This window comes from Thermobia domestica, chromosome 12 (assembly GCF_964235325.1).
Source record: "Thermobia domestica chromosome 12, izTheDome1.hap1.1, whole genome shotgun sequence".
In the NCBI taxonomy this organism is placed as follows: Eukaryota; Metazoa; Arthropoda; class Insecta; order Zygentoma; family Lepismatidae; genus Thermobia; species Thermobia domestica.
The window spans coordinates 226,845,288-226,904,047 of record NC_137465.1 but is presented as its reverse complement, the minus strand read 5'-3'; the positions used below and the strand labels follow the sequence as shown (position 1 = coordinate 226,904,047).

The following is a 58,760-nucleotide window of genomic DNA, read 5'->3' as shown; positions in this document are numbered from 1 at the left end:
ACATATTTTCAATGCTTCCTTATTCTAATCTCAATATAAAATGCTTAAAACTCAGTTGGATTCTGTTTAACTAGTAAACTCTTTTACTATTTTAACCAATAAATTCAAGCCTCTGATTTATTAGAATGGAGCAAGGGGGCACGGTGGTTAAGTGGTAGAGCGCTTGTTTAGTACGTGGGGTCCCTGGTTAGAACCCCGGCCAAGTAAGTTTGTTGTGAACAACGTCGTGTTTGTGATTTTTCTTGGGACTCTCATTTCCTCCCACATTCTCATTCCATCAATTTTTCCATCATCATTCACTTGCCTTAATCATCCGTCTCCCTTAGCCTAAAGGACATAATCGTTGGACGTTAATCTGAAAGAAAGATTAGGATGGAGCAAAAAGAACCCTAGGACAGGCATAAGAAAGAAGAAAAAAAGTATATGCAATACTATCGTAAGATACTTACACGGTTATCTTGGGTATTAACTCTATGGCGCTAGAAGCCGCCCTAATCCAGTATTCGCTACTTAATCCACAAAAATTTTCAATTACTTCACGATGATAACCTTACACCGAAACTTTTGTCCTCCCTCATGAGCTATCAAAGCGGGAACATGATCTCCAAAAATAGGTGTAAGAACCAATTTAGTTACATGCACGAAATATGCATGTATGTAATGACCACAATACACACACGTATTACCAATATTTTCCTTCTTTGTAAGAATAATTCATAGCTGACCAAAAGGTTTAGTATGCTCTTCGATTTTCTTTTTTTCATTGTGTAAAATTCAAAATAACCATAAAAGTACCTTACACTCTATTTGTAATATAACATATTATTCATTTTATGACAAATGATTTACTCTTCGAACGTCATCCAATATATAAAAAAATTACAAAAAATGACAATATTCAACGTTTTATGCGTCTTTTACGCCTATATAAATATATTTCTTATTATATATATATATAGTAATTATTATTTTCGGGATGCGCTTACATTTATACTAAAACGTAATGACGTTTGCGTCGTATTTCAGTACTGTAGCAAATAATAACAAATTTCAATTAAAAATCAAGAGTATTTGAATAGTACAATCGCCAATGCATTAGCTCTAGATTCAAAATATAAAAATCATGCAGTATTTTATTTTTCCAATGGTGGTTGCAGCGTTGTTCTGACTCACTGACAGACCTATTACATGCTGTGTGCATCGACTGATTACAAATAAAATTATTTTTACAAAAGAAAAGAAATGTTATATATATAACTTGAGAAGTTATATATATAACGTTTAAGGTTTTGTGGAATTGTTTCGAAAAGTCGCGAAAGGGGCTGCTGCTCTTGCTACATGTTTGACTTGCAATGAAATTCATTCTAGTAAAATATAGGAAGAAATCTGGGCCAACTTCATCACTTCATAAGCGAGTGCCTTTAAACAATATTACTGCATATGGTACAAAAACCTAATAAGTATTGAAAAACGCGGAGAAGAAAACCATAACATAATAATAATGAAACTGATTAGGATACTCAGAAGATATTTTATCCTAAAGTAAGTAACAGAATATGTGGTAGAAGATACGACGAACCTGAACGAGGAGAATAAAAGCTCTTCAATCACAGATAAGATACAGAGTAACAGGAATGCTTTTCAGGACAGAATATAGGGCTTCTTTTGAGTTTACTACCCACAAATACAGTGAGCTGTTAAATAGCAATGATTCACAGTTGAAACGTATTTCACTATTTTTAGATGCCCTGTATTCCACATATGTAACTTTCTTGGCTTAATTTCAGCATTACAAACTAGTACTGTAGATTTTAAAATAGGTTGGGTTTTTATCGTATTAGTTAAACAATATATGGTTTTACAGTGAATCAAAAATATTAGTACCACTTTATCTCATTAAATTAAAAAAAAAAAAAAAAAAAAAAAAAACAGCATGATTATATACTTGTGACACAATACAAATCATAAAGCCATTGAATCACGACACGAAGCTAAGTAGGATACGCCCTTTTTTACATCAACTCGTACCAGGTCTCCAGTGAGCCAGGATAACGCATGAATACTGTACATATGTTTGAACAGGAAAGAACCATTACTTCTGCACCTATTTTTCATATTACCTAAATAATACCTTTCCCAATAAGAAAAGGAATATTTTAATTTCATTCGTTAACATTTTAATAGCGAAACAAAAAAATATATATAATACTACTACACTGCTGATATTTACAATTCGTTTTATACAACTATTTACATAATGGTTTCACCAAAGAACTACTAACATTTTATATTCAATAATTCACATTGATTCTGTACAAAAAACGACTTCATAAAAAAATATGGACTAGAAGCACCAGTATAAATTACCATGATCTATCACTGTAGACCCAAAATTGCAGCAGCCACTGTTTCTTGATGCTCCAGCTTTGGAATTCCTGACGCATCAAAGTGAGCATCAAGCTTCGAAAGTGGAACCTCTAACTTCGTTAACGCCTGAGAAGAAGACCGCTTTTCAAGCTGTCCATTGCGTTGGTGGCCGTATTCAAATTTTATCCTAAGTTCGCCAATCTTTGTAGCAGGCAATATATCAGGTATCCATTCTATAATAAATGGTGTTGGTTCCTTCTGATCTGGAGCGGTGTTACCTACCAATAAAAAAATTTAAAAAACTCTCTAATGAAATTCTATTCCTAATGTTATTCTCTTAAAGATATTTACTTCCATAGCTCATGTAAACGAAAATATCTTCAGCCTGTTGCAAGAGTACGTGAGGAAGTCGATAAAATCTAAGCTTATCATAGCTTCTATTCACATTTACGAAAACAACCTCCTCTTTTTTTAAAATTAAAACGCTAGGTTTATATGTTTATGATCAAGAAAAGTTTATGTTTGTTCTTCAATCGTTTCGACGAGATTTCGAAAACCACAAGTGCTATAAAGGTAACCAAGAAAGTTCTGTCGCTTTTTCAAACACCACCTTCGAACATCCATATGTCACCTAAGACGTACCTAGAAAATCAAAAATAGTCCCCATCAGCATCGACGACCTTCTGTCAACGTTCTGGAAGTCCATGGATTCCATCGCGGTAGAACTTGGTGGGCCATGAAGCGAAGATATCAAGTGCATTTTCAACCTCTACTACGGATTTGAACTGGCGTCTTCTAAGGTGATTGTCCAAGGAACAGAACAGGTGATAATCGGACGGTGCAATGTTCGGGGAGTATGCGGATGCAATAGTGTTTCCCATCCAAGGCGTAGAATGGTGTTCCAGGTCATCCTAGTCACGTAGGGCTTAGCCTTGTCGTGTAACAGGAAGACCCCTTTGCGATTTAGAAGTGCTGGCTCCAGTTTTGAGTTTTTCTTGAACACGGCTCAACTGCTGAAAGTACACAGTTGCATTGATGCTCTGACCAGCTGGTAGCAGTTCCCGATGCACGATGCCGCAAGCAGTCCACCAAACACACAGAAGGACCTTCTTCTGGTGCAGTGTTGGTTTCGGCTGTTATTGAACCAGTTCATGGGATGCTAACCAATGATGACGGCGCCGTGGAGCTTCGTACAGGACCTACTTCTATCACATGTCAACACTCTGTCCAGAAATGACTCCTTCCTCAGAAGAAACAGCAAAGAAACACAGGTGTCTATTTGCGTTGCCTTCTGGCCCGGAGTCAAATCATGTGGGAATCATCGACCCAATTTGTAGTACTTCCCAAGTTGATGGAGGTGCTTGCGAATGGTTTCTCCACTCACACTGAATTGTAGTTCCAGTTCATCACATGTCTGGCCACTGTTCGCCTCAATTTTTGCCTGGAGATCTTCATTTTGTACATGTGTTGGTCCTACCGTCCTTAACCTTGTTAAACCAACGCTAAACTGTCCGCGTAGTTATGACATCCTAACGAAGGGCTGGCATATCTTCCGCCCCACTGCAGCAGCGTTTGATCCCAGTTTGAACTCGTACAGCATACACGCCCTTATGACGCTCTGTGAAGATCCCATGCTTGCTCTGTCTTTACGCAAGTTCATGGTGTAACTGGACTGCCACAAAAAGGTAGTATGTTGGATATACCCACACCAACAACTGACCTTCGCCTTATCTCCATTCGCATTCAACTCACGGTGTGAGGGCCAATTGAACACAGACCTCTACAAAAAGCGACAATACTTTCTTGGTTACCTTTATAGAAAGTACCATTTTCGCTAGTCGATTCCAAATTTTGTGTAGATTGTCCAGTTCTAATTGAATATTTGAAAGAACATGGAAGTTATTTCTTTATTACATTTTTTAGGGGTATAATGGAAGTGTTGATTATTTTTTTTTTTTTATAAAAAGGATCATATCCTACGAGTTATACATTCTAATAACAACAAATATTTGTATACCTCTCATGAGTGTTTCATGGACAAATGATAATGAAAAACGAAAGACAATCATTTCTCTAGTCTAAGATGAATATTGATTGAAGTGTTTTGCCTAATGAGCATCATATATCACTGCCACTAAAATTAATTGTGTATGTAATGTATTTGCTTATTACATCCTGCATGCAAGAAAGAAGACACTGATTATACATAAATTAAAAACTAGAACCGGAAGTAGGCTCAATCTTGCAAATGGTGCGAGATATTGATAAAATAATCAAAAAATCCTCCTTTACGATAGATACCCTTGTTTTTATCAAGACGTCCTTCACTTGTGTCTGTAAAGGAACATGTATAGATATTGTGAGGAATGACAAGGAGATTCATGCTCGTATGTGATGCGCTGTGTAGAAAGCGCAAGTTCACCTATTTTTTTTTAAAATTAAAAAAAGGGGAATCTTTTATACTTTTTTTCCTGGCAAAAACACAAAATGCATTACTGAGTTCCACGATCAACTTCAGTCTGTGATGCATTTTGACGTAGAACATGTGAAGGAAAATAAATATATGCGAAACACAGTTATCCGAAACTTTAGCTACCCCACAAAAACTCAGTCAAATCAGTGAAGAAACTGCCAGAACCAAGTACAACCACACCTCCTCGTAATTAAAATTATTGTAATTTAACATAAAAGCATTGAAAACTATTAAATAAAGTCATTTGGGCATTTATTACGTAACAGAACATACATGTTGTTTGAATGCCTGAGCACCAACAAAAATATATGGCTACTCAGGGAACGGACTGGGTAATGTAGTGGTTAACGCATCGGCACGGTAAACCGGAGACCTGGGTACGATTCTCGGTCCAGCCATGCATTTTTCAATTTGCACCTACAGAGAAACTGATATATTAACACGTTGGCTGCCATATGTAGGGATTTCCATACACACGGCTCCTTCATGCAGCGCCTCGTGTATGGTTTTCCATACACACAAATATACTGTATATTGCACTTTTTCACGTTCGCTCTATAGGTGTGTATGCTATTACATACATATGGCGTAGAAGTCAAAATTTAATATCCACACCGTGTGTATGCAAAACCATACACAAAGAAAATTATACATTTATGGGGTTAAAACAAAGTATTAGTGGCGGATTGTTGCCCGTGGCGCACAGATGAGAAAGGCCAAAATATATAGTGGCGGTCAACGTTAAACAAGAATTTTAAGGAAACAATGGATCAAAAGATTCTGATTATGATTAATAATTAATTTTACACTGCGCAGAAAATAATTTTAGGAATGACAAAAAAAAAAAAAAAAAAAGTTTAACGTTCCGTTCAGCACCGAGGCTATATGAGCTATGGACCTAGCTCCCGCCGGGAATCGAACCCGGGTCTCCCGCGCCAACTCGATTTAGGGGCCGTTCAGAAATTTTGTGGACCCTGATCCAAAAACTAAAATATGCAAACTTGGCCAATAATTAGTTTTTGGATCAAGGTCCACAAAATTTCTGAACGGCCCCTAAATCAAGTTTTCGTATGTTTTACGAAATAAGCATACCATACTGAGTTAAGTGAGTCTGGGTTTGGCTATGCTATATGTAGTTCTCCAGATATAGGGCCTGCATGAAAATTTTTGATAGAAATATATTGGATCTTTTGATTCAAAAAAGAAATGGTATTCTTCCTGTTATCATATTTAATACGTAATAAAATATCCTACACCAAACCTATAATATTCAACAGCAATAATGTATAGTTGCATGTAAATTAAACAAACTACATAGTTAGTATTCATATTTATTGCATATTACTTTGTATTATGAAAATAGGATAATGTACTATGAACTGCATTATATCGACTTTTCACAGAAATTACAATTTTCTTGGCTGGATGATTTTATACTTTACTGAAATGGTTCATTGCTGCAGTGACAACAGCCAATATAACTGTACAAAACCCACATTTGATGTAAAACAATGTCGTAAACCTCGTCTAGCAGAAATCAACTGACAACACACGAGGTTCTAAGACGTACTGAAGTCTCGATGAACCTTAGAAGAATTCTAAAACATTATGTTTCTATAAATCTTTATTATTATCATAAATGAAAATAAAAATTATCATAGAAGACGTATTTACGTAAATTAATAAAATGTATATTTGACTAAATCGCAGCTTGGGTTTTGGTAAGCATTTATTATATTAATTTAACAACATCCATAAAATAGGTTGTCTGTTTTATGCACTTACCTACTTTAAGGAACGTTTTGTACTCCAAAGGTTTGATAAGCGGTTGGTTATCTGTCTTTCTGAAAGCTTCATTCTCATCTTCTTTGTGAACATATGGTTCATATGTTCCATCACGATTTTCTATGAAGCTTTTCGTGATTTCCAACGGCATCTGTAATTAACATGAAATTTTCTATTAATAATAAGATGAAGCGGAAAAAAAAAAAAAAATTCATTGTCTTCTTTCAGATTAATCTATTGCACTACGGAAACAATACAGTAAGGATTGCAGTCTCTTCGAATAGAAAAGAATTCTTTCTCATTTTGTTAATTTTCTCATATTATGTGACTGTGTCTTGAGGCAAGGAATTTCCCTACCATTGCTAGGAGCGACTTTTCTATGTAATTACATTGTATTGTGTCAGAAGGTATTTAAAAAACAATTCGAAAAATGTACGAAGATTTTTTTTAGCTTTGGTTTTATCTACAGGGAGTATCGACATTTTAAGGCACTCGTTCCTTATTGTGAAACTACAAATATAACTTAAGCAATGCTAACAGTGACTAATAATCCTGTTAAAATAACCTATAGCAAATACACTATTAAAACCAGCATATTCAACTTCAAAGATGTGCTAACTTAATTTTACTACTAAATGATGATCTCATACTACTTACCAATGGAGTGTCAAATATTTGTTTGACGTGAATAATGTTCGTAATGTGCCACGTGTACTTGGTAAATGTTCCCAGAGGAAGAGCATCCTTCCGAATGAAACCTGTCGTAAACTTTGGCAGTCTTTTCTTTTTGCCTCCACAAGAAATTCTTTCTCTAAGGCATTCAAAAAATACCTAAAACAAAAAAGTATAACGTTCAGTAACAGCCATATGCTTTGTGTTGTTCTGATTCCAATTCAAACCACAAATATTAAATCTTTGTTTTCAACTAAATGTAAATATTTAGCTTCTCTCAATATTAATGAGAAGGCCGCGGGGGCTAAGTATAGAGTGCTCACTTTTGGTGTGTGGGGTCCCTAGTTGGATTCCAGGTCGGGCCAAGTGAACTTTGTGGTGGACAAACACCGTGTCTCGGGGTTCTCTAGTTTCCTCCCACTTCCTTTATTCCATCATTTCATTAATTTCTCATCATCACCATCTTTTTTAGCTCTCACAGCATATTCGTGGGACGTAAAACTCGAAGATTTCATTTAATTTTATTTTCAATTTTAATGAAGTAAGAAAAAAGACTTGGTCAGTACCTACCAAGTAAAAACGGATATTTACGCCTTCTTTAATCAGCAAATTGAATTCTGCTGCTATAGTTGTCACAAAATATAGTTTATCTCTGGATGTGATCATTCACTGTGCTTTGTGTTCGGTTCGAAATAATCAAATTAACCATTTCGAAATTTATGAACTAACTAAGATTTCTTACAGCCTTTCTTCCAGTCATACTGCAGAGTGGACTTTGCTTCCCAGCAGGAACGTAGCCAAGGGGTGGGTCTGTACCCCCCCCCCCTTCGAAACCATAAACGAAAAAATTAAGGAACGATGAAACAAAAAGAAACGAGAAAAAGAAGAATCAGCGTTAAAAATATAAAACTACAGCAAACGTTTGGTTACTCTTTATTTATGAGGAGCTTTATGTGGAGGAAACAGATATATCTAGCTCCATGCTAATCCTTGGACTACAAATGACGATCGATAAACCGGTTCGATCAAATCGACTCTCAGGTAGAACTTAAGAAATTCCCACAATCACCAATAATATGAGCTTGGCAACATAGATACCAGTTAACTTGTTAAAGAAATTTTCAATTTTGCAGCAACACTAATCCATTTTCTAGGATGTCTTGCCAAAGAGATCTCATTGCTATCATTGACGGCATTAAACGAATATAAGAAAAAGAAGAAAGAAGGCAAGAAGAACCGAGTACGAAGATATAGTCTTTCGAAAGACTATATCTTTTTCAATATTTTTAAAATATTGTTTTACTGGAGATTTCTTTATAGTTTGTTATTAAAATACTTACTAACATATCCTAATTTTATTGTCCTAATAAACCAATATTGGTATGTTGCCAGTAAAATAGTTTAGATTGATCGAGTCCCTGGTGTGTAACCACAATATTTCATGTCATGACCCCCCCCCCCTCTTCCCATTACGAAATCCTGGCTAAACGAACTAATATATGTTGCCAGTAAAAATAGTTTAGAACGATACAGCTTATGCTCATGGTGTGATAACCACAGTGTTTCGTCACGGACTCCCCCCCTCCTATTACGAAATCCTGGCTACGTGCCTGTTCCCAGAAGTTAGTCAACCGCCTGCTTCTTCCCGAAGCTAAGGTTAATTAAATTTCGATTATATGTCAGTCTTATACAGAGCACGTTCTTGCTTCAGTACAGGTCCTCGCATTTTGAGTTTCCCCCTCCCCAACGGACAAATTTTGTTTTTTAAAAAGGAAGTCTGCTTAGAATGCAATTATTTTAAATTTGAAGATATAACATAAACAATAGGATGATCCTGCTATGGAAATCCTCTGTCTCTTTTAGTATAAATATTATTATTTATTATTTTCAAACTAACATCTTGTAAAAAAAACAAAACTAAAATTCAGAAAATATGTCATTTCGCACACAGGTTCATAGTATATAAAAGAGATAACCAGCTAAAAAGTCTTCCTTCAGAACTAGAAAATTAAATTCACGATTAAATTTTTACGGTTGAACGTGGAAAGGAAAACACTAAATTCTTTGGATTTGCTATTTATGTCAGAGAAAAAAACAATAAATTTGTTAAACACGCGGCAAGCAACATATTTATACTTTAAAAGAATCTGCTCATGCCAACACCTGAATAACAATATTTGTTAAGAGCATATAAATTGACCTCCACACAGAAAGCAACAAATTTATTTTTCAACTTTATAAATATAATGGTTACGATAAAAATCAGACAAATATAATGGTTATGGGAGAAGAAAGTGGATTTCTTTTCCTCTATTTATATATTTAACTTTCAGGTTATACAAAATATTGCTTATGAAATAAACAAACAAAATTATGTTTCAACCGCTACATTAATTGGTATATATGTGAATGTGAAGATTTTTACGTATATTGATATAACTAAAAATAAATAAAAATAAAATGAAAAAGGCTCTAGGATAATAAAAGATGCTAAATATGGCGATATTGCAGTATCTATCAAGACATTTACATGTTATCAAGTACAGCATTCCGGATGTCAAGGCTTTGTATTTATCACATTCATTTATCAGGAATGTGTCCGAAGCTTTTTATAATTTATTATGACAAAGAAACCGATATTATTCAAGTTACTTCTAAGACGGAAATTAGAATTCGAATCTGTTATATGGAACAGTATTTCCATAACTTTAACGAACAGAATCGAATCTACGTAAAAGTTCTCTATTAGGTTATTATATTTTAAAATGAAAATATATTATTCTCAGCACTGGAACAAATATTGGGGATCAGAAAGCCTAACTAGCAGAAGAAATGCTTTTGATAAAGTTTCTATTACAACAACAACAACAACAAAAAAAAAAAAAAAAAAAAAACTGATGGATAATATAAATTGTATTGAATACTTTTTACGTAAATTGGTTTCAAAGCGCCGAATCATACAAGGAGCGTCCAATAACTTATGTACCTAGACAAGAAGGGAGGGGCGGAGCAAAATAACGTCTGACACGCACGCCAAGGCCACTGTGGGAAACCCCGCTGCGCAATTTGAGGTCAGTCGAAGCAGCGCAGTTGCCTTGGGCAGAGTGTTTGTGTTACGCCGTGAACAATGGATTTGCAGAAGTCGGAGCACCGCTCGGATGCAGATACTCCAAGACTTATTGGATTTCTCTAAAAAAAGGACCAGAGCAAATTCTTGGCTCAATTGATGACAGGGGTCGAACCTGTCGGACAACGAGGCCCAACAGGCTGTTTCCTATTGGTTTGCAGGCCATAAGAAAGATTATTTTTTTCTCTGGAATCTCTTCGCTGCCCAAAATGTGGCGACAGTGCATAGACTTCCATGGGAAGTACATCGAAAAACAGTGATGACCTGGTGAGCCTATCTGCATTCCTTCCTGCCTAGGTAGATAACTTATTGGATACCCCTCGTATTGTACAACTTCTGAATGGAAATGTGAAATTTTAAGAAGTTGACTAATTCATTTGATACATTTTAGGCCAATTACATTATGCAAGTTTGTATAATTTTACGTACTCTTTAGTATTATGAATCTAGTTTCGTTCTGCGAAATGTAGTTTTAACGTGAGACTATGTTTATTCTTCGTCTGTCTGTTCGCTTTCAATCAGTCTGAATGTTTTAACATTTAAGGAACTTATTCTACTTATCTGACTTTCTTTCTTTCTTTTTAAATTTGCGTGCAATTAGTTCTCTCCGTCTTTCCTTTTTATAGTGTGTATGTTTTCTTATACCATACAAAGTGTTCTAAGCTATTCGTGGCACTGTAATGAACATTATTCTTATACTTATAATAATGTTACTGTATTATAGGGAGCTAGCTTGTTTACCAGCGGGGGCTGAGGTAGAGGGAGGAAAATTTCAACATGTTTTCTGCCTGACTCTTGCGACACTCCCTTCCCTCCTTGTATATGTAAGCGTTGCCAGGAGTAGAAAACTGTCGCGTGAATGTCATTCTGAAGAGTCTGATAGTTGGTTATTTGTTGAATGTTGTTGTGGTTGCGGTTTTGTTGCTTATTATTCATTTGACAATGGCTTCACAGCGTAAGAGATTGCAAACTATTCACAGCAAAGCTAGAAAAATAATGCTAGACCGCTCAGTCACGCGTGTGGTTATAAAATATAGAAGGTGAGTAATATGCAAAATGTACCCAAATACAGCAACTACTTATGCAAATTTGTAAATGACGAGTTTAAAAAAAAAAAATCTTTCGATAAGGATGGCATAATTTGCATAAATTCTTTGAATTAAGTGAGTATTAGGTGAAAACGCACTGGCAACCCTGCCCAGGACCGTCGAGTGACCGTTTCTTAGTTACGGAGGTGGGGCACCTCTCAATCAAATCTGAATTCCTCAGCCTCGCATTAAAGCCAGCTCCCTATAATACAAAGTGATAAGCTTTTAAGTGTAACACACACTACATCAGTATTAAGGATTTTTGGTCTCACACTAATTACGTATATCAAGCTTATATGAAGACAACAAATCAACGATGTAAGACAGAAAACGAAATTAATGCAACAACCCGAACAAGCAGAAATGCGACATAACTTCGAAATATATGGTTGAAGATTTAATCATTTTAGGCAAAAGAAAAACAGATAACCTCCAGATTTATTCTACGTAGCTATTTCAAAAATATTGTCAGAGATTTTGAATATCGAATATAAGTGCGTGCTGCCATCTAGGTATCGTGGGCAAAATGAGTCCTTGAGCTGTTCATTCCACAGTAAGACGTGTGGCAGTGGGAAGTGTAACAATGGAGAGGGGTGACTATGAGAATTCACGTTGCAGTAATACCGCTACACAAGGTGGGCATGCCACAATCACGTATCATCGCCACTCTAAAATCCCTTCCAGTAAAACGGGAACTGTCAATGACCGGAGCGTAATGGCAGACCACGCACAATGAAGTCACCACAGGCAGTTAAAGCCGTAGTTGCAAGGATTCGGTGAAATCCCGTCAGGACTCAATCAGTGATGTCCTGAGATATATCCATTTCAAGACCAACTGTGCCACGAGTGCTTAATCAGAATCTGGGATTCAGAGCCTACAAACAACGTACAGGTCACTTCCTGACTGATGCGTTAATCCAACAGAGTGGCGAAAGTTGAACATCTCCTCAAGTGTTACGCAGGAAACGGTCACAGAACAATTCTCTTTTTCCGGTGAGAACCTGTTTGCAGTTTAGTAGTTCTTTAATGCTCAAAATCACCGTGAGTATGCATCATCACCAGTGCAAACTGCTGAACGTATTTCCAGGGTGTAAAGGTCCCATCATCTAGCATCAGTCATGGTGTCCTGGGATGTGAGCTTCAACGGCACAACAAGGTTCCATTTTTGCAAACAAGGGATGAACACATATCGGCTACCCTCTACCAAACCAGTGCTGGAGTCCATTGTGAAACCACTGAGTACCGCCATGTTCCCCAAGCAACATCATCCTGTTTCCGCGCACAAGGCACGGTCAACACAGGAGTGGCACAGGGCAACTTCCCAGACTTCATCTCTACATCAAACTGGCCGCATCTGAACCCACTCGACTACAAATTGTGGTCAGTTTCAATCCATGCCCTGCAGGACGAGATATCCTAATATGGACTCCCTGAAGCGCGTCCTGATCAAGGCAGCCAGCCACACTCAGGGCCTGCATCCTGGCTCGAGGAGGACATTTTGAAAACTGATTGGGACAATTAACGCTCTACACCAGTAGTTCTCAAAGTGGGGTCAGCGGACCCCTGGGAGCTAGCCAGGGAGTCCGCGGGGCATAAAAATTGAGATGTGTTGTAATAAAATGGAACTCATAGTTGTTAAGCAAAAAGTATTTTTCAGTTTCTTAAAAAGAAAGCAATTAGAAATTATAACTACGTTTGTAAATTTAAATGTTTTCCTACTTTACTAAATTTCTGCCCTGAAGTTGGTCAACCGTGAGAGAAATTTCTTTTTTGTTAGGGTACTTTTTCAAAAAAAGTTATACATTAACTGTATATGATCCTCGGAAGTTCATGGATTTCATCTTCAAGTGTCGAAAAGCTTCCACCATTACTACCAATTCCCGATTTTTTTTTTTTTTTTTTTAAGTTAGTCATTCCTGTGCTTATAAATATCAAGCCTCCCCCAATTCTGGGATTTCTTAAAAAACGATGAGAAACTCCTCCCAAAATACGTTCCTAGATCCGCCACTGCGAGTAACTCTTGACTCAAATTTGGCTTGCGTGTGCGCTGTGAGTACGAAGAGTTGTCCAAAAGGCACTGCAACATTTGATGCCTTTCCCTACACTTACTTATGTGAACAGACCTTTTTCTGCTCTTCTCGTATCAAAATTATAGTGAACACACTAAATCATTAGGCAAGTATTTTCTGCTTTTGAAAGAACGCTTCTGAATCATATTTCAAGATTTCCTTAATTGCAATAAACGAAGGCCTACCTGTGGCACATGAAACACTAACGGGTCTGGTGTACCAGGAAACTGAAAATGCATAGTTTGATTAATTCGCTCAGTAACTGATGCCAGCCACTGGTGAAACGATACTGACGTAGAATCTTCATTGGGAGGATCTGGAAAGTTAAGTAGTGTATTACTAAGGATTTGAACAGATAAATATAATACTTATTCACACACTTAACCAACCTAACAATTTACTCTTTCCTTATAAATAATATTAATTAGAATTCAAATTAACTGTAACATAATCACATATGTTGTTGCTATGTACACTCATGTCCAAAATGATTGTCGCATATCTATAACTGCCTTTTTGTAAGAATATAATTTGATAATGATTTTGCAGGGTACTTTTAATACTGATACTACGTGTATAACCGGGAAATGTATATTTGTGGTAAATTTCATAGGAAAACAATTATAAATATGAAAATTAGACTGGCTAAAACAAAATGTTGCTAAATGGACAAGAAAGTTTTATTTTCATTTTATTGTTCTTATTTACTGCTCTTTTGACATGAAATTTGCCACATACGTGTCTTTGCCGATTATACACATACTAACATTATAAGAAATATCGGGAGAATTCGTTATCAAATTATAATACTACAACAGTATATTTATAGACATGCGACAATAATTTTGGACATGAGTGTACATTGTGATAAAACACTCACTTGACTATTAACTTACAATAATTTTTTGAAATACTGCTATAAAAAGGGTACACTTTTGATCACAAATCAACGTCCACTTACCTATTTTTTCAACTTAACACTCTGTGGACATTAGTCGAGCTACTGATTTGGAGATGGTATCAGGAAAGCCTTCTTTTTCACAAGAATATAGAAAGAGGGAAGAAATGTCAGACAATTCTTGGTTTAATGCACCTACAAGCCGACGCAAACAGTCTTTACATCACGTAAAACCACTATACCAGCAAAATCACACTTCTTTTATTCCGGTCTCGATTCACAAGGAAAATCATGACACAGCATTCTTTACTCAGGGTGTCAACTAAAATTCCAAAATGAAATTCGTGACCTTTTCATTATAAAACCATAAAATTTCGTAACACTCAAAAACTAATAACAGAACCTTTCCTTAGCACTTATTTTTATCTTATCTCTACTTTCAAAGGCTGTTACCTGTAGAGATAAAAACCTGGTGTTTCTCACAGTTAAATAAACTGGTTAGAAGCGCAGGTGGTTTCGGTGGTGCTATGCGATTTGTATATCGCCACTGCTCAATGATGCAAGCTGAAGGACAATCTCAGGAGCGAAATAGGCCGAATCTTCATGCATGCAACTGTGCTTTGCTTGCGATTTGGTAGCGTCTTAAGGCGACCATACACATTTTGGTGGTGAATTTTGAGGTTTCATAGAACAAATTTTCCAAGTCTCTACTTATATTTGTACAGATATATATATATATATATATATATATATATATATATATATATATACATGTTTCTTCGCTACAAACATTACTAGGCAGATATGAATTACAAGCAGTAACAATTAGCAAAGTTCCAGCTAACGACCTTCCGTTATTAATCTCAAATCCCTCGTCATGTATTATTACCTTGAATAAAATAACTAATTTTCTAATCATTTTCTAATCACTTGTAATCATCATTTTCTTACTCTCAAAGCATAAATTAATTGTATGTATACAGTCTGAGTACGTATTTATTTACCACGCTCGTGATTTCCGTATGGTAATCAGGCACATACAATTGCACAAAGTTTCAAATTGATTGAACAGTGGGAAATGGATTAAACACTTCAGACCAATAGACAAATCAAATAAACATAAGCGCGGTTAAATAAATGTATCTTAAGGAACTAAACACTAATTTTGATTTAACATTATTAGCACTCACAATCTTATTTTCGGCTACTGCTTACTACTAAAATTTTCAACTGTTTGCCACTCACCTTGTTTCTTGACTGGAAACGGTGGAGTCTTTTTATTTCCTTGCTTTTTCGTAGTTCCGCCATCTTGAAGTGTAAGTAAAGCTGAACTTGCCTGAACTACTGGATCCTCTCTTTTCCGTTTAATACCTATTAACTGAAAAAAAAAAGATTTTTTTTTTCTTTTTATAGTCTGTGTTAGTTTGCAGTAGATAATTATACGATCATGAATAATTTACTGCATTTTTATTATATTATTTTCTGCATCATAATATCCCTTCATGGATTACTATAAACACGTACTTTGTTTTATATGGTCTTTGATTTGTGATACAAATAGAAGAAATTCCGTTCTTTGCACGAGAATAAGGGGTAATAAATACTACATTTATACTCGAGGGATTCCGAGATATGAACATCTTAATATGTATAACAGCCAACCACTTTGTTCCTACTTCTTTTCCTCCCTTCTACGTCAACTAGTGTATATATTAACACGATGAAACAGAATTATTTTAAATGAGAAGTCAAAATACCAAATTTCATGTTTCTAACCTTAAAACGGATTCCGAAATATGCACATATACTCAAGATGGCTGACGTGAAAAAGCTTTTACACTTTTTCGACAGAGTATCCCACCGGGAATAGAAACCCGGAACCACTCGCACCGAAGGCGAGAGTGATAGCGACTACGTCAAGCGGGGCCATTGATGTAAAAATGAATGTGAAAATATATATGTCTATTTATAGACTACTTTAAAATCACTGATATTATTGTAAATAAACACTGATTGTTATAAACTTAATAATTGTTAATTATAAAATCCTAATATTTGAGTTGAGTTGAGTTGATTTTGAGTTTAACGTCCCGTTCAGCAGCGAGGCTATATGAGACGTGGACCTACTGATTAACGTGGAGTCCGAACCACATGAGCTCCCGCCGGGAATCGAATCCGGGTCTCCCACGCCAAAGGCGCTTACGCTAACCGCTTAGCCACGGAGGAGCTTTGAATCCTAATATTTATCTTGGCTCCTTTCTTTGTTTAAATTTAGTCCAGGATTTAGGATCCTGATAAAATATGAATCAGAAACTTCCCTTTCCATGAATGATGATGTCTTATATAAAACCGTAACATCCTTAATTTTATATTTTGACGATTTAGAAGTCTTCTTGGAACATAATCGTGGGACATTAAAAAAATAAAAGTTTTGATAAATATGCGTCTGCATAGTTCCCTTCTTTTGTGCCTTTCACATGTTCCTTGATTCTAGTTACAACGTTCTTTTTTCTTATGCCTTCGTAATATTCATGATATATACACTTAGCTTGATAGACTCTCAAATATGTTGTCAATAAAAACAGTTATTGTACATAGCTAATGATTTTTCTGTAACACCGGGGAATTGTATGGAAAGATTAACTTTAGATATCTGAGCTATTAATACTCCGACAGTATTTGTCGAAACTGTATAGCACAATTTTATTATGACGCAATTAATAGTAAATTTTCATTAATTTTTGAATAAATATAACAGCTTTCTTCACAATAATGCTACGCTATTAATGCAATACCAAAACTTTAAGTTAGATCTTTACATACAAACTGAAAATGAAAATTAAACGTGTATCTAAACATTATTTGAGAAATAATAAAACAGTCTGGCTTCGGCCGAGGATGTTACATCAAAATTGAAATTTCTTAACTTAATATCATTTAAGGATTTTAGGATTTAGGGTTCTGGGCGTTTGGCATCTATGGCCATGAAATGAAATCCTTGAGTTTAACGTCCCACACTTATGCCGGTTAGGCTAAAGGAGACGGTGATTTTGAGAAATGAATGAAATAGTGGAATGAAGAAAGTGGGAGGAAACGGGAGAACCTCGAGAAAATCCACAAGCACGGTGTTTGTCCACCACAAAGTAAAATATCAGAAGAAGGACTTTAAAATAGCTTGAGGTATAATATAAAGCTCTGAAAATGTCTGTGTATCAATGCATATGAATACTTGTCCAGTGGAAGGATCTAATCCCTGAGACAATGGGAACTGAAGGACAAGTTTTTAAGACCGGTAGAAGCAAGTTGCTCTTCTATCGTTTAAGTATTTACAGTATTTGTTATTTTTATATTGTTCGTTATATTTCACGAAAATGTTCATTTTATTAATTATTATTCATGTTTATTTTTAATTTAAGAAAACATGCATATATTTCTCGCTATTGATTTTTCAATTGGTGGAAAATATGGAACATATGAGGAGTTAAAAGTGACTTCTCTACTTTTAGATTAACCCTTATACGGTCTTCGCTTTTTGAGGTAAATTTTAGACTTTCAGTTGAGCAGGTACAACTTCATTGCTATTTGTCGTAGGATCATAGTTCACACCTCGCTTTTTTCACAACAGAGCAACTTTTCCAACGGTACCACTCGCTTGTCCGTATTATATACCTAAAACGTGAAGATCAGGGAAAACCAGAAGTTTTTTCGGAAGTAACTTTTTTTTTTTTTTTTTTCAAAAATTTTCGCCACTCTGGCCCAGGCCTGGGTTGACGTAGCGATCTCAAAACCAGTAGAAAAATAAATACGTAGTTACGTACACAATGCGTGTGCAAAATTTGAATGTGAAATCTTGAAAATTAACGGCGGAAATTTCTTTTTAAATCTTAAGCTGATCAATCTTTTGTATATATATATAGGGGCGGATCCAGGATATGATCAAGGGAGGGGCTAAACCATATTTTGCCGTTTTATCCAGTGTAAAGCAGATTGAAGCCCATTTTATCCAGTGTATACCTGAGCGTCAAGTGGGGACTATAGCCTCCCCTTGGATCCGCCACTATATATATATATGTATGCAAAGTGATGTAAAAATTGTCTAAAACAAGACTATTTGCCCCTGGATCATACCTCATTCTCTTCAGAATAAAACAACCTTTCAAAGGATACCACTCGCATGCCCATACCATATACCAGAAACGGTAAGTTACGGAAATCCCGGGAAATTTTGGGGAAAAATTCCCTTTTGAAATCTTTGAGCCTCTGGGGCCTGGGCCCGGGTTGAGGTAGACCTCAAAATAATTTAATAATTAGTTAGAGGTGTATACAATACGTATGCAAAATTTTAATATGATATCTTGAAAGCTAGGGACGAACATTTTTTGAAAATTCTCTCAAGATGTGATATCACGCCCCCCCCCCTCCCATTTGGCATCACAAAGTTGACCATTTGGTTCCAAAACGCATTTGGGTTGTTTTATGGTCCATGTCTGACTTGACTAATAAAAAACCCGGCTTAAATGTCTCGTGTAGGACCTAAATAAGGGGTTAAGACAATACTACCCCATAGTACGAAAACGTGCCATGGATTGTATAAAGATCAAATATGTTTTCTCTTACTCTAGTAGCTACATTACATTAAGATATGGCTATAGTATGATTTTTTGCATTCGAAAATATTCATGAACACTCGATTAGTATCAGTGTACTTTTTCTACGTTCGCCAAGTGATATACTCAGACAGAAAGGGATACCAACCACTTATACTGTCTAATTGATATAGATGGATTTTATGTTAGAAGTAAAATCTTTGGTGTATTTACAAGTCATTTGTTAGACATTTCACATAGCCACTATTTTACAGCTCTTACGTGTCTGTAAAAGAAAATCAAACGCAGTATTAAAATCTTTCATGGAGAAACAATTCATTTTCTATTTTTAAATTACAAAACTATGCACAGCTATCAAGTGTATCCTCCAGACCTCGGAAAATACTAAGGTAGGACATTTTAATTAAAAAAGAAATAACTAATAAAGAATTAGTACCTCTAAGGTGGTCTCTTGCTCAGGAAGAATTCCTTCTGAAACACCGGAAAGACTTAAATCATCAGGATCCACAGCCTGAATCTGGACTTCAACTTCATCCGGTAAAACTTCGAGATTATGAACCTTCATTTAAAAAGAATCAAGAATCAATCTTTAACAAACACAATCACCTCAAGAAAAATTGGAAAGTCTTCAATTCATTGTTTATGAAATGAACTATCTTCTACAAGGGGTCTATAAACCCATATTATACTATATTACAGTAAACCCTCCATTTAACGGACAAATTGTGGCTAAAGGGTATCCGTATGTTATGAACGATATTTAAAATAGGATATTGTGCTATATAATATAAATGTAACATATTTCATGTATATATCATATTAGTACGGTAGCAAATAAACTCTTTACAACTGCGTATCAGAAAAAGAAAAAAAAAACTTTTAAATTTCAGTTGCTTTCACGTTAAATATTGTTTCTTGGTAGTCAAAGATCTAAATTGCCTGAAATATTCATAGTATGCCAACACTTAGAATCTAAAGATCTCTCTCGCTACCTACGTTCTGCCTCAATAGTTTTTTTTTTTTTTTTTCTCAACCACATTTGCTACTTTAGTCAACTTCTGTCCGTTAAAACATGGGTTTACTGTATTAAACTATGGCTTACTAAATTAAGAAACAACATATTCAGGATTAACTTCTGTAGCGTTCTCTTAGAACTGATGCAAATTGGTTATTTTTTATTATTATTACTTGCTAATTTGATCTGTTGGTCTGATTTTAAATAAATTATAACCAAAATGATATAATAAGTTTTCAATTAATTGTGTTCAAATTGTCCACACAGCATTAAAATATATTGTACGTAAGCATGAATAAAATGTTTGCTCTAACCTCTGTTATCTGTCCATCGTCTGTAACTGTAATACCAGTCGCTTCCAACAAGGATGCCTCGTTCTGTAGAACTTCCACTTCTACTTCACACGGGGCTCCTAACTTATCGCTGAGAATTGCAACCAACTGCTGTGGTGGGGCTGTAAGCACATCAAATACAATAAATCAAAATTAAGGAACATCTTACTAAGTTTGTACAATTAGATCGCTGTCGACACAGCACTTACTCCTCTCTCATTCATTTCCTAAAGTTATATCCTTGCCAAATTCTTCGTTCGTAATTCAGAAGGTGTCAAAAAATATATGAGGAATTTGCATTATGTCTTTATAAGTAATATGTGCGTCTGTTAGGATTATTGTATTATCATCTTGATTTCTGCTAGCCACTGTAAGCAGAAATCAAGCGACAATACATATAGTCGGCTACTTAATAGTGTGTGTGTTTCATATCCAGTAGAGATAAATAAATAAATACTTTTCTAACAAAATAAAGACGCTCAACTGCAATCACATCAACAACGAACATATCTTTTGGTGTCATAAAAATTTCGCTATTCTCGAGAATCACGCATCAAAATTTACCCTCACGCATGTTATATTGTTCTGCCCGATGTGATGTATCAATCGATGCACGTCTTATCTTTGGATGGTATTATAGTTAAAATACAAATTACAGTTTAAGATGTTAAAGATAATTTTAGGCTACATCTCACTAGGCATACTGTGTATACTGTCATCTTTCAGTTTAAAGTCTAACATTTATGCCCTTTAGGCTAAGTGTTATAATGAAAAGTTGATTACTGTATAGTTTAGAATCAGTTTCATTTCAATAGGTGGCACATATATACATACAAAAAAAAAAAAAAAAAAAAAAAAAAAAAAAAAAAAAAAAAAAAAAAAAAAAACTCTTTTGTCGATTTTCTCGGAAACTGCGCATGATGGAAATGAAATGAAATCTTGAGTTTTACGTTCCATGTTATGCCGGTTAGGCTAAAAGAGACGGTGATGATGAGTAATGAATAAAATCATGGAATGAAGAAAGTGGGAGGAAACGGGAGAACCCCCAAGAAAACCCACGAGCGCGATGTTTGTCCAACACAAAGTCCATACTGCGCGAGCTGGGATCGAACCAGGGACCCCAAGCACCAGAGGTGAACGCTCTTCCACTGAGCCACCGCGGCCCCTACTGCGCATGATGATTTACATTCATGCAGATCATTTTGTTCAGCTCAATGCGATTTATCGATTAATATATGTCTTTTCTCTCAGACATTTTCCCCGTTAAACATTTAACTAATGTTCTATAATTTTTATTACTGTATTCACTAAATCTAGATTAATATCATATTAAATGCATATAAAATTATAGGCTTTCTAATACTAATGGAAAAAAAATACAGGAAATCACGACGAAAAAAAATAGGAGGTTTCGTGAAGCTCTGAAAAAGAACATTTCAATTATTTCCAGGAACATTTATGCATTTGGAACACTTTGAAAGAACAAGGAACACAGAAACTCATATAACAATATTTCTAACTATTGGAAGGAACATTTCAATTATCCAATAGGTAGAAAAAAAACAAAAATGAAATTACACCAAATGTTATATGAACATACATTCGTCTCTAAATATAACTAAATGGGTAACTATCTCGTTGCAAAATTTTATACGAGTTTCTTAGTGTTCTCGTACGCAGCTCACCAGTACTAAGCAACGACCATAAGGAAAGCGTAAAAGTATTGATACACCTAAATAAATGATTTATAAGTCTTTAAAATCACTACTCCATAGAACTTTTTAATGAATATGACGAAACTAGTTTATTTTTTGTTCCATTTTGTAGATGTATGAATACTTTTTGCGCTAACTGTATATTGCTTGGTGCAATATCTTTAGACAATCAGCAGGAAAGGACGAAACACAAAAGTCTTCATTCAACTACCTTACTGTGGAGACAAAAGGCCTTCCAACCACCTACACCTTATTTCTATATGTTATTTTCACAAGTGGAAGTAGTAATGCCACAAAAATATAGGATGTTTCGTTAAAATATAGGAAATATAGGAGTTTATAGGAAGAGACGCAAATATATAGGAAAAAATAGGAGCATTGGAAAGCCTGAAATTAACGAATCTATGTTTTTCAATGTATATAAGCGCTTGGTTCATCATATTCTAGATCGTTTATACATTTTAGAATGTATATCATCAATGATATAAAGCAAATCCTCTTTTAAGATCACTGACATCGTTAAATTTATTGACACAAAGCTTTTCTAACTAGAAGCCACAAATGCTCCAGTCAGGTTAACTTTCCGACCACGGCAAATGACTTCCTCTTCCAGCCAACGTCTCTAAAGTACAAAACGTGTCGTACATGTACTTTACGACCGCGATATGTAGCGTGGATGCATCACTATGTTGCATTCTCCTGTTAAAAAGTTTACTAACGTACGCGCCTTTGGCCTGAGAAACTCAGGTTCGATTCCCAGCAGGAGCTCATGTGTTTCGGATTCCACTTAATCAGTAAGTCCATATCTCACACAGTCTTGCTGCTGAACGGGATGTTAAACTCAAAATCAACTCAGGTCAAAAGTTTACTAACATTCCATATATGAGGGGCGTACTGTAATAATTTACTTTTTATCTTCTTCACTCATATTTATACAAGTTACACAGTAACTCATGTGTCCACCTTCTTAATATAATCTCCATTTAGCTTTATGCACTTTTGCCAGAGGCGTGTCAGCTTCAGGACATCCTAATGGAACCAATTGTTTGGAGTCCCACACACCCATGTGTGGACAGCTTGTTCAAGTCTGCAAACCGACGACCACCCAGAGGCATTTACATTGTCTCCAACAGGTGATAATTATTGGGAGTTAAGTCCGAAAAGTAGGCAAGGTGTGGCAGCACTGCAAACTAGTTACTCAATTGCAGCAATGGTTTTCCAGCTGCTACGAGGAAGTGTATTATTATGTTGCTGAAGAACTTCTTTCGCCCATTTTCCTGGCCGCTTCCTTTGAATGGCACGACGCAGCGTGTGAGGGTCTCCATATGCGCTGCATTGTTATCGTTGCTCCACATTCCAGTCAGCCCATCAGGATAATGTCTGCCGTGTCTCAGAACACTGGTAGCAATACGCCTCCCAGCTGAACGTGTTGCCCGAAATTTCTTTGGCGGTAAATTGTCATAATGTTTCCACTGCACTCATTGCAGCTTCGTCGTCGGCTCATAGAAATGAAGCCAGGTCTCTTCATCTCATTACTACTCACAGGCCTAGACGTGAAATCTTTGGGATCATGATCATGACACAAAATACAAAAAGAAATAAATTTTAATAAAAACAGATTGTAATAATAAATAGGTTTTTTTTCTTGATCTTTTGAAAGCAACACACGAAAAGGAATTTCCACAATTTCACTACCGAAAAATAATTATCTTAATGTTACATTATTATACCTTACCTTGATTAGCTGTCGAAGACATTTTGTCCAAATTAATAAAATACGAAAACTCCTCTGCGAGTTTTTCGTCACTCGCAAATGCACAGATACATGCATAAAAGTGCACGCATCTTTTCGAGACTGTATCATCTTTGTTATTGCTTCTGGGATTTCCCTGCAGAAAACCAAAAGAAAACAATTTGGAGCGTACAAAATAAAGAAAATACATGAAGCGGACAATTATTTAAGGATATGAATTGACGCATGTTTATATAATTTGTAAAAGTGATGTTTTATTTACTGCATCTAATATTTAATATACAGTCAGCGACAGAAGTGCTTTCCGTTTAGTAAAATTTATTTTGATAATAACGGTGGAACGTACATCGTTTCACCGAGTTTCAAGGCTGGAACGTACAGAAAAATATATTCTTTTTAATTTACTGAAAACTGTCTTTCCATTCTGAAGTTATTTACGAAACTAATTTCATCAAAGGAAAAGGACTTTTGTCGTTGACTGTACCATTAATTGAACTGTTCCGGTGTTTCATGACACAATACAAACATGGATGTGACCTGTGATGATATTCAACTTTTTCTTTTATTTTAATTTCTCAGCTATATTTCTGGCGAGATACTCGATTGCCTTTGTTCAGAATAATTTTTGAGCTTAAATGTTTCGGTTGTTCAACAATAATGTACAGCACTTCAGCCGCAATAACTAATTTGTAAAAATGTATTGACTCCAATACATTAATAAATAATGGAAACACTCTATGATACTAAACTTCTATTTTATATTTATAAATGGCTTAAGAGTACAGTTTAAACCCAAATAAAATAATACTTCTTATTTACAAGCTAACAATACCTAACTTCTGGTACAAAATCGAAAAGTTCAATATTTTATATCATTTCTGTCAGAAGATTTGTACAATTTGCTGCCCCGTGCAATGGCATCATTTCCTACCTCTTCTTTCTCCGAAAAAAAAAAAAATTAAATCCACGATGTTAAGTATGCTATCCCATCATGAACAATGAAGGGGAGGGAAAGAGCACTCACACTCAGAAAGGCACAGGCACTACAAATACAATATCCTTGTGTTTGTTTTTTTCTTTCTTTAAATACTAATCTATTATGTTAGAGAAAGATAAAGCAAACACATATGCAGACGAAAGATAGTAATCCTTTTTATAGAATTCAATATCGGGCTTCAATTTCAATATACCTGCTTGTAATTCCAGTGCAACTAGCTCTTTTATCTTTATTTCTTATCTTCCTTCTATATTAGTTATTTTTTTTTTTTTTAATATTGCTATCTTCAATGATAAGGAATTTGTTTGAGACAAAGACAAGACTATTTTTAATATCAAAACTGTGATAACTAAATAAATGGAACAGATGTTCGCTACTGTTCGAGAAGTGAGCTCTTGTATTTGACAACCATCAAGCAATTCATGCTGGAATTTGTTTGATCATTTGCTTTAGTACTGTCTATGTGATCTTAAACTAATGCGACCTGAATATGATTTTTAAATGTAGTATTCCAATAAAAGGTCACCTTAGTAAATTTAACTACCATGAAGTCTGTTCCCATCAAGAAATATTTATTTTAACACTTTCAGCCCCATGTGTATCTTTTTGATACACAGTGAGGGTTTACTGATGGACCACGTGTATCAAATAGATACACATTGGCTGACAGTGTTCATAGCAAACTGTAGTCTGGTCCCGGGATGAAATTTACTCAAATAGGGTTGGGGCTGAAAGTGTTAAATAATATAGTTACGACAAATTTTGCCGCCCTGTGAAAATGCACGTGTTTCACATATGGTAGAGCCGGTCCTGCTTATGTGTAGCTCATTTCTCTCCTTAGAATTTAACCTTCCACTACTGCGATAAACAATGACGAGGTCAAAAAAGACTTTTTAATATGATAATGTAAATTCCTTGTACTAGAATTCTCTTGTTTTGAGAGTGTTATTGCTGTGAAAAACTTACGCAGAAGATCTTTTATGAAGACTTACCGACGACTAAGAATGAAAACCTCGCATCTCAATTTACCTTTTCCTCTCGAAAAAAAGGTTTTAGGGCATAACTGATAGAAAAACTTGTAAGAAAATATGGTGTTTAATAAAATCAGACATAAATTTAAGAGATAACACTATTAAAATTACTTTACGATAACTAAAAGTGAAATCTATAAAACATTATTTTCTCCTGAAAAGTTTGGTTTTACTGAGATACGAAGTTCTCATTCTTAGCCGACGTTATGCTAGTTTGTGGAAATTTTGCTCACTTCTAAGCTCACTTCTCAAAGCACTTTTTGAAGACAACTGTTACAATCTTAAAATTACGTTAAAATTAATTGTACGCTAAACTTCGATGATTACAGTTTTATATATATATATATATATATATATATATATATATATATATATATATATATATATATATATATATATAACTTAACGGAATTGTTCAACATTTACTACAAAGCAGTGTTATATTTGTGATAGTTTTGAGTGTCACTGAAACAGTTCAGTAAATAGAAGATTACGTTTACAAGTTACTTGAAGTGGAATTATTATGCATGGAGTTATACTTCCTTTTTCTTCACAGTAACATGAACTAATAGTTAGGCTTTTTGCAGCTATTAAATCCCCTGCGTACAGTCCACGAGAGAGCACGGTGAATTTTCTAGCTTTTAAAACCAAAGTTCACTACCGCTAAATTTCAGCAGCTATCCCATTGCCTCAGGGTGCTAGGTTAATACCTGAAAATCTGTTTGTTGGAATCCCAGAACCACGCGTACAAATCATTCTATTTATTAAAACTACGCTTGTACACAAAGCCAAATGACATGATACTAACCCGAAATGCTTTACAACTACAGAAGTATTTATTTTCGACTCGGTCTTTTATTTTCGTTGTCACGAAATAAAGATGCAAATATCCCAAAGGGTGCTTCGGACTATGTTTACACTTAACTACCATTATATATTTGGAAACCCTTTGAACCAAAGGGGCAGCCGATTCTGTCGCCAACAACCAAATAGCCTGTAATTACAAAGTTGAAAAGGAAATTATTATAGTGAACTAAGGCTACATTATTATTATTATTATTATATGACTTAATAACGTAAGATACATGATCAATTGCAACAATATTGTCAAAAACTTTCAAAGCCAAATAAATAGTCATAATGTGAAGTGAATATAACATAACGAATTAGATTAGAATAAATAAATAGTATTGGTAAAATGGAAAGCTTACTAACACACTTGCACATTTATTTTAATACTCCTTATCAACAATATATTTTACTTTTCGTACCAAACAATTAAATTTACCGAGAGCTTGGCAGTACAGCGTTCATGTCTGGTGCCAAAGATCGAGACTCGGTCAGTCGATATCTTCGTACAGCTCGGACATTTTGTCATAAGAAAAAAAAATTCAATAAACCAAGTACACACAAGTTACTGGATTGCATTTTTAATTAAAAAAAAGAAAGTTTATATTTTCGCACAATAGCAAAATTGGTCGTATTAGATGACATTTAAAACAGTACTCTCTTCTTTGTTGCACTCAGTGGCATTTTGAAAATCAATCATCGGCTGTCTCCTCAAACAGCCAGATGTATATATTTTCCTGATGATATTATCAGTAAAGCAAGTGAATACCGTATTTAACAATACAAGTAAACACGATGTTGAAATCCAAACTAGAAACATGTTACTAAGAAGAAACGTTGATTTAAAAAAAAATAAATAACCAATATCATCACTATCTGATACTTTCGAATACTCGTCTTTTATTCTGATCCATACTGGTCGTTAAGTAACATATACCTCTAAAAATTAATATAAACAAGACTTCAAAACGAAGATTTACTAGGAAAATATTTTTGTTTAAAACTGTATACAGGGTTCCCACTCTCTTTCCCCTAAAATTCCCAGGATGTTTTCAGGACAAATCACAAATTTTCCAGGACTTCGACACAGGAAGGTATAACAGGATTACAACTGTAGATTCAAAACTCTCAACAGTGAAATGAAAAGTACAGTATCTTATGCAGTGAATATTAATGCAAGTACAGTATTAATACACAGAGAATACGTATGAGAGAAAAACGTGTATTGGTAGACAAGCTTTTTCCTCATATCTATTCCGTCTATAAATACAAAATTTGGTATACACATATCTTATCCCCTATAGTATTTATCGAGATACATTTGGATTGTGTGCTTTTACCCGGTGACACTCCAGAGGGGTTCAAACTTGATGGGAAGGATTTTTGGAGGGAATTTTCCAGATATTCCCCCAATTTTCCCTGTTCATACGTTATGGGCCCCAATACATAGCATCTCTGGAAAGCTTGTTTCATGCTGAAGAGAATGAACTATAAGCCATGACTTTCCAATGAACAATGTTGATGTAATAGCTAATTCACTGCGAGTCTACGATTTTCTTTATACTAACAGGGTTAATGGGTACTAGGGACTTACTCCATTGTCCATGGCACCTATTTTTTTTTTTTTTGTGCATGAACATATTTTTGTTATGTTTATCGAATGGACTAGGTTTGATTCGGATGTCCGGATAACAGGTTCATGTTCACTCCTTGTAAGTAAGCTATACTATTACAATCAAGTTTTGAAGGAGTCTACAACAGTAGTAACGCAACTGAGATGGACGGGGCAATGTACAATCAAAGTATTTAGTGTCGGAAACTATGACCACGATATGACGCATTTTGAATAATGCTTCGCCCCCTAGGTTTCGGTGTCACTCTCCTGAATTGCATAAAAAGATACAAGGTGTGTGTGTATCAAGTAACGGTGTTCGCGCCTCCCTTGAACCTATTAGTGCCCCCTGACTATAAAGTCTGAATTCAACACTGCTAAGAACCTATAGTTAGTTAAATGTAGATTTCTAATCACTTTAGTACCCAGTGGGGTTCGAACTAGGAACCCTGTTGATACAAGGCAATGAACTTGATCATTTCTCCACCAGTGAAATCACCATTTGACATTTACGACGAAAAGTCTTGTGTGTGTGCGTCTGTTTGTTCCCAGATAACTGAGGTGTATTTAGGGGGTCAATTCCCCTCTCCGAAAATGAAACATTTTGTACATTTCACGTAACTTTAGGCGAAATTTACGTGTATTTCGTGTCGCATGCTATTTCTGGACCGCTACTTTATATTATATATATATATATATATGTCCCTCCCAAATAGCAGTAATTTTTGTGAAAAAGAGTGCGATGTTGATAAACGTTGCTGTACTTTTTCCTTAATGCTTAACAGACATTGTTTGGGATTGAAATATGTTAATGATTGGGGATAAATTCAAAATTTAATCCCGACACTTTCACTTGAATGGCATAATAAACATTTAATACTAATTCCTAATGTTTTTTCTTCAGATCGCGACTTGTGTTATACGAGGAGGAAGATGTGAATTTAAATTTGAATTAAAAAAAATGATTTGAATAAAAAAAATAATGATTTTTCCAGTCTGGTTAAGGCGTTCCAATAGGAGTGACAATGGAAGTTACTTAGCACGTAATTCACACTCTCTAGTTCCGACATGTTGCTTTTTGTCATAACAACAGAGGTTCGATTGGCTATTCAAGAAGCTTGATAAACATAGGAAACATTAGATTTGTATTTTGTTACATGTTGAATAAACATAGTAATTTGTTGGATCCTAACTTTGTTTCTTTTACACGTTCTTTAAGTTAAGTCTTCTTAGTACTTACTTTTTCTGCAGCCGCCAGGCACATATCTTGAGAAGTATTGTGTTATTTTACCCTAATTGAAGAGCATTATTCAAATACGTAGAACTTGCATTAATACAGTTGTACATATACAAAATTACCCCACAAAGTTTTTCATTTATTTTTATTTTTAAATTATCCACATACGGTAGTAAATCTTCTTTTACATCGAACTGCAATTAAGAAACTTTGCTAATGCACGTATAACTAGCAAACAAAACAAAAACAAAAACAAACAAAAAAAAAAAAAAAGATTTATGACATAAAGCAAATAAAGGGTACAGGCCACCATACTAATCTTTTATTTTTTTTTTCCTTCAACTTTTTATTTTAATTAAATCTTGAATCATGTCATTTCACAGGATTATTAATGAAATATGACGAAAGAGCGGATGTTGTTTGTCTTGTGCAAATAGGAATATCAGGGTATAGTAAGCAAATAGCTTAAAGTTAAGGCTAGAGATTGGTGTAGTTGCCTCGTCTGCCGTTAATGAGAGAAGTGTGGTAAATGTTACAAAATTATCAGTTGATTTAGTGTCACTTACAAAGGAGAAGCAACAAGACAGTCAGATGCTTGTGTGTTAAACAGTAAACTAAAAATCTGACTCCCTCCACCCCCGCCCCATCTACCATCACCATTACAAAACTTTATTCAATCTTGCTGTTACTGCAAAGAAAATGAAAGGAAATCTTTCAATCAAACATCCCACAGTTATATAGCTAGGTTAAAGGAGACAGTGATGAGAAATGAATGCAACGGTAGAATGAACAAAGTGAGAGGAAACACGAGAACCCCCAGAAAACTCACGCACATTGTGTTTGTTCACCATAAAGTTCACTTGGCGCGAGCTGGGATCGAACCAGGGAACAATCGAATCTGTTCACCATAAGTCGCTCTATCACTGAGCCACCACGGCCCTTTGCAAAGAAAATAAAAACTGAACAATCTTGATGAAAATAGAAGACCTCTTCCTTCAGATTCCTGTGGATAGGATTAACTTCTGTGTACAAAATTATTGTATGTATTGAATCACTCTAAATACAGATGTAAACGCAGAAGTGTTTTAAACAAATTCGTAAAATGATTTTGAAACTTACACAAAATAAGCAACTTATGCTTACCTGTTTAGTGTCGTGAGGAATACTCAATGAGTTTAGAACCGAATTCTTCAAAGGTAGTGCCTGAGCATCTGTGTAGCATCGCATGGCAGCCTGTATATGCTGGCAAGTTGTAACAGGAATTGGACCTGATTTCTTCTGAAATGCAATACAGTGTTGATATGAAACTAGTTACGAATATAATGTTGTGCGATTAGAACACGGATACGTAATATAAACTTTCTGATGCAAATTTTTACTAAAATTTTAAACACGAAGCTGCTAGATATTTAAACACATGATAGTGCTGTGGTAGTGAGAAAATGTGGTACAAATCTGCAGAAATGTGAATTACTACATAGCGTTACAATAAAGAAGTTCGAGTACAGGAACATCAGGAACATGGAAGTCAAAATATAACGTTCCTACAGGCTTAACGTTGATAGTTGTATAACTAAACAAATATAAATAGACTGTTTCAACAGTCATTAGAACATAAACAACGAATACGTACACCATTACTCGCCTACCGCTAAAATGGTTTGGGTACAAAACCTCGCGGCCAGAACCTCGCCTGGCCAAAACCTCGTCGCCCAAAACCTCGCGGGACAAAATCTCGCCGGGCCAAAACCTCGCCGCCCAAAACGTCGCGGGCCAAAACCTCGCCACCCAAAACCTCGCGCCCCAAAATATCGCCATACCCAAAATCTCGCCTGACCAAAATGTAAATGTTCCAACAGATGATAAGGATGACGGTATAAAAGACGCTGTTTCAGAAGAAGTATCACGGGTATTTGACCAAGTCCCGCGATACCATATGAAAATTCTATTTCTGTATTAGAGGATTTCAATGTGAAGGTAGGGCGACAGGATGTTTTTGAACTGGTTATAGGGAAAGAAAGTCTGCATAAGGAAAGTAATGACAACTAACGAGGTTAGTTTCGTGAACTTTGGAACATCCAAAAACTTAAAATTTTAACAAAAATCTAATAATATTTATGAAAATATGAAACAATATATGAGTTTTTACGACGTCCCTTGATTATGTCCTATAGGTTAAAGAAGATGTAGATGACCAGGATGAAGGAAATGATCGAATAAAAAAAGTGGGAGGAAACGGGAATAACCCGAGAAAGCCCACGCACACGATGTTTTGTATGTTATTATTATTTTTATTATTATTAATAATAATAATAATAATATTATTATTTGTAATGTGGAATTGCATATTAGGAAACACATTGGGTAAATTTTAAAGAAAAGATTCATTCGAGGCGAGGTTTTGGCACGGCGAGATTTTGGGCGGCGAGGTTTTGGCCCGGCGAGATTTTGTCCCGCGAGGTTTTGGGCGGCGAGGTTTTGGCCCGGCGAGATTTTGTCCCACGAGGTTTTGGGTGGCGAGGTTTTGGCCACGCGAGGTTTTGGCCCGGCGAGATTTTGTCCCGCGAGGTTTTGGCCGGCGAGATTTTGGGCGGCGATGTTTCGGCCGCGAGATTTTGTCCGTATACCCGCTAAAATGCTTCATCCGATAGGGAAGGGGCAACAAAGAAATGTTGGAAAAATAGAACATTAAATGTTTTTAAATTCATCGTTATTTTTATTTATCTTCCTTCCTGTTAAGTTTATTCATCTATATTATTTTCTCCATTTTATTTTCCTTTGTATCTTTGACATTTTCTCATTTACTCACTTTAACACTGTCGCTGTCATGTTTACAGCTTATCTGTATGGCCATCAGACTTCCAATGTGACCGACTGTGACATTCACAGGCGACTGCATCTCGTAATCCTTTTGAGTTTTAAATACCTCTATTAAGGAAACTAGTTTACCAAAATTCCTTTATACATTTAACCTGTTCTTGTCTCTCTCCAGCAGAAAGAAAGAAAGAAAGAAAGACAGACAGACAGACAGACAGACAGACAGACAGACAGACAGACAGACAGACAGACAGACACACACACACACACACACACACACACACACACACACACACACACACACACACACACACACACACACACACACACACACACACACACACACACACACATATATATATATATATATATATATATATATATATATATATATACAAAATAAAAAAATCTTTATGAATCACCATCAAATTTGGTCACAATGTAGCTGGTCCAAGTCAACCTTGCTTTTCCAGGAATGTTAATCCTCAGAAGTTTTCTCCCACGACTAACTAGGCCTCGGGAACGTGAAGTAATTTAGTGTTTACTGAACAGCGAATGCTCATAGTCGTTCGTCTTCTAATTTATAATTTTTATGTTTCTGTTTTAGACAAATTAAGTTACGGGATTTCTTTCTGGATAGTGATTATACCTAGTTTTCTTATGAAGATATTATAATTGCTGTGCATTTTATATTGTGATATATCTGACAAGGGAACGTTTCGATTTGGTGAATTCAATTGCTGAAAATGATTGCTAGCACTGGATTCAGCACCAAAAGAAACATACAAAAAGAGGGTGTTTAGTGGCAGAACGTATACAAGGTGGGAGATAAGTGAGACCAAAGTGCGAAGATACAACATAGAAAATGTCTAGAAATGCCATATTAATTTTGAAACGAGTAGAGGGATTCAGGTCAAGTGTTGGATATGAGGAATGCATGTAGAGCTCCACTGAATAGACGTAATGTGATTATACTGTCGTAATACGTCAAGAGCCATATATCATATGATCTCTTTTCCGTATATTGTCCTTGAGCTACTTCCAACATGGCGTTTTTCAGATGTCCTCCACGATTCACATTCTGCCTCAGCGTAAGTTTTTTCAACGTAAATCGTGACAGATCAAGGGAACAATAGAATTCTTGAAATCACGTCATTGGATATACAGGCATAATATCATCAGTTTATTCTTTGGGTACCATTGCATTCGCACCTATGAACGAGTTGGTGTGTTAAAAATCGGTTATTTCCTCCTTTCGTTAATTTTACTGTCAGTTTTATTATTATGTAAGTAATTTTTATCCTGAGCTTCATGTACTCGGTGATCCTTAGAAGTGGAAACGAAATGGTGTCTGTGTTTATCAGCGGCGGCTGGTACTATAGGTTGCATGGTTGTGCAACCGGAAATTTTTTTAATACTAAAAATATTTTTTGCTATATGTTGCATGGTTGTGCAATCGGATATTTTTTTTAATACTAAAAATATTTTTAAGTATTAAAGTGGTGTATCAGTAAAAAATAAATCTTTGCCCTTGAGCGCAAAACAGTATTGTTGCATTTCTTTAAAAAGAAATAATTAAAAAACTGAAAGAAAGAAAGAGATTTACATTTCCAGTGGCAGCGAGCGTTGCCACTGGAAGCAGTAACATTGAACATATGGCAGCGAGCTCCTATCTCTTAACATGGGGAAGTGGATTTATTCTTGCATCGCTCCTATCTTCCCGTATTGCCCGCTTGCAGTTGCACCTTCTTACGCAACTGGTCAGCTTCTGTAATAGTTACGAATTCCTCCGTTTAGCAGCGCTTGACTCAACTGACAGGGTGAGAGAGATACAGACGCTTGGAAGGAATAAGTTATTCACAAAACACAAACTCGCAAAGAATAAATATAACTCTGGTGGTAACAGGGACGGTTCCAGGCTGAAAGTTTGGGGGGCGGTCGTTCGAAGTCAATAGATTTTACTTAACATTTATAATACAAAGGTGAAAATTCTTGGGATTAGTTTTATTTAAAAAAAATCATATTCTGGGGGGGGGGGGGGGGAATCGATCGAGTCTCGAAGAAGAAAATGTCTTACCACTGATCTAATTCCTAGCTCTGTGTCTTTCGTGCACATGATCCCGTGTTCGATTTCCGGTGGAGAGCATAAAAAATTAATATCAAATCATTCACTTCCAATACTCATCTGTCTTCTTTACCCTAATTTGCTGGAATGTTAAACTATCTTTTTTTCATTTTGGAAGGAAAACATCTTAGATTTCATGGTTCTTTATACTAGAACAGCAGAAAAAATTACGTGGTTTCTGAAAATGGACTTTTTGTACCGTATATTAATACAAAGAAACACTAACAAAATGCATATTGTCGGAGGAGAGAGGTGTTTCTAGACCCTAAAGAAAATAAAGCGTAAAATATTTGCGGTAGCGATGCTTTCTATTCAGAAAAACTTGGCGAGCAGCGTTTCAGATTTCAGTGGAGCCACAGAAAAATTTGAAGCTCGAAAATAACGAAGAAAGACCATCCATTTTAAAATAATGCACAGTTTATATAATAAAATAATTTTGTTTAACTGCGTGCATGCAATTTTCTTGCTTTTTTTTTTTTTTCTTCTTTTCAGGTTAACGCCATCATTCATGGCTTACAGCACATGCTATATATTCGATTTATCTTTTGTTCAATAACATGAGTGTAGAAGTTTTGTATATAAATAGTGTATAAACGTACATTGATAGTGGTTGTTTGAAAAAAAAGGAAATAGCTTATATATTAAATCAATATTAGAAAAATAATTTAATCAATAATATACAAATAGAGCTTAAAAGACTTTCCTTTTCATATTTCCTGATTTTTTTTTTTTTTTTTTTTTGGATAAGACTCAAGAGTGCTGGGGGAGGGAAACACTTGCGCGTACGTACATACCTTTGATATTGCAACATTGCAACTGGTGCTTGTACAGACCACGAACCGCTACTGGTGTTGTTAATATGTTACAATCTGTTGCTTTACATTACTGTTAACGACTTAAGTAATTTTTATCCTTCTTATCTCATTACCCCTTTTTGTATTTCCTGCATCTTGACAATGTGTCAACAAAAACAGCTAAAATTCCATGCTTGTTCAATACTGTAGAGAAGCAATAGTAATAAGTTTAGATTTAGACAGATTTCCAAGGAATTTACAATAATAAAACACTTTTATACAAATTGAACTGTCAACTTACATCGTATGAGCGTACGCACGTTTCAACGTAACAATGAGCCGCCGTCTGAGCCAATAAAGCCGCCTCATGTAGTTCTCCATGTTCACCATCGAAACTCTGGATCATGAGAGGTAACTGCACGAACCCCCGATAATCAGGTCCCTTGTCTCGAACACGGACCGAAAATACCTGAAATGGAATCAAAGTGTTTCAGTATCAGACACATACTCTGTTAACTGTTGAAATCTCAAAATCATTCCTGAACTTGATTTTCTTTTTTAAGTCCTGGTTCGTGAATTAAACAAAAAACATACAGTTAAATTTTCAAGTTCTTCTAGTGTTCAGTTCGGTAAGTTGAATGTAAAAAGATGTAAAACTGTTTTATTTGTAAATGTAACTCATAACGTGTCGCTAGTAGATAGTAGAACATACTTTTACAACCTTTTGTAAAACAAGTTTAACAAGCTCTAACAATGACATACATGAATTAAAAATTTAACTTTAAAGAGAGATTTCTATACTTGAAAGTGCGAGAATTCACTGTGAACATTCAGAAACACATTTTTATAGTGGGAAATGCACGGATCCATTGTGATGACTTCTGGAGGAATTCAAAGGGCTTCAGGATGATCCTGTGTATTTCACATATTTCAGGAAAAACCTTTTAAGGATAAATAAGTAAGGAAAGATGAGCGGCTAGAGATAACGTTATTTAAGACAGGCCCTAGAAAGGACCGAAATTGTATAAGAATTCACCAATTTTTGGACACAAGGTAAGTACCCGTTATTTATTTATTTATTCACAAAGTTTCATATAGCACTAGGCCAATTAGCTGAAACCGTACAATATAAAGAAAGTTAAAAACAATTAAAATACGGGAAAAAAAAGGTTCATCTCTCAATATACAAGGTTCTCGTCAATTGAGTTCTAAAGTTTCTCTCAGAGGTAAAAATGTTACATCCTGTTAACAATGTATTGTAATCATGCGCTAGTCTGTAAAACAAGAAGGGCTCTACAATCGATAACCTAGGTGTCTCATAAGTTAGCAAATTGAGGGAGCGAGTTTGCCGCCGAGGAACACGAAAGTTAATCTGCGATAGTAAAACTTCTGAATCAATTTTGCCATTGAAGATCTTATACAGGTAAAGTAAGTCAGCTCCGCGGCATCGTTTGTCAGGGAACATAAATTCATTCAAGATATTAAGTTCTTGTATGTAATTACGTAATAATGTAACTCAGTCATTCTAAATCTAACTATGGTAAGAAAGAAGTTTAACTATGTCGGTCCCGGCGTCCCCTACAGGTGACATAAAATATGACGACACTATTATTGCTTTACAACTTCAAAATCCGACTGGCCACTTTGAAAACTGTTTACATGGGATAATCATAGATGAATCATTCCTTGTAAAAAGTTTTCAATGTTGCCAGTCGGATTTTAAAGTTGTAAAGCAATAATAATGTTGTCATATTTTATGTCCCCTGTGGGGGACGCCGGGACCGACATGGTTAATACAGAGTCAATGCGAGATAGATTAGTAGGTACTGCTATGTTCCATGCAGGAGAATAATATTCAATGATCGCAAGAAATAAAAACCTTATAGAAAATTGTAAGGGCAGGGAAACTTTGTACTTCCGGAAATCTAAAGAGTAGATCAAGTAGCTTCATAGCTCAGGATGAGATCGAACTAATATGCTCTGCAAAAGAGAGTTTTTCATCAAAGACAACACCTAGATCTTTTTTTAGATGAAACGAGTTTGATAGGTACATGGTTAACATTATATATCTGTCGAAGAACGTTCTTTTTTAAAGAAAAAGAGATTGTAGTACATTTGTTGGAGTTTAGAGACAGATTCCAGGTAGAGCACCAATTACGTAACATATCTATGTCAGCTTGCAGTGAGAAGGCATCGTCTGAAGAGTTTACGGTCATCAGCGGAATGCAATATATTTGATGAAGAGGTCGAGAAGATGCTAGGTAAGTCGTCCATATACCATAAAGATATGTACCCAATTTAATTAGACATATGTATTCTATAGCATCTATTACCACAGAATGTCATCAACGTTTATGAAGAAAGCGTCTGGCACATATTCTTAATATAACAAAATAATTAACCTGCATTATATCGTAATATTTAACATTCGATGAAAAAATTTCGAAAGCTGTTCCAGCTAATAGAAATGTGAGCTTTCTGATGTTTGCGTTCATCTTTGAAAGCGTGACCGACAAAGATGAGTGAGTGGCTCTTAAACTTATTTCATCATTTTAAATATTATAACATAATATAGGTTACTTACTGAGTTATATTTATTTCCTGAAAAGGGAATTCCTTCAATTTGTAACCAAACTGAAATTAATTACCTGACTGGAGGCGTTCGTAATAAGTTTACAGGCTTCTGTCGATAGTTTCCTCTTCTTTCCAGCTGCTTTGAACACAACATCGCATGATTTATTTTTACAACTGATTCCTCTCGTACCATTATACGTTCCACACTTCGGGCACTTCCGTACACCTCGAAGAGTAGCTCTTCCTAAATCTGAGAGTAATGCTTTCAGTCTATCTTCATTTGGCATGATTTACACCTGAAAAGTGAAATACTTTTTAATATATATATATATATATATATAATATATATATATATATATATATATATATATAAAATAGTACACCATCTTAGTTTTGTAAGGATTTTGCAAAAGAGTATTTGAAAATTGAGTTTTTAAATAATTTTAATTTCCAAAATTAACAAAGGATAATAACTACAAAATTTCGCATTGAAAATATACTGTATATATCTATATATTTTTCAGCAAGTTGAGTGCGGGTATTTGGAAAAATGTTTCCATGTAAATAGGACTCATTTTGCGCAGTAGTATTCAAAGAAGATACTTGTTCAAACCTATCAAAATATTTTCTTATCGTTGATAGCGGTATATTTATGTACACTCATGTCCAAAATTGATTGTCGCATATCTATAACTGTCTTCTTGTAAGAATATAATTTGATAATGATTTTGCAGGTATTTTAATACTGATACTATGTGTATATAACCGGGAAATGTATATTTGTGGTACATTTCATAGGGAAAAAATTATAAATACAAAAATTAGAATGAGTAAAACAAAATGTTGCTTAATGGACAACAAAGTTTTATTTTCGTTTTATTGGTCTTATTTACTGCTCTTCTTACATGAAATCTGCCACATACATGTCTTTGCCGATTATACACATACCAACATTATAAGAAATACCGGGCGAAGTCGTTATCAAATTATATTACTACAACAACATATTTATAAACATGCGACAACAATTTTGGACATGAGTGTACATAGTTTTTCTACATCACAAAAGTAGCTAAAACTCAATTTTCAAGAATAAATCTTCATAAAATAAAGATATGAGAAGCTCTACAAGCTACACAAAAATGTACGAGTTTTCGTTAATTCTGGATTCTGATATTTCAAGGAAGAAAGAAAAAAACAACTACAAGAGAGGCGTTCCTTAGAAGGTCTCAGTCTATCAGCGCGTATGAACATATTAGGCTTTGACATCCATTGCAATTTGCACCAACATAAACATATCAGATCGTTTAGAAAAAGTATTGAGCCTCTTGCGTACGAGATAGCGTTAAAGTCTCAAATCTCATGGTATGAGCCGCAGGTGGTCAATCCTAACGTCATTTGAGAGCTGACAGTCCAAGCTAATAAAAATGCAAAAAGTGGTAGAATTCTTACAATCAGGCATATAGGCGTCATAAAGAGAGTGACCATCCCATTGCAATTTTGTTTAAGTAAAGGCTCAAATGCTGCGCAAGCCTTGAGAAAATTTGTGCTATTTATGGGCAAGATATGTTATCGAAACGAAGAGCCAAAAGACGATTCAGTCGCTTTCGTTCCGGAAATTTCGATATTCAAGATGCTTTTCGTTGTGGGGACCAATCTCAGCAAAAGTGAAAAGTTATTCTGGATAAAGTCAAGCAAGACCGGCATGTTAAGCAGTCATGATCACCAAAATGTGTTAAACCATTTAGAATGAGAAAAAAAGAAGCTGGACGTTTGGTTGTCGCATGATCTGACTCAAAAAACATTTATTGGATCGAATTTCTAAGTTTGAATCTCTACTGAAATGTAACGAACTCTTGGTTCATTTCCCAAGCGGCTGATTGTTATACGTCTCCCTCCTTCCAAAATGGAGAAAGAAGACTTGAAATATCTTGGCTGAATTAAGCCACTTTATGTTATGCTCACATTCTCGAAAAAGAAAATTTGTTTTATAAATCCCAAATGGGTAAAGCCACTTTCTGTTATGCACTTAAAAGGAACGAGAGGAAAAAAAAATAGTATGTCAAAGGTTGTTTAACCCAGAACGCAATTAAATTACAAAAAAAAAAAAAAAAATATTTACAGGTTCTTTCTAGAATAGTATACCAGCCGTAAGATCCGTAAAAAAAAAAAAAAAAAAAAAAAAAAAAAAAAAAAAAAACTTTATATTTCTATATTTGCAAATATACTATGTATGTATGTATGTATGTATGCAAGTATGCATTAACTTAATAACAGGCTCATTCGAGATATAAAGTTAATTTAAACAAATTGCTTTTATTGCTTTCAGATAATATTAATGTTACAAGCCATGAACTGTATCACTTCAAACGTTCAAGACAAAGAAGAATGGTAATAACTTCATCAGAAATAATTACAACTGCATTCAGGGGCGGATCCAGGGGGGTGATCGCCCCCCCTTCCCCAGAAGAGGAAACTTTCTTATTTTATATATATAAATAAAATACATCCCAACGTTTGGAGCCCTTAAAAGTAGCAGTATGACAACCCCCCCCGCCAGAAGTCGGTCTTGGATCCGCCCCTGACTGTATTGAAGACTACAGCTCATACATGTCTATGCTCTTATAATATTTCTGTCAATATTTAAATTTTGAATGTATCACTTGATTGGATTAATTACAAATCAATAAATTTAGAAACATTACAATATTTTCCTTTCATTCTTTAGCTAGATCGTTCACATTGGATCTTTTGTTCGTCATAGTATGATAGGTAGCCATCTACGGAATCTTACTAAGACTGATTAAAACACATTACATATATAAACCATGCAATTGATTTGAGCTGACCCAATCCAATGACTCCATAATTATTATAATATGCGTCACAAAATAATGAGTGAATACAACCGAAACGTAACCACTAGTCAAGTATGCATTGAGTGCATTGGAGGTACGCATTGCTACAAACTGCCATCTTTATAAATTACTTTCAAACCAGTAGCACATACTAAGTACCTAGCCATACACTATAACTACTTCTTGATGATGATTTATGAGCTATATACAAATGACATGCAACTAAAAAAAAACCTAAGCGTCTGAATATTGACATAACGCATTTTAGTAACTGCGTATCACTATCTACAGCTAAGAGCCAAAATATTTATATTTTCGATCAGCACCATCAATTAATCTAATCAGAATAACGAGTCAGTTTTATTATACGAAGGGCAGCAAACTGAAGCTGAACTTCCCTTAATTAAATACATAAAGCTACTATTTCGTTAGATGTTTATATAATAAGGACTGTTTCCCAATGTGACGGTAATAAAATTTTATAGTAATCTTAGCTAATAAGAATACTGACAACGAAACAAAATTTGTTTGAAGCTGACATTGTATTAATATCAAGTATTATCAATTTCATTCTTAGAAAAGAATAGCGAAGTGGAGACCTGTATAGGAAATGAATAAGATGTGTGACGCAACACCAATTTAGTTACACATAATATGATACATTCGCAACTACACGTTTTGTACTTATTCAGGGTGTCTACTAAAATTCCAAAATGGAATTTCGTGACTTTTTCGTGACCTTTCTTTACCAAATCATAAAAAATTTCCTAACATTTTCAAGAGCGAATTTGAGTGCGAATTAGGCCGAATTTTCACCCATGCGATAGAAACGTATTTTGCTTGCGATTTGGCAGCAAAGCCGACCATAGACATTTTTGGTGGTGAATTTTGACGTTTTATAGAACAAAATTTTCCAATCTGCACTTGCATTTGTACAGTTTAAAAAAAATCGTGACCCAAAAGCTAAATTTCGTGACTTTCATGTCCATTTTCTGATTTCGTGACCGATAGACACCCTGTTATTAGAAAGGGGGAAATGTGTGAGTCTGTACGTAACGCTAATTCCTAACAGTTAACGGTCGCTCTAATAGGTGTCGCTTCATGTACTACTTGCCTGATGCCAATAGATGGCGCTAGCGTGCAGGCAATTTGCAGATTTAAAACTAATGTAAAGATTTAATTGCAACTTAAAAGTGTATTGTTTTAATTTAATTATTTGGAAATGAATAATGGTGATACTGAACATGAGCATGCCTTTGTTCATTATTACGATACAGCCCGTAACCAAATTTAGAACTCGGTATTAATATTTGTAAAGCAGAAGGTTATCCTGTGGGCAAATTAGTAAGAAAACAGTAGATGTAAGCAATTAGAACTCTTAATCCTTTCGGGATTTATGGTGTATATATATATACCATACGAGTGTATTGTTTTGAAACGCTCATATTACACCTATTACTGCTGGAATTTTTTATTCTTCAGTCGTAAATGTATTGCGAAACAAATTACACTGTTTTGAGGAGTTCGTTAAGTTGGAGGAAGTCATGACGTCATTTGTTTGGCCTTCACGAGAACAACGCGAAAGACTTACTTTGTTCCCTCGCAAATGGTGTCTAAAAGGATTTATGGGATCCAAGAACTCATATAGAGTTATTTGTTTTCGACATGACCATTAGACGGAGTACATGTGTTACGGTTTATTTCCTACTTGTTCTCTCCCATCCCCCTTTACAATTTTCTTATGATTGTTTACTTTGCGTTAAAGAAAACTGGTCTTCTGTTTAAAATCTACTTGTATAAACACAAACTTTTAGAAAGGAAGAAGATTGACCTGACTGTATTTAGAACAAAGCATTTTCTGCTGGTGATAAAATGTACATGATACGGACATGCGAAAGATACCCTTTGGAAGGTTACATTATTCTGAAGAGAATAAAGTACGAACCAAAATCCTATACTCTTTCCAGCCTTAGAAAAAAGTAGATGTAAACAAACCCACCTGACTACCAGTGGGTCGATGACCAGTGATTGGTTGTTGGACTCACTGCACTAGTATCCTACCCTACTATAATCCCTACTAAAATAATAATTTCAAATAAAGATATCTGAATTTATCCTGCATTTTGTGATAATAAACGCAATATATATAATATTTAACAACAGATGTAGGTTTATTTCAACCTCACGCGTATTTGGACATATACTATTTACTGCGCATGCGTATGCGTTCACGCGCCTACCCCACTCATTTAAAATTATAGCTGGAGTGCAGAGTTTCGTGGCGACGATATGTGACAATAATCTATTTTCGTCTCGTGTTATAAATCACAAAAGAGAACACAGGAACAGCGGTAAGCTCGTTTATATAAGGATTTAAGAAAATACATATTTCCAATATAGTGTCAGTGCGTTAATTATTTACCAACCAACTATAGCCTTAACATTGTGGAAATTATGCGACGACAGTAAGCTAGCAGACGATCTTGCTGTTCACGTCTCTGGCTGCCGAAGCACGTGTGAGCCGCGGAGTAATACATTTCGCTTTGTTTATGTCCACTTTGTTCTAAGGCTGGAAAGAGTTTAGAATAATCCGAGACTTCTGGATTATTTCTGTGATATTCATCGGCGCACATTGGTAAATATTTTTCTCCTCCTTAGTTTTCAAGATACCAGATTGATATTTTGCGAATGCATTGCGGACACCACTTAGTATTTTTCAAGTGATTTAGAGATCTGTACGTTAACACAGCGCTGGTCCAGAGGGGCCTAAATTTTTGAAAAAGCATTAAAAAAAAAAATCCTCGAATTCCCCTTTTAAGGTATACGATAACGACATGCGAAATGTAGCGTTCATATGAGCGATTTATTCTAAAGAGAATGAAGTACGAACCATGATCCTAGGGTATATAATGATAATGTAGTAGCTAGTTGAATGAAAATTTAAGATTAACCTCAACAATCCCCACATCTCAAAAGGGCTAGTTAAACACGATTTTAACTTGTAGAGTAGAAGGCTTGGGAAGAAAAACTAGCTTTGCATGATGAATGAAGAGGAATTACTTATTTTATTGTTTTTAGCTTGCTTATATGTTTCCTTCATTCTCTTACAATTTGATTTTTATTACGGTCTACTTCGTATATGATATCCGTAAAATTACACAAGTAGAATGCAGTAGAACATGGCAGATTGGAATAGAATAGAACAGACTATAGTTAATTAACCTGAGTTAGATTACCTGTTTCTACTTATTCTATTTATGGGTTTATTTCTGGATTTCACGTAGACGCCATCACTGATTCACATTTTTCGAAATCTTTCCGATTACAAGAATTTGTTTATTCGAAAGTTCAGGTATTCAAATCACTTATAATTAGATTAATGAATTAAAACATGAACAGTGTTTGCCACGAACTACAGGGTAGCCCAGAAGTAGGTATACACCCCTGCATTGATGAAGTATAACATTCTATTTATGGGTTTACTTGCTTCAGCTGTTCCGTACGGTACTGTATACCTACTTTTGGGCCACCCTGTACATTTTTTCATTCTCTATATTTTAGAATATCAAAACAATCATACAGGCTGCGGAAGATAACGTTCACCGCAACCCCCCCCCCCAAAAAAAAAGGAAGTTTTCAACAACATGCCCACCATTTGACTCAAGTTGATTTTTACAATTACGGCCATCAAATGAGTTTAGGCAAGGTCTATATTCCTTCTCGTGCTTTACTGCTTTACGTCCTTTTCAAATGCATCACTGGATAATCAGAGGTTGAGTGCTCATCAACTGTGACACGGCATTTCTACTGTTTAATGTTACAAAAATAAATAAGTAAATAAATTTTTAAAAATTACAAGTACTTGTTTCAACCATGAGAACAAACTTATATCCTTAGGAAATTTTGAAAGAAAGAAAACTTTCTGTAGGTGCGTATCTACTTTCGCTAACGCGATTGCTCCCTACAGACACAAACCTGCGGAGGACCTGCTGTTTCACCCTGCTCTAACCAAATTAGATTCAATACCAGCTTACAGTGAATATCTAGCACAGGTTGGTACCTAGCTTTTACACACATACCCACACTCGCTAGTGGTCTTCGTGGCCTTATGGTTAGCGTACGCACTTTCAGTGTGGGAGAGCCGCATTCGAGTCTCGCTAGGTGCTTACGTGGTTCGGATCCGATGTTAATCTCCAAATCAACCAACCTACCACAGTTGCTAATACTGCTAAAATAACCGGTTTTACGGCATATTGGTTTGCAAGGATATTAAAAATCTGTACAGTTTGTGGGTAGGTGCTAGCAATGTAGAACACATTAAAATACTATTTCTACGAAAAAGTGTGATGTGTTGTATCTATGTTATTTCGAATTTCTTTGCGCATTATCTTTTAAGTGCAAAATTTTACTCAGTAAACTAATCAATATTTATTTCTAAAGTGTTTCTCAGTGTTGCACAGTTTGTTGTCAAAGTCCTTGGTACTTTGCGGTTAAAATTACTAAGTATACATGAAAAAGGACTATTTAGATGTTAATTTCCGCAGGTGGAGCATTTCTGCATAATGTAAATGTTTACAAGAGTACTTAGTGTAATGAAAGCATTATAAGTGCTAGAAAGTTGGACATTTGTTGAAAATTTTGAACTTTACAGCAGAAAATATGTTGGGTTCCCTCGAGTAGACGTTTCTACCAAATAGAAACTTTAAATAAAATACGATGTGGAACACTTTTCGTGAATAAATCAGATTGTGAATATAAGCAATTATTGTCAGTGCACAGCATATTGAAATAAACTTTGAGTGATAGTGAAAGAATTGTATAAGTGTACTATTCCACTATCCTTGTTTATGCGTATACCCCCGTCGCTGACACGCCTCCTCCCTACTGACACCCCCTCTCGCTATCACTCGCGCACCCTGCCTTGGGATATTATTTAGTTTCTCCTGCAAATCACTTGGCAGTGACTGTGGCTCACTTGGTAGTGATTACAGTGCGTTATTTGTAATTGCGATGAGTGTTATTACAGTATACATGTGGCATAACAACTACAATGCATAGAACACGAGCCATCTTGCGCTAGGATGTCACTAAAAGGCACGAATACTATCTAACCGTCAAGATAGGCGTGTCAGCGATGGTGGGTATACACATAAACGAGGCTACAGACAATGGTTTACTGTAAGTCACAATATCGACCCATCAATGGACTTCGAGGAGATAATGGTAATTGTATACATGAGATCCCCCTGATCTGCGTTTCTTCTGTTTTCTATTACCACTTCTACATGAAATACCATAAATTTTCTACCTAGTGCAATAGTAAGAAGTATCCATGTGCACAAGACATGCGTTAAATTCCCCCACCCACACACACACTGTCATAGATAAAGTACAAGGGCACTACACATGCAGACGTACGTTCTTTTTTATTTTTGTATCAGTCGATAAGTAAATAAAAGTCGCTTTGTTACCCCCTTTATAAGTTCGTACATACTCAATAAATAATCCCTAAAAGTATGAGCGTCCTGCTCCTTCGGGAACCGATGCAGCTTCATGTATACTATATCCGAGATAATTCCATCTTGTCCTGACTCGGTGCAATAGCATCCGTGCTTCTTAGTGGCCACCTAGCACAAGAGTTATGCACTGTAGTTCTTAATGCCATATGTCTACACTATATTCATACTGAGTCCTCCTAACGTCAATCTACAAGTAGTAATGGAGATCCTCATTTAGTGCATGCTCTGCTAAAAGAAATAGAAAGCTCTAATCTGACCTGAAAATTTAAGAATTTGTCACAATTTAGAGGAACAGTCTGCTCGAGTAATGCCAATATACTCTTGTTTCAGTTATTTGGTATGTCATACACTTTAGAAACATTAAGGCACTTGTAAATACAAGATACAGGCGCGATAGAACTGGTGCTTGCAGTGCCGATTTAGCACAGGTTTGTACGTTTCTCGCATAAATAATAGATTTTGCGCACCCTCCGTATGGATGTGCCGCGCGCGAATTCACCATCTTAGCTCTTCGGCCTGCGTGGACGTAGAATACATACAAGTCTTTGCTTGTAGTGGATACCTATTATTAGTTGGTTAGTTTATGCCGAATAAGTGTTTCTATGGCACTCAGTTTGCATGCATATGATCAATCTGTATGCAACTATTTGGGCATGTGCAATTAAAACGAGAGTGTAGAATATCTTACGGAATCGTTCAAAGCCAGAAAAGTGAAGGTATATATATATATTTAATTTGACGAACTATTTTAAATCTGTACGGAATTTATTCTTTAGTAATGGGTAACGAAACCCAAACTCCTTAACTTGAAAGTGCTGAATAATTATGAAGGTTAATTTATTTATTTCCAAAACAGGAAAGAGAAAATAGAATTGGTAAACACCATTAATCTCCATAAGCTTCTGCGTTAGAGAACACCTGTTTAAATGTTTACCTTATGCTACTTCATAAACATCCTTGCACTTCCATAGTATCAACATTGTATCATTATTAGTTTTTGTAGTAATGGTTTTTGCTAGTTGATTGAAAATCTTAAGCACTTTACATTTTTACTTTAAAGCCTTTACATTTGTTTGCATATAAATATATTTCAAGCTACACGGACAATGCCAGTTAGCGTATAGGCCTACTTTAACTAGATATATTTGTAGGTATGATTATTATGCCACTAATTCTAAAGTGCTTTTTCAAAATAGGAAATTAAATACTTATTATGAGAATTGTTTTAAGTTTTGTTTATTTTGAAATTTATGTTTAAACACATATGGGATGAACTGTATTTCACCATTAGAGACAAGATTTCATACAGTTAAGCATTGATACCGACCCTTAGGTAGTCTATACATATTTAATCAAAGTGCATATTGAAAAAAATGCTGCAACACGGCTATAGTTCTCATCATTGTTCCTTTCCTTCTAATAATATCTTACCTTTTTTTCGCTGCTAGAACAGCGCCATAATCTGCTGCCGTCACCTTAATAAGACGCTTCTTGCAATTGGTGGAGACGATTTACGTCATGGTTAACTCATTTTATGCGCAATTTTATTGGCGACTAAAACATTTTTCTGTGTGATTTGAAATACTGTAATCTTGTAAACATAAATTTCAGCATGACAACAAACTACAATTTAGGCAAAAAATTGCATTCATAACCACTAGATTAAATCTAATATATAATTCTAAAATTAAATGTCTGAAAAGTGTGTGGAATGCCACCACTTTGTAATGGGTGTGTGGGAGTTGTCTAAACTGCGTATAACGATATTGCTTCGTAGTGAAATTAAGATTACTTTATAATTACTATCCATATCTATTGATGATGTTCTGTATTATATTTCACTTTGCAATATGCTTTACGAAGGAGACTTCTTTAAATTGCAAAATATTATTTTCAATACCTATTAAACATATTTTAATCTTCCGTTAAAACTATTAAGGGCGTGTCCACAGCGTACATCGATACAAAAACTAAGATATAAGTAAGATATTTAAATCGACAAGTTAAAAGAACTTGTGAATTTTGATTTATAGTCATATTCACCACAAATAGACTAATAAGAACGAAACTATCATTCAAATGTGATCTGAAGTTATCGATTGCTAACTGAAGTACTGATTTCCTAGTAAGATTTGAACTTGGAACCACTCATAATGAAAGCGAGAACGTTAGCCAAGAGACTATGAACGAATCAGGCTCGTAGCCACGGGGGTCTAGGGCGGCCCCCTAAATTTTTAATGCCCCCTAAAATTTTCACAATAGGTTTGAAAATGTACTATATGGTTGGATCGCCCCTTTAACTTCAACCGGGCCCCCTCTACACTTTTGGCCTGGCTACCGGCCTGGACCGAATAACATCTATATCTATATTTAGTTATGTCCTCTAGAATAAAGAAGATGAATAATTAATGAAAGTGAATTACTGCGAAATTATTTTGTGCTCTGCACCGGGAATCGAACTTGGAACCATGTGCAGCCAAGAGAATATACATCAGCGGAGAAGGATATGACCAAGGTTGCCAACCCAAGCATCCAAAATATCCGTTGCAAGCGCTGGTAAATTCGGTCGGTCATAAGTAAATAGCGGTATTTTAAAAATTAATAAAACACTGAACAACCAAATTATAGACATATTAATGTACTTTCTGACAGTGAGCTATTTAATGAGCTGTTTGACATAAAATTCCGAGATATGTAGAGCATTCTAAATTCTAAGCTAAAACCACACACTTTTTTTGTTAGTGCAAAATTTAGATTTGAGATAGTATCAAGAAAGATAAGAGTTTTCTTATTTAGCTCTATTACTACTATCATACTTCTCTCCCACTCATTCTTCATCGTTGCCGCTACTTATTAATCCTTCTTCTCTTCTTTCTGTTTCTCACTGTCATACATGTCAATGTTTGGACATTTTTTCTTATTGAACTACAGTAGTAACTGGAAAAAAGTAACGCCAGGAATTTGAAAACGCCTCTTGGTAAGAAAAAATTATAATTTTTCATGTTTTAGTTTTCAGAAATTGACTACATAAAATACACGCTCCACCGCTGCACTTGAATGAGGAAGGCTTAAAATGCACCAAAAAATTAAATAAAAGAAAAATTATGGCTTCAGAGTCTCAGTAATTTTGTTTCTAACACTATTCCAAAAGTTATGCCCTATTTCAAAAATCTTCCACGTAGCGCATGCACGACCGCATGCATGCATGCACGATTGGTGTGAAAGTGTGATGAACAGTGAAGCCATATCTAGCATCTTGGTGCTAGATCTAGCATAATTCACATGCATTTAGCATCTAGCATCTTGACTTTAGCATCTTGGCCAAATCTAGCATAATTTCATTCTTCCCTCTGATGAACAGAAAAAGAACGAAAATGTAGATGATTCACCGTCGGGAATTATTCTTTTTAGTTGAAATGATGCTTGGAACAATGAGACCAGTCAATATTTCCGCGGTTTTAATTTATTGTTTAATTCAGAGAAATGTTCAAAAATAGCAAAACCTGACTCTACAAAACATATTTACTTACCCATAGTTTTATTACTGTCAACTGAAACCTGAATGTGTGGTTATCTGGGATGTTTCTGACCCTTTCAATTTACAACTTGAGAGAGGAGGGATATGAACGTCAGGGGACAGGTAGCAATACACTAAAAGAAATGCTTCGGGCCTGTGTCGGAAGCGGCATGTTATGTATATATTTCTTAAAATATCATCCATTCATAAAAAATAAATTCGACCTTCCTCCCCTATAATGTGCCATTTACCAATTTATTTCATTATTATTCCTGACAGTGTCATATTAGCTTGGTACATGAATACAGTTGAAACACTTCATTTAAATAATGAAGATAAGTACGGGCGGGTCTTTAAAATTAGTTAGGAAAGATAATTTTGAAAATCTGGCATAATTTACAAAAATTTAGCATAATTCAGACCCGTGTTTGGCATCATCGCTGTTCTCGAGTGTGGCAACCCTGGTGATGAAGTTCAATTTTATCTCAATTGTGAGTCAGAGTTTGGGCTTGACGGTTGTGGTTCTGTTTGCTTTTGCGCGTACCTGTATTGTGACAAATTCAGTGTTAAAATGGAAGGTGAACCCGACTCAGGTCGAATTACACATAGTGACCAGCGTTCGTATATTAAAATCAAAATTCTACGTGGAAAGAATCCAACTGAAATTTGCAATGTTTTGCGAGAGATTTGTGGAGATAGAGTAGTGGATCGTAGCACTGTATCGTGGTGGTCAACTAATTTCCATGAAGGTCATGCAAGCATTGAGGATAAACCAAGAAGTGAAAGACCATCAACTGCAACAGACTACACCTCCGAGACAGGCCTGTAGCCAGAGCAAAAATGTAGGGGGGGGGGGGCTGGGTAAGGGGGACCGATGCAACCATATTATAGTTGATCACCATATTATAGTTCATTTGAAGGTGAAAATTTTAGGGAGGGACCGGCCCCCCCTACACCCCCCATGGATACGAGCCTGCTCCGAGATTATTGTGAACGACATTTTGAGAGAGGATCGGTGAAAACATGTAAGGAAATTGCATATAAGACTAGAATATCTGTGACTTCAGTTTACAGAATCATTACTGGAAAGGTAAAGTTGAGAAAATTTGCTGCCAGATGGGTTTCGCATGATTTGAGTGAAGAGCAGAAAACTTGTTGCAAAAGAACCGCAGAAGAATTGCTTCAACGTTCCCGAGCAGAAGGAGATCAGTTTCTCCGAGGGATTGTTGCAATTGATAAAACCTGGGTTTGAGATTTTGAACTAAAACTGAAGTCTGTCATCATAATGGAAAAGTTTCGACTATCCAAGCCCGAAGAAATTCCGCCGCCAACAATCAAAAGTTAATCATTATGATCTTTGCGTATGACATAAATGGAGTCATAGCTACAAATAGAGTGCCACAGGGAAAGTCTATAACAGGCGCATACTACAATCTGTTTCTGCAAAATGTTTTGCGTTCGAAAATTCGTCAAAGAGGGCCTGGCATGCTTGTAGCTGGTGTCCTCATTTTGCACAATAATGCAAGACCACATACTATTCTACAAGTGAGGCAAGCAGTCGACAATTATGGATGGGAAATACTTCCTCACCCACCATATAGTCCTGATATGAACCCACCAGACTTTGATTTGTTTCCCAAATTGAAGGAACCACTCCGTTGAAAACGTTTCGATACTATTGACGAAGCTTCCAGTGAGGTGACCGGTGTGATCAGACAGCTCAGCAATGGTCTTCTATATTTGGAATACAGATTTTTCCAAAACGTTGGGAAGCTGCCATAAGCAAGAATGGAGATTATATTGAAGGCCTGTAAAGGTATTTTGTACAATATATATTTTTTTCATAATATCTTTTAGTGTTCAGAACTTTGAAATGGTCCTCATATTTTGCAACAATCGCCATTCACTGCCAATCTATTGAAATTGTTCAGATGTAGGGGGACCGCCCACACGGGGTGTCCACCAAGTTCGGACTCCTCTCTCCAACTCCTCCAAACTTGGAACACATTTTACACTTTCTTAATGAAACTACTATTTAGTAAAGAAATGGTTGATGAAGCGTAAATATATGATCTTACACTTCATCTCTACTACCGGTACCTCTTTTCTTATAAAAAACAATCTGGTTCAATCTTTTTTTTTTCTGAAAGTGTAGGGGCCGGTACTTAATTACGTACGTAGAATATCATCAGTTAAATACTGGATAGAAGTAGCATCTTGTAGTATTGGATCCCCCAAACTGTACCCCTCCCAACAATAATTTTTGGGTGCGTGTTCGTGTAGATGTCACTATATGAGGAAATAATATTAAAGGAGGAATAATGAATTTAACGCTTTAACGCGCCATTTTTACCGATCAAACTGATTTGTTTTAATTTAGAGTGTTTTTTGTGTAGGAAACAAGGGATTTTTTAAACAATTAATACAAATAATATGTGGTCTAGGAGATATTTTATGGTGTATGCAAAGTTGCGCATTGACATCTGCAAAGTGCACTGAAACCAGATAGAACCAATAAAATGCGAGGAATGTCAGCACTTGTACTTTTGCACTTATTACACTTCTGTCTAACAGAAAAAATCAACAGTTCAAAACGTGTCCACCTAAACGAGCAAACAAAGCTCAAAGGTGGCAAAATGACAACTCCGCGTGCAGCAAATAATACAAAGAGACCAATTTTGGCTTATTATGACATCTAGCGGGAAATTAAGAACTTCATTAGTGAAAGGGCATCTTAGCTGACACGCAAAGCTGCTTTCCTATGTCCGAATTAGAAACTACATGGTGCAATACAATTTCCAAGTAAACTTTGCATATATGCAAAGCTGCGCGCTAAAGGATTAAATGACTGAACTTTTGTGGGATCTAATATTTCAACATTTCTCATGATACCATTTTCAAAATTAAATCTTTGAAGAATTTCCCTGACAAGTTCTATGATAAAGTCCAAATATCTTGTTCTAAATATGTTGGTATTTTGTATCGAAAGGTTTATTGAGAGTAGAGAAGCATCTACCCTCGTATGATATATCTTTTCTAGAGGCAATAAGTGCTCAGACTTCATGTTGCCTGTTTATTTCAAGAGTGACATAACTCAAAAATCACCCGTATTGACTTATGGGCAGAAAATGAAAGCTAAGCTTGATGTCTATCTCTGGTTAAAAAAAAAAAAAAAAAAAAAAATGTGCTTCCAAAATTGAACGCGAAAGAGGACTTTGTGTCGTTCTTGCGCCCATTTGTTTTCACTGCGTTTCGAAACTTTCAAATGCTTCTTCTGACAAGTTAGAAATTTTGAGTTATATCACTCTTGAAATAAACAGGCGATGTATTAACCAGGAATAGTTCTTAAAGAAGCAGCAATATTTCTGCGTAACATGAAAATCTAGGAATCTTTATCCTGCATCTGCTGTTTAAATTAGAAAATATAGGCAATACAATTTTTTTAAAAAATGTGCGTTCAAAAGAATCAAGATCCGTGGGACTTCCTTTGTAGTTGCTGATATTTATATTTCAATATTTTTTTTTTTTTAAATGGAAGCTACTTGTTTTGAATTTTAACATTGTCCTTTAAATTTGCCGAGTGCTAAGGGGTGTGGCTATGGCTAAGCAGACGAACTACAGCGCGATCAGGTGACAGATGATAGACGTGGATGTGTACAAAATAAACATGGCAATGCCGCTGGGCTCTCATTTGCTAGCAGCATTTAAAGGGAACTAGGAGCGCCGCCTTCAAATGCCTTGGCAAGAATGGCCCAACTCCTGCGTTAGTACTTCCAAGCACTACTACACTATGGACTTACTTGACAAAATCCATCAAAGATACAGATTTACGAATAATCCCACATATGCTACACATTTTGAGAACCGGTATACAGTGCGTTATAGTAATATCAAACGATTGGGCTCACGAAAATGTATACGTAATATAGCAAAGCATGTACCGTATATTAAATACCAAAAATACCTGACGTCATATAGCAACCATGGAGATGGGGCCCCCTATAGAAAATTTTCTTCGAGCGCCCCTGTTCATACACATAGAAAGGAAATTTCATTCTGCAATATCCGACAAGGAGAAAAAATGCGAGATAAGATATGACAACACTGCAATCAAACCGCCAGTTTCCAAAATGTCTACCCACGATTTTTTGACTATTTTTTAAGCATAAACTTCAAATTAGAAAAGAACAGCCGTCAGACAGGTCGTTATGGCTGGAGCCGGGACTATTTATCCTGGACTGGAAAAATTTAATCTTCTGCACACGTCTCCAAACATGGCAATCTCTCCTTGCGTGCGGGGAACACGGTGTCTCACTAGTAGAGCGCTTACCTCTGATATGTGGGGGTCCATGGTTCGATCCCCGCCCAAGTACGTTTGTGGGGGACAACAACGTATCCGTGGGTTTTCTCGGGGTAAGCCCGTTTCCTCCCATATTCTCATTCCGTCAATTTTCCCACCATCATTCACTTCTCTTAATCTTCCGTCTCCCTTAGCGCGAAGGACGTAATTGTGGGATGTTAAACTCAAAGATTTCATTTTATTCATTACAAATCTCTCAAACAAGATTGCATAACATTCCAGGATAGCGTGACACAGAGTGTGAGTCGTTTCTGTTATTTGGATATTTGCCTATCGAAAGTGGCGACAACGGCAAATTGAACGTTGATGAATATAACATGATGTTCACAAGCAATTTGGAACATGAAAATAGTATTTTATGGCGGGGAAGGGAATTAAATCAATGAAAACAAAGCTTAATGAAAATGTGTATTATTGGTTTCGAAATATTGTTTTGTAAGAAAAATATATAGTATATTGACTGTCTCACAACAAATTGCATATACATATCAAACTCAATGGTTTAACATAAAGATAGGAAAACAGTTAACGACGAGGATGGGATTCGAACCCACGCGGGCAGAGCCCATTGGATTAGCAGTCCAACGCCTTAACCACTCGGCCACCTCGTCATGCTGAGTGTGTGCCTTGACGTGTTAGGAACGTCAAAGATTGATCTGGTAGCGCCAACCGTAACTGGTTGATTCCCCTCTAACCGTGTTGTCAGCAGTAGCGACTGATAGGATTTTTATCTCTTGAAAAGCTTGCAAGTGAAGGATCTCCTCAAAGCAGATTAAAACACATAATGATAATTTTCATCACAATTTCTTCCGTGTTTAACATTTTATTGTCTTACAACTGCAATATTTGTTCTAAAAACTACTTACCAAAATTTGTATATGTTGAAATTACCGTAAGATAAGAATATAAGAACGTATCATATTATGGAGGAAAATTAAATAATAATAATAATAATAATAATAATAATAATAATAATAATAATAATAATAATAATAATAATAATAATAATCGTTGAGTTGATTTTAGTTTAGCGTCCCTTTCAGGCTATATGAGACATGGACCTACTGATTAACGTGGAATCCGAACCACATGAGCCCCCGTATTATTATTATTATTATTATTATTATTATTATTATTATTATTATTATTATTATTATTATTATTACAAGATCTTACGAAGGGATTAAATAACCTTGATTTTGTATATTTGTAAAATTAAGTAAACAGGTAATAGTGAATACATAAGCAAAGGCTATAGGACACAGATAATAAGAAAAACAATCTTAATAATTAATCTAACCTAATATAAATAAAATAAATTGTTTGTTTGACTGTGTGTCTGTCTGTTTGTCTGTGTGACGCTTGGGGACCAGGCGAGTGAACCGAGAGTTACCAAATTTTGATCACGGGTACCTTGGTCCAGGCCCCAGACCAAGAAGAAGCGTTTTTTCAAAATGCGAACCAGGGGGTCTTAGGGGGCGTTTACCGGGAGATGTAAAAGTAGTAGAAAATGACCGATATTAGTGTCAAATTCATAGTTTTCGCGGTCGCTGAGATCAATGGTGAAACTCCGATCGCATTAACTTAGAAATTCACCCCATTCTGCTTTATGCTGGGGGTCACTGGGAGGGATACCGAGACCAGGGCCGTAACTTGTGGGGGCAGGAGGAGCAATTGCCCCAGGGAAAATCCCCACCGTCCGAGAGGCCCCACTTTAAGGCAAAATTTTCTTACTCCATATGCGATACGAACATGAAGTTATAAATGAAGTATCAAATATTTTCACTACAATACATAAACAAAACAGCACACTAAAGGAAGATTTAAAAAAATGAGTCGTGGGAACATTTCAGTGAAAATTGTCTACTATTAGGGACCCTAGAAATAATATTTATTCGTATAGCTTTGAGATTTGTCAATTCTGTCCCTTCAGTTAATTTGTCACGCACAGAACGGATCCAGGGGCGTAACTAACGGCCCCGCAAACCCTGACATGCAGGAGGGCCCACAGGCTCCGGGGGCCCCACAAAAAGATAGAGAGAATTGGCCTATTTTCGAATTTTACGGGGGGGCCAAATATTAATGCTTGCCCCCCTCCAGAAAAATTTAAGTTACGGCACTGACCGAGACATTTAAAAATAATCCAAAATGACCGATGATAGTGTCAAATCCATAGGTTTTGCGGTCGCTGAGATAAATGGTGGTACTCCCACAGGCGTTGAGTTCCAAATACAGCCTCCATGCGAAAAATGGGTATTTTCAGCTAGTGTAAGAATAATTCTGGTAAGTGCCTGAGAAGATGAAAGTAGAGATTGTTGATTATAAAGTTACGATCTAAGAATTAAGAAAAAAAGTTAACTAAATGATACAGATGTATGCACGAGGGACGTAATAAAGGGTATACGGAGTATACTGACATTAAATCAGGGATATACTTGAGGGTAATTTATGAGAATGGTTATATGCTATTTTTTTTTAAAAAAACTGTCGAACGTATAGGCTACCTACCAAAAATTCTTGCAATACATCATTGGTGTAAACAGTGGCGTATTTAGGGGGTGGCTATCGGGATCAAGCCACCCACGAAATAAGTTTGTTATACACACAACTTTATTAAAATTTGTCGGCACCCGAAAGGAAAAATATAAGTGCTTATTCACATGTTGTACTTAGCCCTCCCCGAAACAAAATCCTAAATACGCTACTGCATGTGCATCAATTACTGTGAACACAACCACAGACAGGCCCGTAGCCCAGGGCCTAAAATTCAACGAAATCACAGCTCCACACTGGTAAAAATTTTATATAGTATAGAAAAACTAGTTTAGTCAGCATTTGTTTTGACATATCAGTTTTCTGTCCAGTACATCATGTTTACCTGCGTCCTCCACAACAAATTATTATTATTATTATTATTATTATTATTATTATTATTATTATTATTATTATTATTATTATTATTATTATTATTATTATTATTATTATTATTATTATTATTATGTAGGAAAATTTTGGCATCCAGAGCAAACAAAATTAAAGGCACATTAGGATACATATTTAATTGTATTGTATTAAACCATAAAATACAGGAAACAAGCAGGTAAGAAAAATAGTCACACTGGAAGAAAAAAGTAACTTTTTCTTACATAAGAATTTCACTGTCATTTTTTCGTGATCATCACTCTGTCTCAGTCTGTTTTCTGCCGAGGCTAATACACCGTTATACCAGGACTGTTCCTTTGACTTCCTACCAACTTCAAAACACCTTTCCTTTCTGGCCAGCCATTTCATAACAGCAGGGGTTGGGCTAAAATTTTCCAACGGACCCATATTTATATTAACGTGAAGGTAATTTTTCACAGTAGTGGGAGCCAAAGAGAGTCTGTTATCTGTTTTCAATATGTTGTAGTCACTTATAAGTCTTTCAACATCGGAAGAAGATGGTTTCGAAGCAACAACTCGGGCTAGACTTGTTGACAGAGCATGAAATGACTGATTTCCACAGATTTTCATGAGAAGGCTTTTAGCGTCCAGACCTTTCAACATACTGCACGATGATGCCTCTCTATATTGCATTGCGAACTGCAGAAGATCTGTATCAAGACAAATAACTTTGTGGCATTCTCTTAGGGCATCATCAGTTACATCCTCTTGCAAATCACGCAAAGACTCCAAAGCAACAATACTGTCTTCATACAGCAAAGTTAATTATGGAATCCAGGACTTCGTAGCGTACTACAGTAAAATCTCTTTTCTCACTGACATATTTGTTATGGGATTTATTGTGACGTGTGTTACGATGAAGTTGAATACCATGTAATGAGTACTGTATTTCTCCGTTGACGTTCTCTTCCACACGTTCGTTTAAAAGCGTTTCTTCCCACCCGCCTAACAGAGGTTTCTCTTTCATACTCTCCAATTGTGCTACAGTTCTATTTTTATTTGTTATTATGTCCAAAAGAAACATTTCATCACTCTCAAACTGTCATATACTGGCAGTTATATGGAATTGAATAACCCATTGCATAATGAATGTATTGAATCAGTAAGACATAGTTTGACACACTAAACGCGTTTAAAACCATAATCCGAGAAAAGTAAGGTACTCACATTAATACCACTCCACACATTAAGAATTATAGTTCCACACTCCTTCACTACAGTTCCACAAAGTGTGGAGTATTCCACTCAATTTTAGGCCCTGCCGTAGCAAGCCCAAAAATGTAGAGGAGGCCCAGTAGAAGTTAGAGGGAACCCGATCCAACCATAGTATAGTTCATTTGCAAGCCTATCGTGAAAATTTTAGGAGAGCAGTAAAAACTTAGGAGGCCAGCCCCCTAAACCCCCAGGGATACGGGCCTGACTGCAGAAGAATATGAAAATTCTGGGAAAATATACAAAACCATAACTAACTAACTAACTCTATGGCCTATGGAACCCGGAGGTTCAATGCCACGTTCGCAAAAGCTCTCCACTGACTTCTATCCTTAGCTAACTGCATCCAGTTTCTACTCTGTATTCCAATCTCTGCGAGATCCATCTTAATATTGTCCTCCCATTGCACCTAGG

General features: G+C 35.6%; 1 protein-coding gene and 1 non-coding gene across 4 annotated transcripts; both read right to left on the bottom strand.

Annotated features, from left to right (window-relative positions):
• Positions 1-337: 337 nt before the first annotated feature.
• LOC145667072 (uncharacterized protein C2orf42) lies at positions 338-47,900 on the bottom strand. 3 transcript variants are annotated; one of them, XM_081734777.1, is made up of 13 exons: positions 47,746-47,900; positions 38,012-38,233; positions 35,665-35,832; positions 30,771-30,905; positions 26,738-26,923; positions 23,884-24,037; positions 20,416-20,555; positions 19,523-19,645; positions 15,725-15,857; positions 13,767-13,897; positions 7,283-7,456; positions 6,626-6,776; positions 338-2,645 (listed from the first exon to the last, which is right to left on the bottom strand). In XM_081734777.1, exons 2-13 carry the CDS (start codon positions 38,222-38,224, stop codon positions 2,377-2,379), a joined length of 1,977 nt encoding a protein of 658 aa, XP_081590903.1. In that variant the 5' UTR covers positions 38,225-38,233; positions 47,746-47,900; the 3' UTR covers positions 338-2,376. The 3 variants fall into 3 exon arrangements, with proteins under 3 accessions (XP_081590903.1, XP_081590905.1, XP_081590904.1); XM_081734779.1 differs by having other exon boundaries at positions 30,771-30,902; XM_081734778.1 differs by lacking the exon at positions 47,746-47,900 and adding an exon at positions 47,642-47,738.
• A 6,820-nt stretch (positions 47,901-54,720) lies between these two features.
• Positions 54,721-54,802, bottom strand: TRNAS-GCU (transfer RNA serine (anticodon GCU)). Its single transcript has one exon. It is a non-coding gene; the product is annotated as a tRNA-Ser (tRNA).
• Between the last annotated feature and the right edge of the window lie 3,958 nt (positions 54,803-58,760).

What these genes read in the sequence shown, in the direction of transcription:
- LOC145667072 (XM_081734777.1), bottom strand. Translation starts at nt 38,224, where the DNA reads ATGCCAAATGAAGATAGACTGAAAGCATTACTCTCAGATTTAGGAAGA. An exon ending in CGTGCGTACGCTCATACGAT is followed by an intron (nt 30,906 to 35,664) that starts GTAAGTTGACAG and finishes ATTGCATTTCAG; the next exon opens with AAGAAATCAGGTCCAATTCC. An exon ending in GTCTTCGACAGCTAATCAAG is followed by an intron (nt 20,556 to 23,883) that starts GTAAGGTATAAT and finishes ATGTGCTTACAG; the next exon opens with CCCCACCACAGCAGTTGGTT.